General features: G+C 30.0%; 2 protein-coding genes and 1 long non-coding RNA gene across 3 annotated transcripts; 2 read left to right on the top strand and 1 right to left on the bottom strand.

Annotated features, from left to right (window-relative positions):
* The first annotated feature begins 3912 nt into the window (after window positions 1-3912).
* Window positions 3913-6306, top strand: LOC127285434 (uncharacterized). The gene is made up of 3 exons (XR_007843605.1): window positions 3913-4043; window positions 5995-6111; window positions 6201-6306. It is a non-coding gene; the product is annotated as an uncharacterized LOC127285434 (long non-coding RNA).
* An 18097-nt stretch (window positions 6307-24403) lies between these two features.
* On the bottom strand, window positions 24404-33814 carry LOC127285423 (uncharacterized). The gene is made up of 10 exons (XM_051311425.1): window positions 33400-33814; window positions 32829-33112; window positions 32630-32749; window positions 32283-32501; window positions 29625-29871; window positions 29028-29193; window positions 28691-28943; window positions 28336-28582; window positions 25073-25276; window positions 24404-24794 (listed from the first exon to the last, which is right to left on the bottom strand). Exons 1-10 carry the CDS (start codon window positions 33488-33490, stop codon window positions 24556-24558), a joined length of 2070 nt encoding a protein of 689 aa, XP_051167382.1. The 5' UTR covers window positions 33491-33814; the 3' UTR covers window positions 24404-24555.
* Window positions 33815-36309: 2495 nt separating this feature from the next.
* On the top strand, window positions 36310-44277 carry LOC127285425 (uncharacterized). Its single transcript, XM_051311427.1, has 2 exons — window positions 36310-36833; window positions 42249-44277. The coding sequence occupies exon 2, from the start codon at window positions 42254-42256 to the stop codon at window positions 44105-44107; it is 1854 nt and encodes a 617-aa protein (XP_051167384.1). The 5' UTR covers window positions 36310-36833; window positions 42249-42253; the 3' UTR covers window positions 44108-44277.
* The last annotated feature ends 27812 nt before the right edge of the window (window positions 44278-72089 follow it).

Below are 72089 nucleotides of genomic sequence, written 5' to 3'. Positions count from 1 at the left end.
TGAACGCAGAATTTCATAGGGATTACGAAATTGATACTGAAAATTAGTGGTCTTATTTAAGGAAACCACTTTTTTTATTGTATGGACCAACATTAGGCCCTCGCCCAGTTTTTTGGTCTCAAATATGTAGATCTTTTTGTTTGGAACAACTTTTGTCTTAAACATTTTTTACGAAAATTTGTACTTTTCGAGATATTTGCAAGTTTCCATACTATATAATGGACGTGGAAACTAAGATGCACGCGTCCCGTCGCGCCGCACGGGACGTTTTAATTTTTTTCTCGCAAAGTTCTTGCTGTCTCATTATGAAAATTAGAGAAGTTATTCCTAACATCATAGGCATTATGCAGAAAAAAATTTTTTTTTAAATCGAAGTGGTAGGACTTTGACAACTGGAGGCCGTTTGCATCGCACCAGCGTGAGACTGTATCAACAACCATCTGTGCTGTCTCCGGGAGTTTCCTTCTGGAGTCCCCAGAGACAATTACCGACAAGTCATCCGCATATACTGCAAATGACTTCCCGAGTAATTCCTCAAGAGTCTCCAGAAGGCCATCAAAGGCAATATTCCAAGCGCAGGGTCCCAAAACAGAGCCCTGAGGGCAGCCTTTGGACGCCGCGCGTGAAATAGAGCCTCCGTTCCAGGAGAGGGTCATCCATCTTTCTCGGAAGTAACTTCCCATGACCGCCAGGATGTTTGTTGGACAGCCTCTTTTTGCTAAACCGCTCATTGCAAGCGGCCACCTTATGTTGTCAAAGGTCCCCGTTATGTCGAAGAGGAGGGCTAGAACGTACCTTTCCTCCTTCTCCGACACATTTCGACGGATCTCGACGATGGTGTCCTCGCAAGAGTTGCTCTTTACGAAGCCGAACTGTTGTGAAGACAACATGTTCGGTCCAAGGGCAATCTTCCTCAACCTTCCCAACAGAAGCCTTTCAAAAATTTTACCTAGAACAGAGAGTAGACATACCGGTCTGTATGATCGCACCTGTGTCAGGTCTTTGTCCCGTCCTTTAGAGATGAAACGGATGTTCCCCCGCTTCCAATCTCTGGGGAAGTAGCCCAGTCTGAGACATCCATTCACCAGTTGGAGAAACGGGAACTCAAGCCAAGGCCACGCAATTTTGACCACCTGAACCTCGATATTATCGAGCTCAGGGGCCTTGTTTGCGAGGAGATGGCGAATTATGTTCCACGCTTCTACCTCAGTGAATGGAGGTTCGCCTTCAGCTGGCTCGATCAACGGGTTTTCCCGGTGATCCTCTGCTACAGCCACATTTTCGGTTGGGCCGAAAGCTCTTAAAAAGAGTTCCGCCCCATCCGACATGGAAGTGACGGCCTCGCCGTGTTCATCCCTAACCGTGTGAAAAATTGTTTCTGTGTTTATTCTGTCCGTCTGTGTTTTGTAGACAATACCCCAAGGCTCGCAGTTACCGACATCTATGACGAAGTTATGCTAAGATTGTCAGTTCGCGTGTCTGGCCTCTTTGCGGAACTCATCCTTCTTCCGGATGTACGCCTCTCGATTCTCCATTCGCCGCGCAGTTCTTGTTTCTCTCTGGTAGACTCCCCTCAGTCGAATGACATCTTTTTTCATTCGGGTGAGGGTCTTCGTCCACCAGGGATGTTGGCGACTGAGCCACCTTTTTATGAGCATGGATGCCTTACACGCTTTATGAAGGGCTTTTGTTATGTCTTCTGTGAAAGCGTCAACGTCCTCAAAGGTGTCAAGTTGAGTCAGAAAAGCGTTTGAGCTCACTTAAAAGAGTGAGCTGGAACGCGTCCATTCTGACCTTCTCAACATTGTATCTTATCGGACGTGCGTCAGATTGTCTTGTCTGTGTCCTCATGGAGAATAGACTACAGGAGACCAAAGTGCCGTACATGTACTTCAGTAAAAGCGAACCTTTTTGCGTCGGAAGCACACGGTCTAATGAGCGGACTTCTTGCTTGGAGCGCACGCATCGGTCGTGAAAATAATGTGAAAATGTGTCTGGCAATATACTTAAGGGTGTAATTTTATGGATAAGATTTCTCGTGTTTTTCACGTGCATTCCACATAATTTTTATATTACTTTTTACGTGCAATAAATAATGTGCAATGGGGAAAGTAAGTGAAAGTAATCCTTTTTAAAATAATTTGAGTTTTACAATATTTGTTAAAATTAATTAATATAAAATATGTCTTTACTTTTTCTGTAAACTAATTGTTCAGTTTAAGGTTATGTTGACCACTTTTCTTAAAATAATATGTAATATTATTTATTTATTAATTATTATTAATAATAATTTATTAATAATATTAAAATAATAATATAAAGAATATACCCGTTTTCATTTTTATGTTATATAATTTTCGCAGGACATTAAAGAGAGAAAACACTGTCGACGGAAATGTGGTGCATGTAATTATTCTTATTACAAATGTCAGAAAGAAAATCTGACTCCTCGAACTCTGTTTAAAGTTCCTAAGGTATATAAAAAAAATTTTTAAATTATTTTCCCAAATATTTTCTTTTATGTATTATATGTATTGCAGGATGAAAATTTACGATTACAATGGGAGAAAGTAATTGGAAAACCGTTAGATGCATTTGATCGCATATGCGAAAATCATTTTAAAGGGGATGACATATGCGCCTATTTTAATTCTAAAATGCCAGATGGAACAATTGTTTCTATTCAAAAAGCTGTTAAAAATTTAAAATCTTTTGCTATTCCTGTGAATTCTCAGATTGGATGTAAAAAGATTGTAGAAAATATTGACGTAAATGTTCCAATCAACCAACAGCGTGCTGAAATATTTCATCAGAATCAGGTTTCTAATAACATCCCAAGAAGCACGTAATATATCCTCAATATCAAGGTAATATTACACGTGAGATTCGTAATATAACGCTGTAATATTACAGTAATCTTACAGTGATCTTAAAATGTCCGCCTCAAGGTAATATTACCGGGAATATTACTGTAATATTACTGGGAATATTACTGTAATATTAACGGTAATATTACAGTAATATTACAGACTGATTTGAGTTATTCATAAAGCATAAAAAACGTAAATATATTATAAGTCAATTTGGCTTGTTGGTAAAACTCTGGACTCGTGTGCTTTGAGTTCGGGGTTCGATTCCCTGGATGGGTAGATTTTTTTCGTAAAGAAATGTTCCCATAATATTACTGTAATATTCTCTTGTAATATTACCTTAATATTACGGTATAATATTACTGCAATATTACTGCAATATTACTGTAATATTACCTTAATATTAGCGCGTAATATTACAGTAACATTACCGGTAATATTACCTTGAGGCGGACATTTTAAGATAACTGTAAGATTACTGTAATATTACAACGTTATATTACGAATCTTACATGTAATATTACCTTGATATTGAGGTTATATTACGTGCTTCTTGGGATGGAAGGCGGGAATGACAAATTATCAGAAAACGAAGATAATGATAATTACAATACAAATGAAAATGATAACAATCGTGCTGCTTCTAATTCTATCGAAAACGACAATGGAAATATATTACTAGAGAACATTGACAATGACAGTAGTAATATAGATAGAAATAATAACAATGACAATTACGATCTTGAAAATGATAGTAATAATAACAATGATAACGAATGTGAAGGAACTGTAACATCTAATAATAAAACCATCACGAAAAACTCAGTTAACGAAATTACTTTTAAATATGTACGAGAAATTTCAGAGAAACCCATAAAGAGAAAATCTCGATCAAATAAATGTGACGAAAGCTTAAAAAGAACCTTTCGGCATCAGGTAAACTTCAAGAATCACATTAATTTATATTTTATTTAAATATTCATATTTATATATTTGTTCTAGACTTTTGCTGAGAGATATACGTATAGAAAATTACAGCAAGATGTGACTACTAAACTTCGTACAAACTGGGAAGCGCTTTTTTTTAGTCACAACCAAGTAATCATTGGACAATGGGATAAAGATGCGTTGTCTGCAAAGAAAATCACAGTGCACATGGACTTGTCAGTGAAAGTAAGTATATGGCTCACAGCATTTAAATTGTCATATTCAGCTTCCAGAAAAGTTGAGTTGGAAAATTTTGATTTTAAGGTTGAAACTAATTTTTTTAATACAGTTTAACATGTTAAATTAAAAAAATAAATAGTGGTCACAAAATTAAAGTCATATATTTCTTATGGCAGACGGTTTTTTTTGGCAGAAATCGTCATATCTTATAAAAAAAATTTTCTGTCAATTTTTGATAAAATAATAATACTAAATATAATTCGATTTGACTGGTGATAAATATACTGAAGTTTTTGGGGTCGCTGAATCTGAAATTGAAGTCAGATTTAAAATATTCAAAATGGCCGATCCAAAATAGCAACCATGAAAATTTAGAAGTTGATTCGATTCGCTTGAAACTCGTTACTTAGGGGCTTTTTGGGTTACTAATTACAAATATGACGTCAGATTTTCAAAATTTAAAATGGTGGATCCAATATGGCGACCCAATATGGCGAATAATTTTAAGACTGATGCGATTCGGTCGAAATTTGTTTCTCGGGGGTTTTCGGGGTCGCTGAATTCGAATTTGATGACAGATGAACCCAAAAATCTTAAATACGATGAAATCATATTTTTTTGAAAGCTCTGTTTGGAACCTTATTAGGCCTATAAGTGATTTTTAACTGGACTGCGAAGGGGTTAAAAATTATATAGGCAAAATGCAAAATTTATGTCCTTATACATTATGAATATAAAACAAATAAACATCTATTCATTTCGCCGAAGGAATTAAAATAAAAAATTTTTGAGGGTGAGTTATAACTCCATTTTATGGAAAAAATTAGGGAAGAGGGTTGCGTGTACGGGTCATGTAGTACACGAATTATGCTATAATCTAAAAACTTTTTTGAAGTTTTTACCACGTCAGGTTAATGAGAAAAATCATATTAAACACCCATAACAACATGTTTCTTGGGGGTTTTTACCCCCACTTTTTTCAAAATCCTGACATGCTAGGCAATTTTAAGATCCGGGATCGTGTTCAGCACCCAAAAATACATTAGAAACCATTCTGATATCAAGATAAAAGAAAAAAGTTTTATTTTGTAGGCCTCTGTGATTTATTACGTTTACTGAAGCCATATATACAAATTTGCATTACACTTATGACCATTACACTGTTGACATTTTGCTCGTTTTTCGTTTATAAAATGAAAACGGTTATACTTATATCGACGGGGTTGGTCTCATTCGAAAGAGAATCCAAAAATACATTAAATTCCATACCGATATAAAATTCAAAATATTTTCTAACCATTTTCAAGGCGTTACACTGTTGACAGAAATTCAATTACGAAAGTGTTTCGGCTTTTTCTGCCACCATGACAAACGAGCAGATTTATACTTATATCGTTTTCGTTTTTTTCACACACTTCGTTGTTGTGTTCTGCTGCTTATGCGATGGTAAAGAAATTTTTTTGCTCATAAGGTAATTTAAATAGCAGGTAAAAGTTGAAAATTCTGCCGGCAAAACGTAAAAATACAAAAGTGAGGGACACGTCATTTTCATTTTCTGTAAATTGTATAAAATAAAGTTTAATTACCAACACTTGATTTTCCTTAAATATAGAACTAATACTTCACGAAACATTTTTTTAATCTGGTTTAAACACTATATTTTCGACATTTCATTCATTTGAACATTGAAAATGTCTCCGGGGACGCATTACACTTATGACATTTTGCCTGCTTTTTGTTCTACCAATATTATGAAAATCACTTCTATGTCCTTGTAAGTAGAAAATTTATTAAAAATCATTGCTTTTTACTATATAAACAAATTAATTTCAACTAAGGTTATATCAAATAATTTTTTTTGGCAAGGGACACGAATATGACAATTTAAATGAAATGAGCCTTATATATATAATGAAATATATATATACATATGTAATATAATATAAAATTTTTTTAGGTTTACCTTAATGACACATTAATCTTGCTGCCCGGAATTAGGGATATTAACTCATTTGAAGATGTTTTTAATAACTTAATATTGGTGGAAAGCGTCAAAGGGTGTCCAGGGATGAATGTAACAAATAGATTAATAAATTTTTATATTTTACAACTAGTTTTATTAAAAATTTTCTTAATATATACAATTTGTGTTATTTTCTACAGATCTGAATCTTGCTTTGGTTATTTTAACTCCAAATCGAAAAGTGAAAGATGTCTTTCATGTAGGCTGCAACGTAGGAAAGTGTTAGATCGTGAAGCTGCGAAAAAGAAAAGGGCGTTATTGAGAATGAAAAAAGTTAAATGTAATGAGAAACGCTCACTGAAAAATAAAATTAGTCGCCTGAATGTAAAGGTAAGTAATTTAATTCAATAATGTAATATTGAAACTAACAAACTTTACTTTGATGCAGGTTAACAAACAACGTGGCAATATTCTGCGTTTAAGAAATGATTGCGCTCGTATGAAAGAAGATATTATTGAGAAAAAAATCAGCTCATTACCAGAGGAACAGCAGCAGGCTGTCAGATCTTGTTTTGCAGCTGCAAAATTGAAAAACCCTAAAGGAAGAAGATACGATGTGCGTTGTGTTTATGAATGTATATTGATGCGAATAAAAAGTAAAAAATTATATGAGCACATTTTGGAAAGAAAAATTCTCGCAGTACCGACTTTACAAACTTTGGACACATACATGAGGAAAATGAATTCTTCTTATGGTTTTAATTTAAATATTTTTGAAGGTCTGAAAGAAAAATGTTCAGGGTTTACTACACTTGAGAAGTCAGGTATGATTTACAATTTTGAATTTAAATGATAAAAGGTACATTTCATATTTGTTATATTTTCATAATTATCAAGTTAACTTTTCATAGGTGTACTCCTTATGGATGAAATAAAGTTAAATCCATGCATGTCATTTGATTCCAAAAAATTAAAATTCAACGGATTTACTGACTTAGGTAGTCATACTCCAGTTCACCAAGAGAAAGAATTAGGAGACCATGCACTTGTATTTATGTACCAACCATTTGTTGGAAAGTGGGTACAAGCTCTTGGATGCTTTCTTACTAAAGGGTGTGCAACGGGAGAAATTCTAAGCCACTTAGTTATTGAGTGCACAAATTTACTAGAGGCATGTGGAATATCTGTAAACGCAGTGATTAGCGATGGAGGGCAGTGAAATAGGGGCATGTGGACTCATTTTGGGATTAAAGTAGGCAAATCGTCTTGTGACCATCCACTAAACAGTGAACAAAAATTGTGGTTTCTCTCAGATTTTCCACATTTAATTAAAAACTTACGAAACTTCATCGTTTCAAGGGAAGAAACATGGGTAAATTTAAATCTAACAAATTAATTTTTATAATATAATATATTTTAGCATATCTTCTTTGCATTTTTTTGTATAATTCATTTTCTTATAGACTTCTGAAGGGATGGTTAAGAAAACTCACTGGCGAGCTGTAATCAATATGGAAAGTAGAAATATTTATAATCTGAGAATTGCGTATAAGTTGACCCCTGATCATCTCGATCCAAAGTATTATCAGAAAATGAACGTTCCAATGGCATTTTATGTAAATATTGTCTTATATTTATATTTTTTAAAATAACATTATTAAATGTTTTTATTGAATTCTAAACATTACATTTGAGCTATTTTCTGAACCTGTTCATACAGCAATGGAATTGTACAGCGATGAAGACCAAGACTTGTCAGATTGTCAAGCAACAATTTCTTTTATGAAGAAAGTTTCGAGTTTGATAGATGCTATGATGTCAAGATCACCAAAAAATGCTTTAAGAGAAAATTCAAAAGAAATGAGTGTTAGTTATATGTTTAAGAAAAAAAAAATTTTTATTCTATTCTCAATAATTTATATACTTTTCCAAAAATACAACATTTTATTTTAATTTTATTTTTATTACTTCATTGATTTATAGGCAATAACAGAATTTCTAGATTTTTTAAAGACCTGGACAATAGGTGCAAAAGAAAATGATGAAAAAACTTTGAGTTCAAGTACATCTGTTGGGTTACGCGTGACTTCAGATGCTACGCTAGAATTGTTTAATTTTCTAAAAGAGAATTATGGTATAACCTATTTAATGACAAGCAGACTGAATCAGGATGCTTTGGAGGTATGCAAATATTGTTTTTTATACATTTCAAAAGATTTCTTATAAGATCAACGTGTTTGTTTTCAGAGATTTTTCGGTTTGGTTCGTGATGCCTGTGGCTCTAATGACCACCCTGATTCTCGGATGTTCGCCCAAATCTTTCGATTATTAAGTTGCTACTCCTTGATTAAACCGAGAAAAGGGAGTAATGTCGAAGGGTGTGAAATACTCAAAACGATGTTGAATTTTTCCGACCTACGTGTGGAGAGTGCCAAAGAATCATTGTGCCATATTTTAGAAAGAGTCATATCAACTGACGATCCTTTGATTGAAAATATTCCTTATGTTTTAGAAAGATTTCAAAATGTCAATGAACAACAGTCAATGACAAAAGATTTTGTTACAGGATTCATTGCTGGTTATATATCTTTTAAAGCCAAGAATATGACAAAATGCTTTAGTTGCATTCAAAGTCTGCAAAATCCGGACAAAACAGGGGGAGAAGGTGGAAGATATAAATTAATAAATGCTTTGAATCGTGGGGGACTTCATTACCCCTCAAATGAATTGTATAGTTTAATAAACAGTATTGAAGAGCAAATTCTCAGCATTGTGGAATGTGACCAATTAAATAGTGACACATTCTTTGACATACTCGATGCTTTAAGGTCTATTGAAATTTCAAAAGTTGGCTGTGATGATCATAAGCACGAATTCACAATTTCAATTATGAGTTTCTATTTGATAATGCGTTCGCATTTTATAGCTAAAAGATATAATAGCTATAATGATATGAACAAAAAGAATTCGAAAAAGTTTAGAAAATCAGCGAAATTGTAAAAAAAATTTAAATAATAAAAAATTTATATGAAAAGAATTGAGTTATTGATTTATTAATTATTGATGTACAATAAAATTTAAATTTTAACTGTGTAGTTTATTGATTATTTATAAAAGTGTTTTTCACCGTTCATTTGCAACAATTATTTTAGTTTTAGTATACAATTCTATTTCATCGTCGATATTTTGCAACAATTATTTTAATTTAAATTTACAGTTCTATTTCACCGTCGATATTTTTCAAGAATTATTTTAATTTTAATTTACAGTTCTATTTCACCGTTGAGATTATTATTTATCATTATTATTATTTATTTTGTGAATCATTTTAAATTATTTTTCACTGAGTAAATTATATGTGACTATTATCCAAGAATTATTTCAATTTTAATTTTATGTACAAATACTTTTAATATTTGCAATATTAAAATGGAAAAAGCATACATAATTATTTATAAGTGTATAATATCTGAATTAATAAAAAAATTCTAGTATGCATTTACCTTTAAAAGATATGTAAACAATTTATACTTTGTTTTTGTTTATGATTTTCAAAATCTGATTTATATCGTCAATACTTTTTGGTTTTTTTACTTTAATCCAAGGACATGCTTTTTGTTTTAAATATACGTCAACATGCAGATTTTTTCTAATAATAACTTTTCGTTTATTAATACCATTCTCCAAATCCATAAAAGCAATGTAAGGAAACTTTTTCATTGTCAATGTTCCGCAATCTCGATTTTCAGGAAAATTTACTAAATTAATTTTCTCCCTTAATTTATTGAAATTAAATTCAGCTTTCATGTTGTTTAGATGAAATATATTTCGATTCTGAAAATAACAATAAAATTCACATATTTTGACATAATTTTATGAATAAAAAGAATATAATTTAATAAAAAATATAAGATGTTTATTTGACTTGAACAATTTCATAATTTTACTTACTGTTTATTATTTAATTTATAAGTTTTCAATTGTTATCATATTCCAAATATTCAAGGGCTTATTTTTTTATCATAACATAATAACTGTTGTTATGATTTTAATGTATTTATTCAATTACAATTTATAAAACTTGACAATTTATTATTGACAACACGTGGCAAAACTTTTTTTTAGGTTAACCCATGAAAATAATTCTCCATGAAGTGAACCATCAGATTTTCACGACCGTTTGAAACACACTCTAGCGGGATGTTCACGAAACGTAAACTTCCGACGAAAAAATGCTTGCCTCAAGATACATTACTTTGGTCTCCTGTAGTCTATTCTCCATGTGTGTCCTAGTGGCACGCCGTACATTGATTTTAAAGTCAATGAGGGCGTGGTCACTAGTTGTTGCGTCCGTTCGTACGTGCCAGTCTGTCACAAGCGGCAGCAGTCCATCGGTCACCAGCGTTATATCAATACACGAAGCCCCTCTTGAGCTCGTAAAGGTAGGCACCTCTCCCCGATTCAGGATGTGCAATCTGCGCGGAGACAAAGTCTTCCACTACTTCACCCCTGTCACAAGTGACAGGGGATCCCCAGAGGACGGACCTTGCATTCACGTCAGCACAGATTAGCACATTCCCGCCACGCAATGCTCTCAATATTTTTTGAGGTGCTCCAAGTGTCTCAAGGTGGGCTCCGAGTGTTGAAAGTAAGCAGTAATTGCGTAGAAGCTCACAGCTGGACTGTGAACCTCTACGCAGACCACGTGCTGATTGCTGAGGCGACTGAGTTGAGTAACTGACGTCCTGGGATTTAACGCCAGGACGGCAGCTCTCGGTGAATTGCAACCGCTGGCTGTTGTCCGTTTTATAAGACATCCATGCCCCGCGAGGTCTCCACTTCCTGTGGAGTAAGGTTCCTGGACAAGAGCCAGGTCTTTACACTCGCGACGGATAAGGTCGCTCAGTTGCGGCGAGACATCTTTGGAATTGCCCATGTTTAATTCCAAGATTCTCAATGGAGAGTAATGATGTGGGGGGAGGGGGTATTGCCTGAGTCCGTGTCTGTCTGTCACGTTCAATGTCCATTGTCAAGTCTGTCGCGCGCTATTCGTGCTCTAGGGCAGTCAGTACTCTTAGTATCGTGCTGGCTCCGTCGGCCATCCCGTTTGCAGTTGATGCATACAGGGAGGGCCCCGCTTTTCTTTTTGGGACAGAGCGCAGCACGATGTCTCGTTTCGGCGCAATGCCCGCATGTATCCTCCTTTTCGACACAGTTTTTTTGTGTGTGGCCGTAGCCGAGACAACGATAGCAGCGCATAACGCGCGCATGGTTGTGGACGGGGCATCGGCTCCAGCCTACGTATATTCTGCCTATTTTGCATAGGATCGCTTGGAGGGTGGGGGAGACCGAGGCCACCTAGCCCCACCTTGTAGCGAGGACTGAAATCATTTTTGAATTGCTCCAAAGTGGTGGACTGCAGGACGTACCGGTTGAGGGCATAGATGGCCTCGGTAACCTCCCTACCCTCCATGTCGGAGCCGATGCCCCGTATCAAAACTTCAGGGTTCCGCTTTTTAAGGAGGGAAGCCTCTAACCCTTTTTCATTTAGGCCTAGATTGCGAAGGATTTTGCCGGCTTCCGGTTCATTGGTGGTTTCAACAATGAAGCCGGTGGACCCCATCCTTCGCAATCCGTACCCTTGGATTTCATCCTTGATCGGATTAAACGCGGAGGTGATGGCTCTTTTTATTTCCTCGCTCGTGGGGTTTTCGAACGAGGGACCTGGTTTAATAAGCACCGCGGGTGGGAGAGGCCGTTTGATGGCGGCATCTTTCCTCCGGTTGTTTCCAAGATTGTCGGCCCACCTATGTCAGCCAAAGGTCGGGCCAACTAGCGAATTGATAACGTAAGCCGACCTATGGTCGACTCAGGTAGCCCAACTATGGCTGCCAAAGGTTGGCCGACCTTGGCATTAAAATTTTTGCCGACCAATGAAAAATGAAATATAAAAATTTGTTATAAGAATAACATATATTAGTAATTATTGTAAATTCATCATACAATTATTTTAGGTATTTAAACACTAAACGCAATCTTATATATACATACATTTTAAAAATATTTATCTCTCGCAAGGATCGAACCCACAAACTAACGCACCGAAATCTAACATGCTATCCATTATCCTACGCTTACATGAGAGTCTAAGGAAAATTTAGTCTCATAAGTTGTATCTTCAAAGAAATTTATCCGACCGTCCATTAAGAAGTGGGTTTCTTAATATTTTGGCTGCCACAGTTTTATTAATTACCATTTTGTGTAAAGTATATCCCAACTGTGATTGCTAAATCACAAGTCATGTCAACCGACGATCCCATAGTCGGCCCAACTAGGGCGACCAAGGTTGGCCCAACTGTGGCTACCAAGGTCATGCCGACCATAGTTCCCCATACTCGACCCAACTGTGGGTGCCCTAGTCATGCCGGCCATTGTTCTCCATAGTCAGCCCAACTAGGGCGGTCAAGGTTGGTCCAACCGTGGCTGCTGACCGTCGTGCCAAATGGTCGGCCCAACTGTGGCTGCCCAAGTCATGCCGACCATTATCCTCCACAGTCGGATCAACTATGGGAACCATAATTGGTCGAATTAGGGCTTCTGACGTTGGCAGCCATAGTCGGGCCACCTTTGGGTGACAATATTTACCACGGTCGGCCCACCCAGGTGCGAATTGTCGGTCGGGCCATGGTTGGGCCAACCTTGTGAATGGTCGTACCAACTTTGGCAACCAAAGGGCGGCCGAACTAGCGAATTGATAACGGCCGCCAACCAATGGCTGACAAACTTGGACCGACTATTGGTACCAAAGTCGGGCCATCTAAGGGCGCCAAAGTTGTGCCGACTATGGTGACGAAGGTCGGCTTGACATTGGCAGCCTTTGTCGGCCCACCTTTGGTAAGGATGGTCGGGCCAACCTTGTTAGCTAAAGGTCAGCCAAAATAGCGAATTGATAACGGCCGCCAACCAATGCCTGACAAAGTTGGACCGACTATCGGTACCAAAGTCGGGCCATCAATGGGTGCCAATGTTTAGCCGACCTTCGGAGAAAAGTTTAAAAAATGATTATATATTTCTACAATTAATATACATAGGATATTATCTTAAATGCATAATTTATGTGTTGTTTACATCTTAACATTAAACGCAATCTTATACATACATATTTAAAATAACTAACGCTTACTGGGATCGAACTCGCAACCTAACGCACCGAAGATTAATACGCTAACCACTACGCTACGCTCGCATGGGAACTTGAAAACAAAAATGATTTTATAAGGTGCAATTAAAAAAAATAAATTTGTAATTTATAACGATAAATGAATGAGATAACCTTTGTAACTTTTCAGTAAATCAATTACAGCTAAATCGATTAAACATAAAATTTTTTATTTTGATTATGGTAATATTGAAATCTTCTTAATAATGGTCGGCCCAACTGTGGGCCACTAATTGGCCGACTTTCTCCTCAGAAAATTTAAATATTATTATTATTATTAATTGAATTACTTATTAAACACATTATTATTACATAAAATTATAGAATATTAAACTGAATAAAAACAAAATTACTTATGACAAAGTCCATTCACAATAATCTTGATATATACCGACTGCCGACAACCATCGGCCCGACTTTGGCCAGAGTCGACCCGACCTTTTAAAATTAAGGTTTTTGAACTTTGGCTGCCATAGTTCTGCCGACCATCGGCCCGTCTTTGGCTAGAGTCGGCCCGACCTTTTAGAATTAAGTTTTTTGAACTTTGGCTGCCATAGTTCTGCCGACCATCGGCCCGTCTTTGGCCAGAGTCGGCCCGACCTTTTAGAATTAGATTTTTTTGCCGAGGTCTCGGCAGCCATAGATGGACCGACCAAGGCCCGACGTACCAACTATGGCTGCCGACCTAAATTCGCACCTGGGCACTAGGGCGGCCGACTGTCGTGCAGCCCAAGTTGGGCTGACCATGGGCTAACCAACCATCTCTGGCGGCCGACCGAAATTCGCACCTGGGTTATTACCATAGTAACAGTTCTGTTGAAAGTTTAACAACGATTCAAATATTATGTTATGTTTACAGTTTTCATAATTACATATTTATACTTTTATGTCTATTTGTTTAGTGAAAAAAATGGAAAATCCAAAATATCTGTTAGATGGGGATTTAGTAATTATATAAAAAATTTCGAAGGTTTTATATTTTTTATGATTTTTTATTTTTGTTATATTTACTTATTTACAATACTCTAACAAAATATAACTTAACGCATCAATGAAAATTTTTTTGAAAAAAATTATTGTCATAAATAATAATATATTAATTAATAAGTTGATATTGATTATAATTTTAATTTATTTAATTAAGTACAATTTTTTATTTGTATTTCAATTAAGTATTATTTCTTAACCTTTCAAAATCATCCGTTACATTAATATAAATTAATTAATAATAATTAATATTAATTAATATTAATATAATTATAATATAATATTAATATAGTATAATATTATTATTAATATAATATTAATATTAATATCTTATGCAAAATATTAATATAATTAACGATTTAATATTATTAATATAATTTTAAATACTTAGCCACAACTGCACTGACTTTTATTTGATAATCCAAATTAATACCAGGATTAATCTCAAAAGTATAATTCTTGGTTAATCAGTTTTATTAACCAGGTTAATTGTCCTACACTGAGAAAATGTTTTGTATAAAATTTACTCAAAAAGTTGGGTAAAATGGCTACACATGCGCTTTTGAACAAAGTTTCACCAACTGTAGTTAAAAATAAATTTTTAGTAGGTGAAAATAAAATTGATGAATTTTTAAAATAAACTTCATAAAATTTCAGCAACAATTTGAAAAGAATATAAAACTGTGAGTTAATTATCAAACCACATTTGAATAAAATGTAGTCTAAAAATGTGGGAGAACGTATTCAACACATTGCAGAGTTTCACCTTTTAAAGCTTAAATTTCAGTCCCGAGTTGGGTAAAATGTGAACTTTAAATGTGAATGAGTCAGGTTAAATATCATTGGTGGGGGGATACGGGCAAAAATTCATTCTTACTTATCGACAGTTGGTTCTAGCATTGATTCCTGTATTATCTACACTATGAAAACTGTCAAAAAAATTATTTTTAATTGTCGATGGTTGATTTTCATACTTAGTACGAATTTCTGCAGTACATACACATTACCGCTTTTTCACTCCCACACCTTATAATATGAACAATACATATAATACGCTTACATATAACCTAACCTAACACACATACACCTAGGTGCGAATTTAGGTCGGCAGCCAAAGTTGGTACGTCGGGCCTTGTCGGTCCATCTATGGCTGCCGAAACCTCGGCAGCTAAAGTTGGCCCGACTTTGGTTCCTACTTTCACCCAAAGTTGGACCGATGGTCGGCAGAACTATGGCAGCCAAAGTTCAAAAACCTTAATTCTAAAAGGTCGGGCCGACTCTGGCCAAAGACGGGCCGATGGTCGGCAGAACTATGGCAGCCAAAGTTCAAAAAACTTAATTCTAAAAGGTCGGGCCGACTCTGGCTAAAGACGGGCCGATGGTAGGCAGAACTATGGCAGCCAAAGTTCAAAAACCTTAATTTTAAAAGGTCGGGTCGACTCTGGCCAAAGTCGGGCCGATGGTTGTCGGCAGTCGGTATATATCAAGATTATTGTGAATGGACTTTGTCATAAGTAATTTTGTTTTTATTCAGTTTAATATTCTATAATTTTATGTAATAATAATGTGTTTAATAAGTAATTCAATTAATAATAATAATAATATTTAAATTTTCTGAGGAGAAAGTCGGCCAATTAGTGGCCCACAGTTGGGCCGACCATTATCAAGAAGATTTCAATATTACCATAATCAAAATAAAAAATTTTATGTTTAATCGATTTAGCTGTAATTGATTTACTGAAAAGTTACAAAGGTTATCTCATTCATTTATCGTTATAAATTACAAATTTATTTTTTTTAATTGCACCTTATAAAATCATTTTTGTTTTTAAGTTCCCATGCGAGCGTAGCGTAGTGGTTAGCGTATTAATCTTCGGTGCGTTAAGTTTTCAAATAAACTACTTCCTTTTACAAAAATTTTAATGTTAAGATGTAAACAACACATAAATTATGCATTTAAGATAATATCCTATGTATATTAATTGTAGAAATAAATAATCATTTTTTAAACTTTTCTCCGAAGGTCGGCTAAACATTGGCACCCATAGATGGCCCGACTTTGGTACCGATAGTCGGTCCAACTTTGTCAGGCATTGGTTGGCGGCCGTTATCAATTCGCTATTTTGGCTGACCTTTGGCTAACAAGGTTGGCCCGACCATCCTTACCAAAGGTGGGCCGACAAAGGCTGCCAATGTCAAGCCGACCTTCGTCACCATAGTCGGCACAACTTTGGCGCCCTTAGATGGCCCGACTTTGGTACCAATAGTCGGTCCAAGTTTGTCAGCCATTGGTTGGCGGCCGTTATCAATTCGCTAGTTCGGCCGACCTTTGGTTGCCAAAGTTGGTACGACCATTCACAAGGTTGGCCCAACAGGAACATCGACTCCACGGATCGAATCTCATGATCAAATATTCATGAATATTCATCTCTGTTCTATCTTATATCTAATCTATAGAACATAAAGCGACATTTTGTAGTCAAAACAAAACTACACGCTACAATAACTTTACTTACCTGAAAATATCCTCTTGCTGTCGGTATAGTAGAGTTCTTATCACTTTTAAGAAAACTTTTTTTTTAAAATTAAATTGCAATTATTTTAAACTGTGCTCGATAAATAATAAAATAATTAATAAAATTTGCAATTTCTATTAAATATTAGTATATTTCGATACAAGGGGCAAAACGCTCGTTTGGCCCCTTGTATCGAACCATATTTTTCTTTATAAGTGCAGGCATAACCTCGTTTGACAGCTACTTGCAGCTATTCAAAATGGCCGACTCCCTCATTGTGCGCGCGGACGATGAGCAAAATGTTTTGGCCACCGCTTAACGGTGAGCAAAATACTTTGCTCATCGTCCGCGCGTACAGTGAGGGATTCGACTATTTTGGATAGCTGAAAGTGGTTGCCAAACGAGGTTTTTGCATGCACGTATAAAAAAAAAATTATTTTTTCACACATTTTACACTAATTTCTGAAAATATTATGAAAACTGACAACGAGTTAAAATCTACAGTTACCACTTGCACATATCAAGTAATTATTTATTATTTATCACGTTAATAATTAAAATTCATACAAAAATTAACTCTATGAATGTTCATTTAACCTCACAATACTAATTTTTATAAATTTTCATCAATTTAAAGCTTTTTTTTGATAATTACCTAAATTCGACTTAGATTCGACCCAGCTGGGTCGATTTTAGGTAAATCGAATCCGCCAGGGAAAAAACAGAATAAAAATAAAGTTAAAAATTATTTAGCAGAAGAAATAGTAATTTATTTTATATTGTAATAAATTACTAAGTAGAATATAAATTATATTATCTTGTTTTTCAAACTGTTCATATCCTTCGATTTTATTCAAAAAGTTTTCAAATAAACTACTTCCTTTTACAAAAATTTTAAGTCTAGTCCGATCGTGAGAAACATTTTTTTCAATATTTTCAAAAAATTTAAAAATTTGGAAATTTTGAATTTTTTTAAAGTATCTCCGGTTTTGTTTTCTACTACGTACTTTTATGTATTTTGATGTGCTGATTACGAAAATCATAGTGACAATACCTAAAAATTTAATTTCTATGGTGAAAACTAAAAATTTTAGAACTTTTTTATGGTTACGTAATAGAAGTACGTAGCACATAGTAGAAAACAAAACCGGAGATACTTTAAAAAAATTCAAAATTTCCAAAATTTTATAAATTTTTAAAAATATTGAAAAAATTGTTTCCCCACGATCGGACTAGGCTTAAAATTTTTGTAAAAGAAAGTAGTTTTTTTGAAAATTTTTTAAAAAAAGTGGAAGGATACAAACAGTTTTAAAAACAAGATTTTAACCTTTAAATTACAAACAATGTAGTAAATATAGATTATTTTGGATTAGAAGATTTTTTATTAACAATCCACTAATCCAAAGTACTTCATATAGGGCTCGTTGGATGCGGAATAACGTCAGTTTTCAATTGGTACCTTTCAAAAACATACAGGTCAAATTTTTCTTCTACATTCTGTTTAAAAGTTACAAGTCATCAAATATTCACTGTTTAAATTTTTCAAAAAAATTCAACCTCCTCCCTCTTCGACAGTTTTTGAAAATACCTAATAATACTTCGTGGTTAAATTACTCACCCCTAGGGCTAAACTATGTGCATGTTACAGCCCAATCTGATCAACTTTTTTTTTCTCTTAGTTCGCTACAGGAATTTTACCCCATACATATATATATATTCTTCCACTATTATTTTATAAATTAGTTTTTCGATTTTTTGGAAGACGAATCGAAAAACTAACTTATTAAAATAAAAAATGCTATCCTTGCTCTATTTAAAGATATATTTATTATAAATTCTTCTAGATGAATAAAAAATATGAAATAAATTTGTCATCATTTAATTTTTTTATAATATTTTTTATAATATTATTTTATAATAATATTATTCCATTTCAAAAAAATAATGTAATAATAATAATGTAATAATATATAACTTACTATAATTATGCATATAAATAATTAAAATAATAACTATATAAATTAATAAATAAATCAATAAATAGCTTTTATTTGGGAAATCAATTACGAGTAATTTTATACCATAAAAAGATTGAAACTCTTTCACTCTAAATCAGTTAAATAATTAATAATTACTTAATTCAGTTCTACTTAAATTCTATCAATAAAATTCAGAAATTTTTTAACTAAAGTTGATTCAATTATAATATTCATTAGCATCTATAAGCTATACCACAAATGTCTAAACATTGCCTAAAATAAATCCAGGTATTAAAATATTTACTCTACTTTTATTCAACTGACCAGGAATAGCATTAATTTTCACTCTTAAAGGAGGTACTGCAAAAAAATGAATTACATCATCTGATGAAACTAAAATTCGAATGGAAACTATAATAGATAAAATCAATAATAATAATCTAAAATCTTCTTTCCTCAAAAACACATTTCTCATTTTTTCAAACGAAAATTAATCTAAAAGTTTTCCTACTAATGTTTAATTTAACTAAAATATTTATTTTACATTGAAATAATAATTTTTTAAATTAAAATTAAATTTATAATTTTATAAAAAAATAAATATTTTCTGTTAATCATAAAGATATTGGTGTAATGTATTTATTGGATGCGAGTCTAGAAAAAACTATATAAGGGTAGGTATACTTTTCACGGAAAAAATAATTCACGGAAAAAAAAGACGATCGGGCTTTAGAGCCCAAAGCACAGCAATTTCATAAGAAGGACAAATTCATGCGAGAAAAGAAACGTTACAAAAAATTAAACATGTAGAGGTCTCTATAGCGGCAAATTCAAATTAAATGAAAAAAGCATTTAATAATTTAATTATTAATTAATTATTAATTAAATTATTAATAGTCTATTCAATAATAAATGATATATTAATTATTTAAAAGACTATTAATTAATCTATTAATAACAAATTACCTATTTAATTGACTATTAATTAATAAATTAATAATATATTAATTAAATTAAAATGTTGAGCTTTGGGAATAATTTTTTTGACATATTTTCTCTGTAAAAAAAAATAATTAACTAATTTTAGATTTAATTAGTTAATTATTTTTTTTTACAGATAAAACGTGCCAAAAAATATTATTTCTAGCCAAAAAAAATTCTTGAGCTTAGGAAATAATTTTTTTGACATATTTTCTCTGTAAAAGAAAATAATTAACTAATTTTAGATTTAATTAGTTAATTATTTTTGTTTTACAGATAAAACGTGCCAAAAAATATTATTTCTAGCCAAAAAAAATTTTCGAGCTTTGGGAATAATTTTTTTGACATATTTTCTCTGTAAAAAAAAATAATTAACTAATTTTAGATTTAATTAGTTAATTATTTTTTTTTACAGATAAAACTTGCCAAAAAATATTATTTCTAGCCAAAAAAAATTCTTGAGCTTAGGAAATAATTTTTTTTACAAATAAAACGTGCTAAAAAAAATTATTTCTAGCCAAAAAAAATTCTTGAGCTTATGAAATAATTTTTTTGACATATTTTCTCTGTAAAAAAAAATAATTAACTAATTTTAGATTTAATTAATTAATTATTTTTTTTTTACAGATAAAACGTGCCAAAAAATATTATTTCTAGCCAAAAAAAATTCTTGTGCTTAGGAAATAATTTTTTTTACAGATAAAACGTGCCAAAAAATATTATTTCTAGCCAAAAAAAATTCTTGAGCTTATGAAATAATTTTTTTGACATATTTTCTCTGTGAAAAAAAATAATTAACTAATTTTAGATTTAATTAGTTAATTATTTTTTTTTACAGATAAAACGTGCCAAAAAAAATTATTTCTAGCCAAAAAAAATTTTCGAGCTTTGGGAATAATTTTTTTGACATATTTTCTCTGTAAAAAAAAATAATTAACTGATTTTAGATTATATATATCTATCTAATATCTATCTCTTTTGCTTCCTCGTGGAGGAAGCTATGTAGTCCTTTCGTTTATAAAATTTTTAAAAATGGTGAAAACAAATTTTCCTCTACATAGAAACATGTTATATGAGATCCTGATCAATTGTCCGGATGTATGTGTGTGTATGTGTGTGTGGATAGTTTTTGTGAACACGATATCTTTAACAGGTTTTAATGGATTTGGGTAAAATTTGGTAGGCTTATTTAACACATTAATCTCTCAAAAATGACGAGAGGATTTTTAAAAATACCCCAAAAAAAAAATTTTATCGTCTTTTTTCCAAAAATTTTTTTTTAATTGAAAAAATTTTTAAATCGAAAAATTTAAGGTAATATATAATATAATCGTCTTCTTTATGTCAAGATGAATCGATTGATATATGGCTCATTTCATTTAAATTGTCATATTCGTGTCCCTTGCCAAAAAAAATTATTTGATATAACCTTAGTTGAAATTAATTTGTTTATATAGTAAAAAGCAATGATTTTCAATAAATTTTCTACTTACAAGGACATAGAAGTGATTTTCATAATATTGGTAGAACAAAAAGCAGGCAAAATGTCATAAGTGTAATGCGTCCCCGGAGACATTTTCAATGTTCAAATGAATGAAATGTCGAAAATATAGTGTTTAAACCAGATTAAAAAAATGTTTCGTGAAGTATTAGTTCTATATTTAAGGAAAATCAAGTGTTGGTAATTAAACTTTATTTTATACAATTTACAGAAAATGAAAATGACGTGTCCCTCACTTTTGTATTTTTACGTTTTGCCGGCAGAATTTTCAACTTTTACCTGCTATTTAAATTACCTTATGAGCAAAAAAATTTCTTTACCATCGCATAAGCAGCAGAACACAACAACGAAGTGTGTGAAAAAAACGAAAACGATATAAGTATAAATCTGCTCGTTTGTCATGGTGGCAGAAAAAGCCGAAACACTTTCGTAATTGAATTTCTGTCAACAGTGTAACGCCTTGAAAATGGTTAGAAAATATTTTGAATTTTATATCGGTATGGAATTTAATGTATTTTTGGATTCTCTTTCGAATGAGACCAACCCCGTCGATATAAGTATAACCGTTTTCATTTTATAAACGAAAAACGAGCAAAATGTCAACAGTGTAATGGTCATAAGTGTAATGCAAATTTGTATATATGGCTTCAGTAAACGTAATAAATCACAGAGGCCTACAAAATAAAACTTTTTTCTTTTATCTTGATATCAGAATGGTTTCTAATGTATTTTTGGGTGCTGAACACGATCCCGGATCTTAAAATTGCCTAGCATGTCAGGATTTTGAAAAAAGTGGGGGTAAAAACCCCCAAGAAACATGTTGTTATGGGTGTTTAATATGATTTTTCTCATTAACCTGACGTGGTAAAAACTTCAAAAAAGTTTTTAGATTATAGCATAATTCGTGTACTACATGACCCGTACACGCAACCCTCTTCCCTAATTTTTTCCATAAAATGGAGTTATAACTCACCCTCAAAAATTTTTTATTTTAATTCCTTCGGCGAAATGAATAGATGTTTATTTGTTTTATATTCATAATGTATAAGGACATAAATTTTGCATTTTGCCTATATAATTTTTAACCCCTTCGCAGTCCAGTTAAAAATCACTTATAGGCCTAATAAGGTTCCAAAAAGAGCTTTCAAAAAAATATGATTTCATCGTATTTAAGATTTTTGGGTTCATCTGTCATCAAATTCGAATTCAGCGACCCCGAAAACCCCCGAGAAACAAATTTCGACCGAATCGCATTAGTCTTAAAATTATCCGCCATATTGGGTCGCCATATTGGATCCACCATTTTAAATTTTGAAAATCTGACGTCATATTTGTAATTAGTAACCCAAAAAGCCCCTAAGTAACGAGTTTCAAGCGAATCGAATCAACTTCTAAATTTTCATGGTTGCTATTTTGGATCGGCCATTTTGAATATTTTAAATCTGACTTCAATTTCAGATTCAGCGACCCCAAAAACTTCAGTATATTTATCACCAGTCAAATCGAATTATATTTAGTATTATTATTTTATCAAAAATTGACAGAAAATTTTTTTTATAAGATATGACGATTTCTGCCAAAAAAAACCGTCTGCCATAAGAAATATATGACTTTAATTTTGTCACCACTATTTATTTTTTTAATTTAACATGTTAAACTGTATTAAAAAAATTAGTTTCAACCTTAAAATCAAAATTTTCTAACTCAACTTTTCTGGAAGCTGAATATGACAATTTAAATGAAGTGAGCCATATATAAAGTATAGATTTGATTAAAATTTAAAGAATTAATGAAAGTTAAAGAATAAAAAATTCTCATTTTAGCTAAAAAATAATGTGTTTATTTAAATTCATGTTTATATATGAAATAATTTTATTCCCTACATTGAAACGAATTGGTTGGTATATATAAAGTATAGATTTGATTTAAAATTTGAGAATTAATAAAAATTGAAAAATCGAAAATTCATATTTTAGCTAAAAAATTTTGTGTTTTTTTAAAATTCAAGTTGATGAATAAAATAATTGTATTCCTTGCATTAAAACGAATCGATTCGTATATATAAAGTTTATGTTACACTCAAAATTATTTAAAATTTTCTTTATTTTTCAAAAAATTTGATTAATTTAAAACATTTTTAACTCGAAATTTTTTAAATCAATCAATTGAATTGGACAAATTCATTGCTTCCTTCACGAGGAAGCGAATTTTTTGCTTCACACAATGAGGAAGCATAATGTTTATGAAATAAACATAAAGGACCCCCTCCTTGTTTTTATCTCTTTTTACATTCCTGTATTCAATAATATCTATCTCTTTTTATCTTCTAAGTTTTTGTTACGGATTTTTTATATCTTTCTATTCTTTAAGAGATTTTAAATAAACAGGAAAAAGGCAGAAAACAGTAAAGGAAATTTTTTAATTTTCTAATCATTTAACCCTAGAAGGAGTAACTTAATTTTCTCACCCTCTAAAAGAAAATCTATTCTTTTTATAAGATTGTTTTTCTGGAAATTCTTAAAATTTATTTAACTAAATTAGGTCACGGATTTTGCGATATTAAATCACGCAGTGTGTCTAACGGTCAAGGAAAGTTAAGGAAATAGTAAAGGAATTTTTTTAATTTTCTGAAATTCCTAGTCAATAGTCAATTGTCTTCTGAAAATTCTTAAAGTTTATTTACATTTATAAACTGGAAAAAATTCTCGATTGTTTTCTCAAATTCTAGTTTTTTTTAATATATTTAAAATTATTTATCAATTTTTCTTCCAATTTCTTTTTTTCTAAGATTACTTTCTATTTTCTTAATTTTTTAGTTTTTTTTTTAATTTTCAAAGTTGTCGTCTCTTAAAATGATTTTCGTCTCAAATTCTCCTTTCTTTGAAGTTTCTAAAGTAGGGTTTTTGTAAATTGTCCCAATATTTTTAATTTTCCCGCAAATTCTCCTTTTCTTTTAGGAATTTTTAATATTGATTTTCTTTTCAATGTGGTATTTCTTTAAATGTTCTATTTTCTTTTCATTTTCTAAAATTGTAACATAAGGAGTTTTTTATGTTAAAAATTTTATGAAATGAGTATGTATACATTTTTATAAAGTATAAAAACGTTATATTACTTTTCAATGATTCTTTTACAAAAATAAATGACAGCACTATATTTTCTGTAATATTCTAATTCTACTCAACGACTTCGTATAAAATTATGCTAATTAAGAGATTACTTTTAAGTTTAACAACTGTGCTTTATTATTTTTCCAATTCTTCAATTTATTGAAAAAGTAATATTAATTTTCCTAAATTTCGAAATAAATATAATCGAGATAATTGTCATCTATTTGCCATTGCAATTTTTTATTATGCACTTTAGAGATTATTATTTGTATTGAAAAACTTTTTCATTTAGTTGTCTATTTCTACGTTTACGGACAATAATGACGAAAAGAGTTATTGTTGTAATCACTAAAAGAACAATTGCAAGGATTACAGAGACAATGCCACCCAATCCTATATAGGAATATTTAATTTCAATTTTAGTTGTTGCTTCTTTCATTTCCTGTCCTGAAATACCAGCTGCACAAAACCAAGAACCAATGTCGGATTTCATATCTATTTCTGAAATAAAAAAAACATAATCATACAGCATTTATATAAATAGAATGTTCTATTTATATTTTTTATTTATTTATAGACATGAATTAAAATCGATTTTATCAAATGAAATTTAAATGTTTTTTAATGGAAGTAATTTCTATATGATGTTTTTTTGAAATTATAAAAATTATTGTATGCAAATTTTTAATCTATATGAGTTAATTAAACTTTTTTCATGTGACATATTTATAACTAATTATTACCCTGAATTAACTTGACAATAATGTAGCAAATTGTACCTTGGATTGTTAGTTGACAAGTTGATAACGTTTTATTAGTCACGTAATTATTATCTACATTGTTATAAATTCCAAGACCATCAGGTCTTATCCAACGACAATAATTGATCTTATTATCATAACCTGGTGAGATGCGGCAATTTAGAATTATTGGACTTTTGTGTGTAATGTCAATCGTTTTTTCATCAGCAATTAGTAGAGAATCTGCAAATCATAATAGTTTTAATCTTTTTTTTATGATTAACTCATTAAAGCGTGTGGGACGTATATGCTTCACTTACAAAAACCAATGTAACTTTATAGTTAATATTATTTTTTAATCGGATTAGGTTTATTTTCTTCGGGATGGAGCAAAGTTTTAAGAAAAAATACAAACAATAAATAAAAACATGAAAAAATGTAAGAAATAAAAATTATGAAACATAGGAACTGAATGTTTTTGAACTATTGCGAATACAAATCAGTTCTCAAATATAAAAAATTAAAAATAATGTATCCAAGATGGCACCCAAAATTAAAAAAAAATATCTTACGTTTCCCAAGTCGTAAATAAATAAATTACACATGTTTATAATGGTTCTCTAGGTCGCTGTTCATACGAATTTAATGTTAAATTAACAAGTTGACAACTGACAAATCAACTGTTAACTTTATTAAAAATAACAAATGAGGTGTAACACTAGTTCACTTGTTACGTTTATATTTAATTTTGAAGGTAAGCGTAGTTAAAAGGTGTTTTATACTTCGGTAGTCTTTAGTAAATATTTCACACAACCCAGATAGCACGTAAGTTTGCAGCAACCTTGCGGAAAGCTTCAAATGTCCCACCCGATCCAAGCTTGCATGGTAAGCTTACCGAAAGATTGCGGTGTAAGGTTACTGCAAGATTGCTCAGTAAGCTTGTAACAAGGTCATGTCAGAATTACAAAAAAGTATGAATTTTCATGAAACTTGATATTGTAATATTTTTTTGTCTCTAAAATGAAGTGAAGATTAGGTGCGGTGAAAAAAATGAACATTTTTGTTTTTTTAAAAATTTTTTTATATCTTTACATCTAAATTATTGAATTAAGCGTTTGATATAGTATGGTGACTGACTTTAAAAAAAGAAAGCGTTTTGCGGTAGACACGATTCCGCCATTTTGAATCACCGGAAATTAAAAAATCAAAAAGAATCATAAAATATACATATGTGGCAAGTCTCTAAACTAGGGGTTTTACTTAAAACGAAAAAATAAAAAATGGTGCGCTTTTGAATAAAAAATTTGAAAAAACGACGTTTTTCGTACTTAAATCTAGCGGGGGTAGGAGGGAGGGTTATCGATTCAGTTGATCCTAGTTCAGAAACTGAGAACAGGTGTGCCTAACAGTATGCAAAAAGATTTAAGGCAATACCTTTCTTAGTTTTTTAAGCGAGTCTACCGTAAAAAACATGATTTTGAGGAAAACACGTACGTTTAAAGTCACAATAGCGCTATACGTACGTTACAGTGGTTGCGCCACCCACTATAACAGATTTATCTGGAAAACTAACACTCGGATCGACTGAATATTTTATGAAGGCATTTTTGACATATTAAAGAGTAAATTTATGCAAAAAAATCGATTTTTTTATGAGAAATCCTCCTTAAGTGAAAGAGAAGAGAGAAAAAGTGAGAGTATAGTGAAATAAAATGAAAGTGACGTTCAAGTGCAGTAAGAATGAAGGGAAGTGAAAGGAAAGTAAACTGAAGGTTCGGTGAAGTAAATGTGTACTGAATGTAAAGTAATGTGAAGTGAGGTAAAGTGACGTGCAAGTGAAGAGGATGTAAACTGAAGTGGAAATGAAGTGAAAGTGACGTTCAAGTGAAGTGAAATTGGAGTGAAATTACAGAATAGCAGAGAACTTAAATTTTTAATTGTTTATGTCAATTGTTATGCATTCAGTTAAACGTTTAATAATGTATAAGATCTCTTGGGACCCAACGTCTTGCGTCGTGTCACTTGCATGTTATATGCTTGATACGTTATCTATTACTTGGTTAATTAGTTCTGCAACTATGTGTTAGCTATAGTTGAAGGAGACCACGTCCGCGAGCAATTATTAAGTCATGGATAACGAAGGTGCTGTTAGTACGTCTTACGAATCTATTTAATCCAATAAGCGTGGCTCTCGGATATTAGTTTTGCAATTAAAACGATCTTCAAGTTTCCTTCTCGTGTTAGGTCAATTTGCAAAAGGTCGCCTTCGAAGTTCAGAAAATTATAAAATTTTCTTCAACTTCCTCGAACGCGTCGAGAATTTTAATAATGGAGTAGTTGAGAGATTCGCAAAGTCAAATTTTGTAGATTTTCTTGAATAATGTTACCATCGTTATATTGCTGTTATAATATTATAATATACATTAATAATTGTTGTTTTCTAAGTATTAACTTCTACTTTTTCTATTCTTAATATATTTGACGATTTAATATATTCTGATCGATTTTTTTTTAAATTCCTAACATATTGGATGCACCATTTTGAATTTTAAGAATCTAATACCAGATTTGTTGTCAGAAACACGAATATAACGAAATTCATGCGCATCCAATAGATTGTTAACAGCATTTTAAATTTTCAAAAACCTACGTCAGATGCGTATAATCAACAACTCCGAAAACTTCCGAGATTTTCGAGAACTTAATTTGACTTTTCGAATTTTGTTTTAATTTTGAAAAAATCGTAATTGCGGATAAGGCTCATTTAAAAGTCATAAAATTTTGAACGCGATATTTTAACGATAGTGGTCAAGAATAAAATTTCCGTGGTAGGCCGGACAAGATATTCATAATTTTATTCTCACTAAATAGCACACGCTATTTAATGAAAAAGGCCATACCATGAGGCATAAGAAAAACTGATTTTTCAAACATATTCACGCCATTTATTTTCGTCGGATATGGCTGAAAGTATTTTGCGGACAAAGTCGGGTGGGGGCCGCAGCTTAAATATTGAATTCGAATATATTTTTCATTCAATATTATTTATGTATATTTAAAAAATATAGTTTACTTCATATTAAATTTTATTTTCTTTAGATATTGCATTGAAAGAATAAAACTGTTTGAATGACGCGCGTTAATTTTTATGTAGTTGTCATCACTACCTGTCACATATAAAGACAACTTCTCTCTTTACGTACTTATTCTGCATTTTAGCCGAAATAAATTTTTCTTGAAATGAACGTAAGTTATTACTTTAACTTGACAGTGGTTTTACAAAAAGAAACAATTACACTAACCTGTTACTGTCACAGAAATACGAGATGACATTTCAGTCTTAATTAAAACACCCATGCGACAGCTCCATTCACCTTCGTGCGTGTTGTCAGCAACTTCAACAACGGCTCCACATTCGCCAAACTCTAAACCGGAGCCTTTGTATGTAAGTTCTGTCGGTGAACTTCCGTTTTTAGATACGGTGTATATAGTTCCGCTAGGACTTAATAGCCAACAGTAATCTAGAGCTTCTTCTGCTAAACATTTTAGCTGAAAAATGTTTTAATTAATTTCTTTTTTAAAAACAAAATTATCTACATTTATTTAAAAAATTAATAAAAAATTTGTATACAAATAAATTCTTTAATTTTTTCTTACTGTGAACGAATGTCCTTTCTGTGCATAAACTTTGTCTGTTTTTATATTTGTAATTCGTTGTTGCAAATCGATTTGATTACTTGAATTATGAACATTAATAATAGTGCCAACTATTTTATCATTTATGTTAATAGTACATTTCCATGGACCATAATCTTCTTTTGATGGTGATCTTATAGTTATTCCACAGTCGTAAATATTCAGAGAATTTATATTACTACCTTTTTGTTCACCTTTTCCATAATATTGATACCTAATTTAAATTAAATATCTTTTAATAAAAATAATAAGAATGTTGCTTACGAGAATAATTTTATGACTTAGTTTTTAAAATTACTTCTCGTTTCCTATTCCATAAGTAATACTAAATGTAAAATTATCAGGCCTAGTGAAAAGGCAATATTTTAGTGCGTTTTCAAAATTTGTCCACTTGTCTCGCACTTGACATAATAAATTTGTTAAATTATTCTCTGGATAATGAGTGACGGATGAAGTTAATTGATCTGCAAAAATACAAAGATAAAATATTTTCTTAGGAGTTAGTGCAATCAAATAACCTTAGCTGCCAACAAATTTTAGGTAACGTTTTTTTTAGAGTAATAGTACCAAAAGATAAATAACTCTTAATATAAATGACAGATATTTAAGTGAGCCGCCGCAAAGTAAAAGGGCGCATAAAATTTGTACGGCCGTACAAATTTTATGCGCCCTTTTACTTTGCGGCGGCTCAAGTTTTCATTGGATACAAAATATTCAATAAAAACTGATTTTGATTTTACATTATTAGAAATAATCAAGGTAAAACTATCACTAAACATATCCTATATGTTGGAAGCCAAGGTTTCACCGTGAAGTGTCACATATGTATAAAATATTCATATCTATATACTTTCGACTTTTTAATTATTTGAAATATCTAAAAATTGTATCTTACCATAAGTCGTAACATTTACATAAGTTTTCATTGAAGAGGTGCTTCCTATAACACCGTAATGTATTGTCCAAGATCCTTCATGGTATTTTGTAACATATGGAATTTCATAGAAACATGATTTAGCCTGTATTGGCAATTTATTTTTTTTGGGATCTTCTAGTTGACAATATGTTATTTTTTTCTTCAACGGTGAATTTTCTTCTTTTGGAAAAATTATTAAGTTCTTTTTACCGAGTTGAAAATGTTTCTAATTAAAAAAAAAAAAGATTCTATTATTACTTACACATGAACTCTGAGGATAATGGAGCATTTTACGAAACAGGGGGTCGATTATATAATTTCAAATTCACTTTTAATTTCACCAATTTTTAAAGTTAAGTTCACATTCACTTTAACTTTCACTTTTAATTTCTCTTATTTTCTATTTTAAGTTCATTTTTACATTCAATTTCACTAATTTTATAATATTAAAAGTTAAACAACTTATTTTTTAAAATATCAACACAATCTGACAATACACTACCGTCCGAAATTGTGCGAACTCTGCTTTTTCAACAACTATAAAACTGTTCAAATCTTCAAAAATATTAAAACTAAAATTTTTTCCTCTTTATTTTATTAAAGCTAATAAAATTCTGAAAGAAATGACACCTTGACAAAGAGAATATGTTAATTTTTCAATTAGATATCTAAGAAAAACCCAATTTTCAATGTTTTTACTATTTTTTTTATTTCTCTGGCAAAAATTAATATTTTAAAACGTTCTTAGGCTCATTGAAATCGTATTTTGTTACTCAATTTAAATTATATAAAACAATTCATGTACACATTCTTCGCTAGCGTATGCAAACCCTGAAAGTTGGCTCATGAAATGTCAAAAAATTGTGATTAATATTTATATGACAAAAAATGATCAGTAAAATGTATAAATCTTAAATTTACTTACATAAATCAGAGAAGTTTAGAATGATATATTTACTTGATTTTTAAACATTATATTTTATTGTAGAATTAAATTTAAATTTTTTGACATTTTATGAGCCAAGTTTCACGGTTTGCATACGTTAGGGAAGAATGTGTACATGAATTGTTTTATATAATTTAAATTGCATAACAAAATACGATTTCAATGAGCCTAAGAACGTTTTAAAATATTAATTTTTGCCAGAGAAATAAAAAAAATAGTAAAAACATTGAAAATTGGGTTTTTCTTAGATATCTAATTGAAAAATTAACATATTCTCTTTGTCAAGGTGTCATTTCTTTCAGAATTTTATTAGCTTTAATAAAATAAAGAGGAAAAAATTTTAGTTTTAATATTTTTGAAGATTTGAACAGTTTTATAGTTGTTGAAAAAGCACTCCCTAAATCTGAATAAGTGAAATTTCACTTAAAATGTGTCAAAAGTCTTCCACGTAGAAAAATAAGTGTATATGCACTTTTAAATAAGTGGTTTTCACTCAAAAATAAGTGAAGTTTCACTTATTTTTCTACGTGGAAGACTTTTGACATATTTTAAGTGAAATTTCACTTATTCAGATTTAGAGAGCAGAGTTCGCACAATTTCGGAAGGTGGTGTATATAGAATTAAAAATAGAATTGCTATTGTTTAAAGTTGAAAAGACCACGTAGAAAATGTACAGAAAATGGCTTTCGGAAAAAATGGATAAAACTTCAGGAAGATGTTCGTTTAGGTGTCCTGAACAAATAATGCATATGACAAAATGTCCCACAAAAAATTTTTTTAGGGGGCAAAAGTGAAAAAATATGAAAAACATAAAATACACTTCACTTTTACTTCTCTCTTAAGTCACTTCAAAATCAATTTTAATTTACTCTCACAACTTTAACATCAATCTCACTTCACCTTTCATGTTAAAGTGAATTAAGAGTGAAGTGAAAGTGAAGTGATAGAGTGAATGTGAAGTGAAAGTGAAGTGGAATTACAGAATCGCACCCCAGAATGGTCCCAATCTGCGTACTTTATGTTTCTCATATTTTTTCACTTTTACCCCATATAACTCAAAAAATATTCTTTGTGGGGGCATTTTGTCATAAACATTATTTGTTCAGGACACCTCAAACAACACCTTCCTGAAATTTCATCCAATTTAGCTGAAAGCCATTTTCTGTACACTTTGTGCGTGGTTCTTTAAAATTAGTGTAATTAAAATAGAAAGTAAAAGAGAACTTACAATTAAATTTAGTGAAATTTAAAGTGGATTTGAGACTGGAAGTGAAGTTGAAACTGAAAATTAGGGAAATTGAATTTGAAAATGAATTTAAAATTGAAAGTGAAATTAAATATTAACTTGAAATTGAAAATTGGAGAAATTTAAAGTGAACATAAAATTGAAAATTAGAAAAAATTGAAAGTAAATTTGATAGTCAACTTAAAATTGAAAATTAGGGAAAATTAAATTGATAATTCAATTAAAAGTAAAACTTATTTGAAATTACTTAATCGATCCCTACAGGCTTATTCAGCACAATATAGAATCACGGAAATCATCGTTGAGATAAAAATTGATATTTCTGTTCATGAAAAAAGGTATTTGAAAAAGTAGCAACAAAATATTTTATGTTTAAAAGAGAATATTTATCATAATAGTATTTCTAGATTTTAATTGTTAAATAGGATATTGGATTTTTATTCACCGATTGCGACTCATCATTTTTTTCCACTGGTCTAGGTCGTAAGTAAAATATCATTTCGTATATTTCATGACTATTAATATCTGAAGCATAAAGATTCAAATTATAACCAAATTTTGCTTCTTCATATAGAATTTGTACACCACACTCGTTAGATTGATTTATCGATAAAGGAGTGTTCTCTTTCGATGAAATATCATAAATTAATGTCTCATCTTCAAGCTATAATTTGTGAAAAAAATTGTTTTTATATCTCAATATAATTAGGAATTGAATTACAACGATCCAAAAAATTAAAGATCTTTAAATAGGAATTATTTATTAAAGTGAATTAGAAAATTTTCAAATACCTCGACTTGAAGTAAGCAGATTTCTAAATTATTGAAAGGAAACGGCATTTTAAGAATTGCATATTGACCCTCATAGATATTAATATCATTGATATTATCGGTTTTTTCGATGACTGTCAACTATTTGAAAAATTAAATTTCATAAAAAGTTATTTGCGTTTTTTATAAACTAATTTCCTTTATAATTAGATAAACTTACATTTTTAATTTGAATATAAAATGTTTCAGTTACTACTCTTTCTTTTTTAGTCTCAACATTTATTTTCCATATTCCATTTAATTCAGCAGTAGGATTATTTATTATTATTTCATATCCATAATCTTCTTTTTTTTTAAAAGTTATAGAAGACTCAGTTTTATTAATTATTAACGTTTTATTTTCTCCTTTATTTGTCGTTACATTACAACTCTTCACAGTTTCGTCTATTAGTTCCAGTGGTAATTTGACTTCCTTTTCACCAATATCTTCTTGAATAAAGTGAACTAAAACCACAACAAAAAATATCACATTTAGAATTAGAAAGATTAGATTTTGAATATCAAACTAGATTTAAAAAATTTTGATTATTTTAAATAATAACGATGATCTATCATCCACGATGAAAAGAATAATGTATTAAGAATTTCGAGCATTAACAAGGAAGCGCAAAAGACGTACGCACACTTCTGGAAGATGATGTTGAGGGGGTGATGAAAAAGCAAGCTAGGGTAAAAACAATCCTACAGAGGAAGGGCGGAACCAAGGAAAAACCATAAATTTAGCGATTTACCGTTTGCCCCATGGGCGACTTGCGAAGTCACAAAACATGCCAAAATAATGAACCACTTCATTCCGTATTCACAGAGACTTTGATATGACATATTGATTGAGAAACTTCCTTTATATTGAGGTAATCAGTTTCTTATCTCTTTCACTATATACTCTTTCCAAGATAATTTTTATTTACGCGATGTAAAACTTTTCAATTAAACAATGTACTTTTTATTTACATTTATTTAAACTTTTATATAAATACAAGTAAGGTATCCAAAAAATTTAAGAAATATTATCTCATAAAAACTGATTAGAAATATTTAGATTTATTGTTTAGATGTCATTTACACAAAATTTTAAAAAGAAAAAATTACTTTGTATCAAAAATGCTACCAAATTGTAGTACTGATTGTTTCATTTTTGGTGCTACATATAACTTGTATCGTAGACATATATACTTTGATTTTTCTGTATCGTATTCTGCTGATATAATTTAAGATTATCAGAATAATCCCCGAGAATGATGTTCACATGCTTTTATCTGCTACGTGCCATCTGTACATTCGGGTGGCTTGAAATCTAAACTAATCAAATCTCTCAACTAGGTAAATATATTTCATGACATACAATGGCGTCAACAAAATAATTTCCATCCAATAATAATTATCACATTCTGATTCTCTCGAGTTAGTAAACTTAAATTGACTTTAGAAGCGTTTCAACTCCAATGCTAATTCTTCTGGACAAATAGCTCTTCAAATCCAATTCTGACTTGAATAATAAAGTATAGATTTGATTGAAATTTAAAGAATTAATGAAAGTTAAAAAATAAAAAATTCACATTTCAGATGAAAAATGTTGTGTTTATTAAAATTCAAGTTTATATATGAACTAATTTTATTCTCTGAATTCAAACAAATCGATAGGTATATATAAAGTACAGATTTGATTTGAATTTTAAGAATTAATAAAAATTGAAAAGTCAAAAATTAATATTATGGCTAAAAATTTTTGTGTTTTTTTAAATTCAAGTTAATACGTTAAATAATTAAATTCCTTGCATTGAAACGAATCGATTCGTATATATAAAGTATATGTTACACCCAAAATTAATTACAATTTTCTTAAATTTTCAAAAAATTTTATGAATTTTAAGTTTCAGTTTTTAACTCGAAATGTTTTAAATCAATTAATTGAATTAGAGAAATTCATAGCTTCCTCCATGAGGAAGTAAATTTTTTGCTTCACACAATGAGGAAGCAAAATGTTTATGAAATAAACATAAAGGACTCCCTCCGACCCCCTCCTTGTTGTTATTTATCTTTAATTTTAATTAAAAATTAAGAATAAAAAAGTAAGTTTGCAAAAAAATGTATTTTCTCCCATTACCCCACCTGTGGGGTATTGGGAGCTCTCACTTGAAATTCCAGTAAAATGATATAATTTTTATTTTCTTTAGATATTTTTCTTATTTTGTCAAAAGTTTCCGACAGATGAACATTTTACAAAATATTAAAACATAAAAAAGACCTACAGCTTCTTTAGTATTAGAATATCCAATAATAACACATTTTAGACAATAAAACACAAATATTGATTCTTAGCAATTAAATATGCAACAATATCAAATTTTAAAAATGAATCTTGTTTAATTTTCAAAAAAAATAAGAAAAGCCATATCGAGGAAACGAAACTCTGACAATTGTTATTTTACTACTAATAAATAACTAATCACAATTGCAAAATTTTTTAAATTGTAAGTTCTGGACATGCTTTTTTTGATAGAAAATATTCATTTGTCTATTCATTTGTGTTACGGACGGATTTCCGTAATTTTTTAATTTTTTTTGCTAAATATTATTCATTAGAAATAATATTTATGTTTATATTTTTATATTATATTATTATTATATTATAATACTTATACACCTACAACATGAACAACACAAACACATTCACCTATTAATTTTCGGAAACTAGAATATTTAAATAATACTTCTAAATAATTCAATTAATATTTATAATTTCATTTTTTTTATTATTTTATTTAATTTCCAAATCAAAATTATTGATCGATTGCACAAGTTGTGGGACTTACACTGTAAAGAGTTGCCACATTATTTTGGAAAATGAGGAAACATATGAAGTATAAAAGTACATTAGGTGGTTGAACCGATCACGCCACTAGAAAAATGCAAGTTTGCGAAAACTTGCATGGAGACAACGAGGTGTTGATTGCAAAATCAACCCTCCCACCTCCTAAAAATCGCATACCAACAGGGTGTGATCGTTGCCACCAAATTATTATTCAAGGAGTCTTATTTTATATTTCCCGCAAGGCGGACGTATTACCCGCAAAAAGGCGGAAGAATTTTTATTTAAGTTTTGTTCCCACCAAAGGTGGTTGATTCAGTTATTTACTCCCCTCAGAAAGGGTAGAGTCTACGAAATTATCTCAACAATACAGTGAAAATTCCACATTTGTAAAATCAATTGTTATATAAAAGTTCTTAAAATTAAAAAGAAGGATAAATTAATTATCAAATGCAAAGTGCTATAATTGTTAAAAGTGCAAGTTACGATTAAATTCAGAAAGTGTTTTATTTTGTTTATAACAACAATTGTTTATATTTCAAAACTAACTGTTGGAAAATTCAGGTTTGGTGAACCCAAACTTCTGAATTTTTAATAAGCAAACTTTGAAATATTAAAATAATTGTTGCAAGTCAATAAATATTAAAGGTTAAATAAAAGGAATTTATTAGAGAACAGAGGAAGAAAGGATATACTTCCGCATGTTTGTGAATCATATATATATATATGTAACGCATTTTCCAAACTAGTTTTAGTTTCTCTTTTCCGCCCCCTATTTTCAAGGACAACATTCCTTGGACCATCGGTTACCCCAAGGAATGGTCCAGAGACAAATAACAGTTGTTTTCCTCGCCTACATCCGAGTAGGAACTTTTCATTTATCTACGGACTTCAATGTAAAGTTAACAATTCTTTTAAATAAATATTCGATATCTACGGATATATCTTTTTATTAATAAAATAAATAAGTGTTTTATTTCACCCGTCACATTTTTGGCGATCCTGCCAGGATAGCTTGATACGATCGCGATCAAAAATCGGCTATCCTTGTGAGAACCTTGTGAATTTAAATTTTTGTGAAAAATATTGTGACGAATTATTACGGTGATATTTTCACTGGGAATTACCGGAAAACACGGACTCGGGCCGAATTAAGTAAGTTCGACAGTGATTCCGTGGGTATTCAAGTCCCAGGAAAGGTGAGACGCCACCCAACCAAGTTGGCAACGGGGGAGTGTATTTCTTACGAGTGACACGACGCCACGCAACTAAGCTAGCAACGAGAGAGAGAGAGAGTACCTTACGAGTGACACATCTCCAGGCTGACCGTACAACACGACTTTCAACAATCAACGAGTAAGAAAAATAATTATTAGACAATAAATAAATAATAGTAAATATTAATAATAATATAATAATATTAATAATTAATATTGACAATAAATATTAATAGTAAATAAATATTATTATTATTGTTTATTTATAAACATTTTGTTAACAAAAAAAATATATATTATTATTTATTATTAAAAATTGTTATAAATTTTGCGAAATTATAAAATTCTACAAAATACGAAATTCAAAAAAAAAAATTATAAAATAATCTCAATTACAAAAATAAAATTAAGCAAGCAAAAGATTTTTTTTAGACAAACAATTTATTTTGTAACATATTATTTATTTAAACGAAACTACGCTGGCTTTTCAATCGTATCTTAGATATTTATCCGGTTACGAAGTTACTGACAACCCTCGAGAAAAATCCTCTCACATTAATAAAAATTTACCCGAATTTTCAAATATCAAAATGACATCCACTCCAGATTTAGAGAACCTTATCCGCACACTTACTGACACAGTAAAACAATTAAACACTAAAATTTCGTGTATGGAGGAAACACAAAATAAAATGAACGGGAACCTTCTAATTCTTGGTAAAGAAAATTCCAGACGCGCTGAGGAAATCGAAGCGCTTGCTAAAAGAACCGACGCGTTAGTTACGGACGACTATGATACAGATGATTCACTAAAAAATTTAGACAATAAAGAACCATCCCGTTGTAAAGCCCAGGAAAATTTAAAAAAAAATGATGTTGAGACGAGAATGTCTTCGTCCCAAAGTACATCGGAAAACCCACAGGGACCCCCGACTGGCGACAATTTTATGAGCGGAAACTCGGCACCACACGTAGCGAGGGCGAACGACCTGTTACCTGCTAAAGAGATAATTCGAACCGTAGAAACACTTAACGGGCGTGACGATGTCGGAACCGAAGATTTTATAAAAACAGTGCAACGTGCGCGACAACGTTGCAGTCAACCAGAATTATTGCTCGACTTTATATTAAGGGAAAAAGTAATCGATGATGCCAAAAGATCAATAAGGCATGTGTCTATAAATGATTATAACGATTTTTATCAAGCACTCAGGGTAAATTTAGGGTCAGGAACCTCGATTGAATTATGTCGTGCAAAACTAGATTCGTGTAAACAAGGAAACGAAAGTGTTCAAAATTTTAATCAACGTTTCGGAAAATGTTTAAATGAATTACATTACGCGATTCAATCAGAACACAGTTCACCAGCCGCGCGAAAAGTAGCTCTTCAGATAGAAGAAAAAACATCAATAAAACGATACATTATGAACCTTAGAGATGACCTCGGAATACAAGTCAGACCTTTAAAACCAAAATCCATTAATAAAGCCCAAGAAGAGGCCCTCGAAGCTGAGGTGTGGATCCGGGAAAAAATGAGACTTAGGATTTCTACAGCGTCAAGAAACCCGCAACAAAGCACGACACCTTTGCGCCTAGGTACGCGCCCTCCCATGTCAAGCAGATACAATAACCCGCCTAACCACAGCATGCCCCTCGCCCAAAGAGCACAGCTACTATGCAACTATTGTAAAAAACCGGGACATTTAGAGTCACAATGCTTCGCAAAGAACGGTAAGACACCAAATTTTCAACTGGACCAAAGATTAAAGAAACCCCCCGCGAGAGTACATATGACACAGGAAGAGTGTCAGGAAACGAACGAAACTCAGGAAACTCACAACGAGAATCCGGACAATATACAGACAGAATATCTTACGTTTCAGGACGACTTCAGTCAATCATACTACGACCTCGACTATTCAAACGAGACATCAGACTGCTTGTTGACTCAGGATCTTCAATAAATTTGTTAAAAGAATCTTGTGTTCCTGATAATTTCCAACAAATATCGCAAAACAAAGAGTTTAAAATGGGGAACGAATCGCACATATCTCAATTCAAAATCGAACTCCAATATCTTGACAAGACTCATATATTTAATGTTGTTTCAAACGATTTTCCAATGCCGGAAGATGGAATTTTGGGACTTTGTTTTCTTCAAAATTATAAATATAACTTGTCAAATAATAATTTGAATTTAGACAAAAAATTACATTTTTTGATGGATGACGGCATCTTAATACCTCCTAATCAAATGAAATTAGTTAAAATACCTGTTTCTAAACAAAATGGATGTGCAGCTTTTATGGACAACCCACATGTGCCTGACTCTATTTTTCGAATTTGCGACTCAAAAATAACTGTGCCTTTGGTCAACGATTCCCAAAAACCAAAATTAATTTCTATGACCGAACTAGACTATAAAATTCTAAAAAGCGAACCATGTGAAAATTTTGTTCATAATATTACACAAGATGAATTCGCAGCACGGCTTAGGTTACTAACAGAGAATAGTAGACTAGATCACATCGAAGGTGATTTTCGTGAAATCATACACAAAATCATTCAATCGTATCACGATGTCTTTTCACTTCCGGGAGATCCTTTACCCAGTTGTAAGTTAGCCTCACACCGTATTGTGCTTAAAGAAGACAAGATTGTCAATATAAAATCATATAGACCGCCCGAGGCTCATCGGAAAGAAATGAATGAACAAGTAGCGGATTGGTTAATAAAGAAGATAATTAGACACTCAAAGTCTCCTTTTAACTCACCACTTTGGTTAGTGCCTAAGAAAATCGATGCTTCCGGAGTACAAAAATGGCGAGTTGTAACAGATTTTCGTAAGATTAATGATATAACTGACCAAGACTCATACCCACTACCAGTAATAGACGATATCCTTGACCACCTTGGAAAAGCCAAATTCTTCTCAATTTTTGACTTGAAATCCGGTTTTCACCAAATACCCATGGAAGAGTCTTCAAAAAAATTTACCGCCTTTTCGACAACAGAAGGACACTTCGAATTCGAAAGAATGCCTTTTGGTCTCCGTAATGCTCCCGCTACCTTTCAAAGAATGATGGACCGAGCTCTCGAAGGATTAATCGGGAAAATATGTTTTGTATACCTCGACGATATTGTTGTATTCGGCTCAACCCTACAGGAACATAACGATAATTTAGTAACACTTTTCGAACGGCTCCGTCAAACTGGTTTAAAACTACAGCCGGATAAATGTGAATATTTACGTCCTGAACTGGAATATCTCGGACATTGCATCACTAAAGACGGCGTGAAACCTAATCCCGCAAAATTAGAAGCCGTTTCTAATTTTAAACAACCAAAAAATGCAAAAGAAGTAAAATCCTTCCTTGGCCTATCTGGTTATTACCGAAAATTTATAAAAAACTACTCTACAATTGCAAAATCATTAACAGAGCTTACAAAAATCTCTAATCCTTTTATTTGGACTGATAAATGTCAAGAGGCATTTGATAAACTCAAAATGAGTTTATGTAAAGCTCCTGTTTTACGTTACCCGGATTTTGAAAAAGAATTTGTCCTAACCACTGACGCGTCCAATGTTGGTATAGGTGCAATTCTTTCACAAGATGGCCATCCGTGTTGTTACATATCAAGAACCTTAAATAAGAATGAACTTAATTACACCACTTCCGAGAAAGAACTACTAGCTATTGTTTGGGCAGTTAAACGTCTTAGACAGTATCTGCTCGGTAGAAAATTCAAAATATTAACCGATCATCAAGCCCTTAAATGGCTCTTTAATATCAAAGATCCATCTTCGAGATTAATGCATTGGCGACTTCGAATGGAAGAATACGAATATGAGATTGAATACAAAAAAGGGTCAGAAAACACAGCAGCAGATGCCCTATCGCGAATTTTTGCAATTGATGAGGAAAAATCCGAGATAATGCCACATAGCTCTAATTTCGACTTGGAACTCGAACTACCTGAGATAGAAGAGTTAAATGAGAATACGGACCGTGATTTACATACGCCAGTGCCTCAACAAAATATTCAAACGCGACCAGAAGTTACTAGCCCATTTGAACCATTAATATTAAATTTCGATATCGACGAGAATCAAACCGTCACTATCGACCATCAAGAAGAAACAAATATAGAAACAGAACAATTATTTAAAGAATACTATAAATGGTTTGAAAAGCGCACCGAGTCTCGCGAAATCGAAAAACCAAACGCACCAGGGAAGCTTTGGAGAAGAATATCTAAGAATCGCGTGAACTTAAGGAAAAACGTTATAAAATTACCCGAATACAATGAAAAGAAATGGCTGCAAGCATTAGATCAACAAGCGAAATGGACAATTGAAAAGAAATACACCATTCTTCGCCTTCATTTCGACGACCCAACTTTTACGGCAACTGAAAAAATTAAATTAAAAATACTTATTTCTTTTTTGTGTTATAAATATCAAGGTCTAAAGGTACACACTTGCTTCAATGCAACCACAGAACTTACGCAAGAAGAACGCGAACAAATTCTTAAAGAATGCCATGGTTCAATAATGGCCCAACACTTCGGTGAAAATAAATCTATCTCACGTGCAAGAGAACTTGGAACTTGGACTAATATGGAAGCAGAAATAATTGATTTCATAAAAAAATGTCACACGTGTCAAATTCAGAAATTACAACGTATTAAACACAAAGCAGAAGCAATTATTCCGGACACACCAACTAACCCAAACGATAAAATTGCTATGGATATATTTGGACCTCTTCCGGTAACTGCACAACAAAATGAGTACATTTTGTCAATTCAGGACATGTTGACTAAATATTTAATTCTAGTTCCTTTAAAAAATGCTACCTCCGAATCTATCATAGAGGGACTTTTCGATCACTACATCTATACGTTTGGATCACCGAAACACATACTAACGGATCAAGGACAAAATTTTGTATCGGAATTAATACAGAACTTCGAAAACCTGTTTCGTATAAGGCATGTTAAAACAACAACTTTTCATCCCCAAAGCAACGGTAGTTTGGAAAGGGCACATTCGACTATTAAAGATTTAATACGGACAACGATGAGCGATAATCATGTAGAGTGGGACCTTACACTTAAAATTATTTGCATGGCTTATAATACAATGATTCATGAAGGTACTGGATTTTCACCATTTCAGTTAACCTTTGGAAGAAATGCGAATCTACCTTCTCTTCTCGCTACAACTCCATGTCTTAAATATTCGGAACTAATCAAGTTATGGAAAGATAGACATGAAAAATATATCGAGAAGGCTCAAGAGAAAATACAGCAATCAAAGGAAAAATATAAGAGAATTCAGGATGCTAGGATTGTCTTACCACAAAAAATATTTGAAATAGGTGATTTAGTTTTGCTTGAAAATGTTAAAAAGGATAAGTTATGCGCTGATTGGAAAGGACCCGCTACAATTATTAGTGTTAAAAACAATAACAATTTTGAAATACTATTTAACAACGAAAGGCATTTAATTCACTCAAATAAATTAAAACCTTATTATCAATAATTTCAGGGAACATGAAGATTATATTATGGGTCACAATCTTATTTTGCGTCCGAGCAGATATACACCTCAAGGACCTCGATGGAACTACAATATTTGCAGAAAACTTGGGTGTAACTAAACTATACCACGAAACCTGGAAATTGATCCTAAAAATTGATACCACTAATTTTGAGTTAAGATTCTCGCAGCTTTCAGATATTTATAATCAGGCCTCAAATTTATGCAATAAATGTCCGCAAAAATACGAATTAAATATTGTCAAAAATAGACTTAATAGATTGCAAACTTCAAAACAATTGTTACATCACATACTAGGGCAATCCCGTTATCGTAGAGGTTTTTTTAATTTTATAGGGTCTATCTCCAAAACACTTTTTGGGACATTAGATGATCAAGATCTACAAATAATCAATAGTGAACTAGACGCGGTATACAAGGATAATAACGTAATGGTTCAATCTCTTGGGAACCAAACAAGAATAATAAGAACTTTACTTAATAGTGCATCTCACGACCTTAAGAACCTAAATGAACATTCTCAAAACCGCACACTACAATTGAACCAAATTATAAACTCCACTAATCAAAATAACAAACAAATCCTCATTACTAATTTAATCTCCACCGCGGAAATTACAATAGCAGAATATAGCGAAGATTTAAACTTAATGATCGATGCTATAAATGACGGAAAGCATGGTATTGTGCACCCTCAAATTTTAACACCCGCAATATTAATACAAGAATTGCGACACATCGAAGAATCCAGTAACCATAAATATCCTATAAAATTAATTGGAGATAATTACCAACATATCGTAGATATATCAGAAATAACAATCGGAATTATCAACAAAAATTTAGTCTACATAGTAAAAGTTCCTGTTCTAGAATACGAAGATTTACAAACTTTTCACCTAATTCCAATTCCTATTCCCCATGGAAATAGTTTCATAGCACCCATCCCTTCTCACGAGGTTGTCTTAACAAATATAGAGAAAAATATGTACGTTCCTTCGGATATTGAAACTATAAAACTATGTAAAGAAATCGACGATCTACGTATTTGTAAACGAAATCAACCGACTTATCTTATTAGTGAGACTAATTCATGCGAGACTAGTATAATTCGTCGTCAAAATAAACATGTTACGGATCAAATATGTCAATTCTCTGCTTTTAGAATTCTGGAATTAGTTTTTATTCCGTTGAGAGACCCAAACCAATACATATTGGTTCCGGAGATGCCTTTTGAACTGAGTGTATGGTGTGGAACTCACACACAGACTATTAAACTTAATTCCGCAAGTTTACTTTTTAGCGATAATGACTGCACCATCCAAACACCTAAGTCTATTTTAAAATTGAGAAAATCGAAGGTAAGAACTAGCGATATTTTCTTTAGGAAAAATGTGACTTATAAGTTAAATGCCGACGACATTAGTTTATTAAGTAACCAGTTACCTTTGATCCAAGAGTCGTTACGTCACGAAAATTTTAAGGAGTTACGACAAAGCCTAAATGTGATGGAAACTTCCTTACAATCTATTAAATCGAATAGACGTACGAAAACTTGGATAGAAACAAGTACTGATATACTAACCTATTTAGGTTACATATCTTTAGGAGTAATTAGTCTTTATAGTTTATATAAAATTGGATTTTTTGATTGGCTTAGACAAATGATACCTAAAAACTTATGTATAAAATTGTTTTGTATTTCTACTACTGTGACAGCGACCCCTACTGTAAATTATACACCGGTAGCAACAGCGCCTGTTGATCCATCTAATGCAATATTATATAATAGAAACATTGACGACGATATAATAGTATTACCGAAAAGAGTTAGAGTACGACCTTAGAGGACTAAGCTCATTCTAACCTGGGGAGTGTAACGCATTTTCCAAACTAGTTTTAGTTTCTCTTTTCCGCCCCCTATTTTCAAGGACAACATTCCTTGGACCATCGGTTACCCCAAGGAATGGTCCAGAGACAAATAACAGTTGTTTTCCTCGCCTACATCCGAGTAGGAACTTTTCATTTATCTACGGACTTCAATGTAAAGTTAACAATTCTTTTAAATAAATATTCGATATCTACGGATATATCTTTTTATTAATAAAATAAATAAGTGTTTTATTTCACCCGTCACATATATATGAAATCCGAAGTTCAAATATCAAACGTTGAAAAGTAATTAGATACTTTTTAGTATCTTTATTTTATTATTATTCTGGTGAGTTGCTTCAATGCTATATATATATATATATGTGACGCCGCACGAGAAAAGGTACCTATCGAAAAAAAAATCGATTTTGATTTTATGCTGTCATTCAGTAGATTTTGAGTTGTTCTTTCACATGAAAAAATAAGAAATGAAAAAACTTTAATAGTTTTAATAATATAAAATCCAGAAGATACCCATGTCAAGCGCGTTTCCGGACGACTTGTGGTGTCTACGAAAACCAGCCCCACCACATTACTACTACCACTACACTCACTGTGTAGGTGAGCTTGCTCGCTTCGTGCATCTTCGTTCTCTTGCGTCTTTCCCTCCTCATTTCTCTCTCCCACTATTCAAGTTACTGGCACTTAGCTCTGCATAATTATCAGATTCCCAGAAATTAAAACTATATTATAATTATATAATGTAAATAAATGACTGTCAAATCAAAATTTCTTAACATTTTTTGTTTACTGAGCTGTAAATAAATTACTTTCAGTAATAATTAAAAATTTTTTTAATTTAATAAGAATAAAAAAAATTCAAAAGTTTTTTTAACGTTTGTTCACTTTTTGAAAAATGAGAAAATTTGTAAAATTAGAGTATTCAAACAGTAATTTTTTTGGCCAGTTCTGGTTGCATGTTAAGAATAGTAAATTCAAAAAATAGAATAATAATTACACAAAAAAGACTAATAATCGAACAGTTTAGACAGTGAGTAAAAAATGTTGAGTAGTTCATCATAACGTAATTATCATTTATTTTATTATTAAATAATGTTGTTAATAATATTGTTTATAAAAAAATTTTAAGCTAACTGTTTTAATTAATTCTGCTTAATTATAGTTAATTTAATTTGAATTTTATGTTCAATTTACAGTTATAAATATTAAGTGTAATAAAAAGAATGGTATTTTTTATTTATGTTAAACAATTAAATAAGAATAAAAAAATATTGATTAATATAATAATTAATAATAAAAAATAATATTAAAAATTAAATAGAAAGAAAATAAAAAAACTAAAAATTGATTTAAATAATTTTTTCTGAAAAATTGAAATTTTCGAAAAAAGCGGTTTCTCCCGTTTTAACCTTTAGTATATGCTCGGGGGACTTATTTCGTATACGAAACTCTAGGTTTGGAAAAAAAATCGGACAACATTAAATATTAATTGTTAAAATATAACAGTCTTATTCGCATTTCACTGTCCTGAAAATTCATCTACCCTATTTGCAATGAAGTAATTATGTACATTGTATAAAACTATATATTAAGTACTTCTAAAAATTGCTTTTATGAATTTTTTTATTGAACATATTATTTTAAGCATTATGCATTTAAAAATCATGCCTTTAATAACTCTTTGATACGAAATAGGTTGATACATTAAAATCGTAAAAGAACATTTTTATTATTTTCAGAATTATGTTTAAGTTTTTGTACATTACATAAAAAATAATTAAAAAATTAAAAAAAAATTTTTTTAATTTCGACGTAATTAAAGCTTACAATTAAATATATTTACACGTATTCTCCATAAATCATTCGAAAAAAATAAACTTGACTTTATTCCATTTATAATTGGACTAGAAAAAAAAAGAAAATAAATTGTTATATTTTTTTCTTAACCAATTCTAGCCTTCTTTGACTTTGGAACGATTGGTTTTGAAGTCTTGCAGATGTTTTTAACTTTTTTTGATGCTACAGATTTTTTTTTTGGACGTCTTTTTGTTGTTCTGAAGCCTTTTTTGGTTTACTATCTTTTTGCTTTGGTTTTGGTTGAAGATCATTTGGCTTTGGAGCAAGAAGATCTTTTGACGACTCTTTAGAACAAAGAGGACGAACTTCTTTGTATAAATACCAAGCCCTCTGCAGTGATAATCCATCAGGTTCAACAACTTTTAAAGGCGAAACGTTTGCATGCAATAATGTTGCTTTGCGAATTTCCTCCTCTTCCGAATTTGAAAAAAATTTTGCTTTCACCGATCCGTCTTCATTAAATCTAAAATGGTGATACTTTGTGATATTCGGAATGGGTTTAAAGTATTGTGCTAAAAATTCGTCCCATTGTGCCCAAACAACATTGCGAGTATTATTCCTTGGATCCTTAGAAGGAACAGCAATATTAAAATTGTTTGGAGAAGATTTTTCGATGACGTCAAGGAAATCTTCATGGCAGTCAACTATTGACTTCGAAAATTTGCATTTTATTATTCCAAAATTACGATCGGGGGAAAATTTAGTGTGTCCAGTTAATAAGAAATTTAACTGAATTGATTTATTTAATTTTTTTGTCATTCTCCAAAGAAGATAATTTATAAGTGCATTGTTCTTGTTCTGTCCAGTGCAGTTATTAGCAAACAGTACAAGATTATCGGCAACATTGTTACTCAAATAATAATGTAGCATGCTGATGACTGCATTGGCACCTTTTCCTACTTTATCTTCCTCGTCAATCGTGATATTTGTTTGAATGTGAGTAGCCTCATTATTTATACCGAATAAACCACATTTGCGATTCGCCTTAAAATAAGACGAACCGACTTGCTGAGGGCTACTAGGGTAAGACACATTCTGGGCATAATCAAAAGATATCACGAGTAAGGAAGATTGACTTTCCAACTTTGCTTTTTCTCTTTGAATGTTGTAAAATTCCCGCTGTTGTTTGGCATTTTCCAAATGATTTCTTGACATTTCAATCAATGCAAATTGCTCCTCAGTTGTTACTTTTGATAAATTTGATAACTTCAAGTTATTTTCACGGCAGGTCGAACAAAGGTCACTTGCTGGTTTCATTGTCGTAATTTCCGGGCAATACATATTCCAAATATTCCTAAAAGAGACTTCAGAAACAATGCGAATTTCTTCGTCTGTGGAAGCTGCTTCTTTAAATTTACGGTATACTTCCATTTTCGTGTCAGAGGATGGCAATTTTAATACTTTTTTAAAATTTCTAAATTGAGGCAGACGACCTGGCAAAGGAATTGCTACTTTGGAAGCATATGTTTTTAGAAATTTTACGATATTTTCTATGTCAAGAGCAGTTATTACATTTTCCCTCGTAGACAATTTATTCTTAGACTTATGCTCCCTTAAAGCCAGACCGTTCTCATCGAAATGATTAATTATATTTCTATACCTTCTAATGCCAATTTTGTGTAGAAATAGGTACATATCGCGGCAAATTATGGTACCAGCAAAAAAATATTGCACATGTTGATGCTTTAATTTAATTTCAGACTCTGGCACTGACATTGGTGATGTGTTTTTTTCAATACGTGCTTATTGCTTAAACTGTCGGTATAAAAGCGATGGCTTTGCAAGTGAGATAGAATCACCAGATCTTGTTCAGTTTTGTCAAGTTCCGTAAAATTTAATCTGTGAAACAATATCTTTTATTAAAATTGCTTGCAAATTTGTTTTTATCTTAAATTCCAATAACATTATAAGCATTTAAATTTTAAAATATTTTTAATTCAAGGTACATAAAAGTTTTGTAACATAATTAAACACTGAAAAAAATTCATTTGGTTGAAATAAAAAGAATTGAGTCCAAGTAAATAATTTACTTTATATGAGTAATTGTAATTGAAATCAAAACCTCTTTAATTGTTAACAATTTTTTTTTTGCTTTTTGAATTAATTTAGTGCTCAATTTGTATCTTTTTTATATTATTTTATATTTATTTATATATTTTTTATTTTATTTTAGTTCTATTTTAAAAATCAATAACAATGTCTAATAATTACGATTTATTTACTTAAAATGTATATTAGATATTTAAAAAACATAAATAAACTTAAATGAATAAAGTCAATATCCAATACATACTTTTAAATTACAAAAAAGAATGAAACATTCCCCAGAATTAAAAAAATCATTATTTTTTAAAACTATATAATTAGTAGTTTCGTTGCACTTTGTCATATTTTATCTGTTATAATATAAATATAATATGTACATAAAGTAACGCATTATTTACATTTATTTATTTATTTACTCACTTGTATGTATTAAATAAATTAGTTGATTAGAATCAATAAAATGAATTTATTGTTGCAAATAAATTTTATTTGTATCAAAAAATCAAATATTTGAGTTAAATAATTATATACATGAATAGTTTCAAACAACTGTTTGCTTTTATTTTAATTACATATTTAATTTGTCGAAATATTTTTAATTGTTTTAATAAATTAATATATTAGTATTAAATAATTTATTATTGATAATTTAGTTTATTTAAATCCGTAAAATAAATTTATGGTGTCAAGTAATTTTTATTTTTATTAAAAAACCAAGTACTTGAGTGAAATAAATAAATAATTTCAAATAACTAATTTTAGTATTAAATAATGTGCAAAGCTTGAACCAAATACGATTCATTTGGTTAAAATCAGCGTGATTCAAATAATTCAAAGTATTTGAATCAAATACATATTTCTTGGATCCAAAAAAGATTTTTGAACCAAGTAAATAATTTTACATCATTTGAATTAGTTCAATAAAATAAATTTATTTTCTGTGTATTTAAAAGCATCTAATTATTGTAAAATACTCACGAACCTTTGCTTTATAGCTTCTTTCATTGATATTTTTTCGTTGCACTTCATATCACAACAAGTTTTATCATAAAATGTTGAAACTTCTGATTCATCATCCTGATCAATGTCTCTTGTTTCAAAAAATTCTATATTACTAGAATTATCCGGCTGTACAACAATTACATACATAATTAATTATGTTAAGCCAACGTATGACAATAGAAAAATACACAGAAATGAAATTTGTTAATTTTATATCAAAAGTGATTAAACCGACGGCTAAAAAGTAGCAGCGTTCTTCAACTTCAGAAACAATATAAAAATTTTTTACCAAAAATAAAAAAATTATGATTTTATTTTAATGGGTTTTAAAAAAATCGATAAAAAATGCAATTCTAGTAAGCAATGTGCTTTCTAAAATTTCAATATACATTATTTTATTTAATATGAGTTTATTTTAATAAATGTTTTATTTTATTCATTTTATTTTATTCATTGGAAGATTCTGTATTTTTCTGCAAAATGTCAAATTTGTATAAAGAAATTAAAAAAATTTGAAACCATTTTTTTGTGATAAAACAAGCATTTAATTTTAGTAAATTTATTTAATGAAATTTCCTTGAAAAATTTAAATAATAATAACTTTCATATATTTTACAAAACAGTTTACAGTTTAAAAAAAATGATTTCAAAATAAAAATTTTTTTTAATACAACTTTGACAACTTGCATTATTGTAAAAGAAAATGACATATTAATACTTACAAGTAATTTTCATTTTACAAAAAAAAATCTTTAAAAAAATTTAAGCACAATAAAAAGGGTTTATTATTTAAAAAGTTATTAAAATTTCTATGATTAATTTTAATGTCTATAAAAAAAATTTTCTGTAATTAAAAAAATTTTTTTTTTTTAATCATATAAAATATTTTTAGAAGATAATATTATTTTCGCAACAAATGTCATGCGTTTGTTAATAATGACTAATTATTTTTAATTTATTTAAAATTAATTTAATGTATGTGTTTATAAAAAAATATTTTCTTCTTTTAGTAAACTCTTTCTATTTGTATAAAAAAATTATAATTTTTTTTACCGTAACTTCAATACTTTCAACATCGTTGTTTGATTGAAAGTAATTTGATTGTACCACAGAATCGTACTCTAAATTAAGTTCCATGATAATAGTTTTGATCACTCTTATTGCAAAAAATAAAAAGAAAACACTAGTCTGTTATCTTAACACATCACTTTTTCAGATTTCGCGATTCAAATATCGAATGCAATCACGTAATGTAATACTACGATTATAGGGCCAAAATAATGTTCAAAAATCGTAAGAAAATGTCATTTAAAAGTAAATAATTATTTTACACTGCAGAAATTTCGCTATCCATCAAAATTAATAAACAGGTGAAATATTTCACTTGTCTTTCATCTAAATCCCTTCTTTTCTTATTTCTTTACACTTTCGAGGCGATAGGTACCTTTTCTCGTGCGGCGTCACATATTAATTTAAATATATATAAAATCTAAATACGATAACCAAACATCACTTAACACACTCTATCACATTTACTCTAAATACACAAATTATTTCTCTTGTTGTCAAAATCTTTATTTTGTTATTGATTATTTTTATTTGTTGTATTTACGATAAATAATATTTATTTGTGAGACTTGAATTTAAAATTCAAGTAGCTTAAAGTAGCAAAGTTTCTAATTGTAATCATTTTATATTAAAGATTTTAATTGGGGAATTGAATGTACACATTTTGGGGGTTGTATGAATAAATGTTATCTTATTTTATGTTAATTCAATTCTCAATTTATTTAATCACCTTTATTTGTGTTATCTCATTTCTTTCTTTGTGAATATTTTCAACAAAATACCGTCTACCCGAGGGTGTTGAATAGATAACACTCTGGGCAACAGTCCACTACCTTTTTTCTATCTTGTAGCGAAGAGCAATTACGCTTTCCGAATAAGCGGGTTGTTAATAATAAAAATTAGTGTTATTTCTAATCTTATTATTTTTCTTCAAAATTATTTTACTTTATTTTATTTTTGTTAATCAACATCCGTCTTTAACAATTTGTTCTGTCAAAATAATTTACGGAAAATCAATGTCAGTTTTTTACACAATTTAATTTTATAGTGTTTTTAATACTTCCTACGTGATTAAAAGTGGTTCTAATATATGTGAACATTTTTTTATGCTTCAAATAATACTTATCAAATTAACGATTAGTAATTTATCAGTAGTAAAATATAATTATTTAAATTGTCTTCTATGATTCACAATAAGAATGACAATGAAATTAATCATTAGAAGAAATAATGAAGAGAAATCAAATCAAAATAAATAATCAATTGCCATTTTCTGAATAAAATAAATTAAATCAATTTTATCACAAGAAAATTTTTTTAAAAGTTTAGTTAATTTATAAACGATCACACACCTCGTATTACTTTATGCAACACATTTGTTAAAATTTTGTTTAACTTGAATTTTTGTTTGAATATCGTAAAATATATTTTAACTTAAATAATTGTTTTTCGAAAATTTACTTGAATATTGAAGAATACATTTTTTTCAAAATGGACAATTATTTTAGCAATAGTTATTTGTAATATTGTTGCAACATTGCTGAAAAATATTCCCGCAACTTTCAAATACTTTTCAATGAAAACTTTTTTGTAATATTTCTTAAATATTACATTGGAATATTTCTTAAGTCGGATGCAGCAATGTTCCTAAAATATTACTGCAAAATTTTATTGCAATATTTCAAATTTTGAATACTTTACTTCCAGCAGGTTAAAGCGGGAAGAAGCGAATAAAAACCAGAAAAGTCTGAAATGGAAAAATTTTTAGCGGTACAAAGGGACAAGAAAATGAAAGAGGAGAATGGGTGTAAAAGAACTGAATGAGTAACGGGATTATCGCGTGGATGAAAAACGCGATTGTGACGCTAAAATACAACGTTGCTGTCAAGTTTGAAAGGTTCATTTTGTTGTCCCCTGTGCAATTGGTTTATCCTATTGGAGATTAGACATAGGCGTGAATTGTGTTACAACGAATTTGCGCGCATCAAAGCTAAATTCACATAGAAGATATGCATACAGAGGTAATTGATACTCCAAGTCGAATAGTTGATTACCATAATCTTATTGCGGTTGACCATTCTATGTTCGTATAGATTCCGCATGTCCGGACATACACGCATTGCAGGGGTGTATTGAATAAACTTTACCAAATGAAGAAAGTTTTTGCTATACTACCCCAAGTTATTTTACTACCATGATGTCCAAATTAAATGTTTCACTCTATTTGGGGTGGAAATAGACCCCTTCTATAGATATCGTGTTCATTGTTGATGGTCACATCTGCTGCAGAGAGGCTCCTTTTATATACATATATTTATCACAGATAACTAGCGTACTAGTGTTCGATGATAATAAAGTTTTTCCAAAAAAAATATTTTTAACCCCACTTTTTTCAAAATTAAATATAATTGTTTATTTTTTTAACAAATCATTTAAACAAAAAGGTTCATCAAGGCTACTTTAGAACATTTTGAAAAATCTGGTTAATATTTCCATAGATGTGTTGTATGGGTCTTTTGAATTAAATAAAATATATAACTAAATAACAATGCCAAACTTGAATTTATAATTTTTAAAAATTTTAATAATAAAACAAATTAGTAAATAATAACAAAAAATAGCGTTAAATACCTGGATGACAATAAACAATATAAAAGTCAAAGTCTTAAAAATTAAATATAAAAAATTAATATGGTTTTTCAATCTTATGAAAATAAAGATAATTACTAAAATGAACAATATGTTGGGCGCCAGTCCTTTCTTAGGACAATTCTCATAAATGCGACAAAATAATATTCCATAAAATAAATAGAACTAAATTCTAATAAAAAGGTAAAAATATGAAATAAAGATAAAATAAACGAAATAGTAAAAATGCACAAAAATCAATTACATATTAGATAAAAAACCACAATTAATTTCAGGAAAGTTGCCGCTAGCTTAGATTGAGAAGGAAGGATTCGAGAAAATCACAATTCTCACATAAGATAAAATAATTGGAAATTTATAAAAAATAGAAATGTTTTTTTTTTCTTTTTCTTTAGGATGCTTTAGAATAAAATTATAATTATATTGGGAAGAGTCAAGTAAGTACGACCAAAAACAGGTTAGAGTACAAAAAAGTTACTTATATTTATATTGTTTACACTGAGAAAAATGTTTAGTCAGAGCAACCAAAATTTGGTTGGGCCAACGAAAAATTTTGTTGGTAATTAAGCAACCAAACTATTTATTTGAGTCAACCAAAAAATTTAGTTGAGTGTTTTTTGTTGGCATAAGAAAAATGTTTGGTTAGTTCAACCAAATTTTTTTTGTTAGGTCAACAAAAATGTTTGGTTGATCAAACAAACAGTTTTTTGGTTTTTTAGAACAACTATTTTGTTGTGTTAACCAAATTATTTTTTTGTCGTAACCAAATTTTGGTTGGAATTTAAAAATGTTCAACCAAATAATATTGTTGGCCTAACCAAATGTTTGGTTGATATAACTCTACGACTTTGTTTCAGCCAACCAAAATTTGGTTCCAAGAACCAAAATTGCCTAACCAAATAATTTTGTTGCAAACACTACATTTTTTTTCTCAGTGTAAGTATGAACACTATTTTATAGTAAGGAGATAACATTCTAGAATAAGAAAAAAATTATTTTGAATTATATATTAATGAAAACATTGACATTTTTGTCTAATAAAAATAATGCAATGTTAAGTAAGATATTTAGATATTATCATACAAAGACATGAAAATGCCCTCTTTGAAGAGGTACGTAAGGAGGAATTAATTTATAAATTAGTAACGTTACTCTAATATATAAGGTGCAAGGATATACCTGTTGGTAGCTAAATGAATTTTAAAAGAATGACACAGTTATTTTATTAGTAGGACAAAAGCCTTTTGAATTCTCTTGTTTCGAGGACCTTTGAGAGTGGTTGCCTGCGTTACGGTGTATGAATTTTAAGAACAGAGTGCAAGATTATGTTTCTAAAAAGTGTTTCATTTATTCGAGCACAACTGAAACAATCAGATTATGAAACCGTAACAAAACCTTCTATCGAGTGCTTCTTCCATAAGTCACTTATATACTTATGAAAAGTACGTTTAAAGTCATTTCAGAAAGTTTTCCTTTAAAAACAATATAGCTTTGAAATATATAAGGCACGGATAACTTTAGAAAACAAAACTTGGAAATTAAAAAAAAATTAAGTTGTATAATTTTTTATATTTTAAATTTAATGGCAAAAATAATTATCAATAATATGTAAGATGTATTCTAAACATTTAAAAGAATGTGTTATATTTATGGAAGAAAAGATTCAATCGGTATAAATTAAGCGATATGATGATGAAGTAATTTCAGCTATTAGAGAGAATCGTTTTGTTACTTTGCCGAGAATTGATAAAATCATTCAATAGCAATAAATCGTTATTACTTTGTCACGATAACATGAACGTAGGATAATAATACCTGGGAGATAATTTATCGATATTGTGCGTGTTCTACTAATGCTATTGTTGGCAATTTTTCACTTGAAAGTAAGACTGAAAATTAGACATTTAAGAATTAGGAATGTAGGTATATATGGTCTTAAATCATGTGTTACAGCTAAAATCCTAGTAGTTATGGGTCTTGATGTGGCACGAATCAACTTATTATTTTAATTGCTCTCAAACATACCTTTTTCTACACACCTTAATTACAACCTTCCTATATAACAGTCAAACAATTCTTCATGCCCTTCTTACTTTTTACAACATTTTCTGCTTCAAACCAATCTTTCTTTTTTCTAAAACTTTGCATCTAACTTGTTTAGTTATTTGCCATAACAAAAACTTTTTTTTTCTTAAAAAAATATTTTTGGAAATATTGTTTACCTATATTTTAAAATATTCAATGAATTTAAAAAAAAATTATTACTATAATAACTAAATTATAATTATTGATTTATTATAAAAATAAAATTTTAAGTAATTAATTTTCCAACACGTAATATCCTTACTAACTAAATTAGACAAATTTTAAAATAATATTAAACTATTTATTAAATTAAATTAGATATAGTAACAATAATAAAATTAGGAACACGTTTATTCTATTTAATATTGTAAAAATTTAAAATTTTGTTTCTGGATATGAAAAATTTCATAAGGTTTTTAATTGTTACCAATGAAAAATAGTAAAACTTGAATTGAATTAATCGTTTAAATAATTTGAACATTATTGGGATAATAACTGATGGCTTGTAAAGGTCACTGAGATGGAAAATCGAAGTTGGCTTATTGCCAAGCAGCTGCATATTTTTTTTATAGAATTTTTTTCTGTGATAAAGCCTATTTGCCCTATGTCGTGCAATCAATTACCTATTTTGCATTCTATAAAATTGGATTACCTCCAAATACAGAGCGGAGAAAATGTATTTCCTGATAAAAAAAAGATGTGAAACACATGCGTCATGCTTGGGATGCTTTTTCTGTTTGCGTACATGTCATAAAAATGTGCATTTGAACGAGTACAGAGTCAATAGTAACTGTCCACACGATAGATTCAATGAATTCGTGAATTCGTTTGGTATTTAACTTACCATATATACATATAGATATATGTATGTGTACAAGGGCAGTCATCAACTCTCGTCAAAGGAATTAGTATTACCACGGCAGTAAAAAGAAATCAAAACTAGTGTTCAAATTAAATTTTAGATTATAATTTTGGACAAATTAAAAACGGAGTTGTTTCTTCAATTTTTCAAAAATTCATGAACAAGGAAAAAAAGAAATAAAAGTTCTTAATATTTTCAGTCCTCCACGTAAAAATAAAAATTTTACATTAGAATCTAATTTGGATAAGATATTTAAAATATTCTTCATTTCCAATCAAACAATTGAACAATAATAATGACCAATATGGCAAAAAACAAAAGAAAAAAGAAAATTATCAAAAATTACTTCTGATAGAATTTCTGAAGAACCAGAAATAAAAAGAAAAAGAACACAGAAGAACAAACAAAATAATAAATGTACGTTAAATAAATTTATTCACAAAAGAAATATTAAAAGAAAATAATAATAGATCTTAAAATAGTTCTAGAATTTTAAGTATTTTATAGCTTGGTGTAAGGTTACTGTAAGGTTAGAATTATGATTAAATTATTAAAATATAATAAAATATAATTATGTTAAAATATATATATTATAATACAAATTTGTTATAGATTATTACTAGAGATCCTCAAGGGAGAGTTGACGCATGTTTCCCCTTTCACTACTTTTGTGGGTAACCGGAATCGGAAGTGATGAAATAATATAAATAATATATAAATAATATATTTATATAAATAAAAATAAGTGAAATTATGTACCTATTACGAAGAATTCCAACTCTCTATCAGAATAATTTCGATTGTATAGAATTAAAAAAATCAATCTAAGATCAGGAAAAATATCATTAAGCAGTAGTGTATAAATTTAAAAGTAAAGTTCTTCCTTTAATTTTGTGGTTTTGTATGGTCTAAAACAATCCTTATATTATGTGAGAGAAATTTCGGTGCGTAAAGTGAATCACTTTACACACCGTTTTAAAAAGAGCTTCTTTACACACACTTTTCAGTGTGTAAAATTTAACTTTAGAGGTTAGTGTTGCAAAAAAATGATTTACTATTGGTCAAAATAAGCGGGATATTTAAAATTCCTTTAATAAAAACCATTTCAAACAACCGCGCTCATTTCGAACCAATCAAATAAATTTTGGATTATCTTCCGATTCCGGTTACCCTCTACCAATCACAGTTCAGCTCGAATTGCGTCAACTCTCTCTTGAGGATCTCTAGATTATTACATATTTGGTAAAGTAGTTTTGAGATCCTGTTAGGGTTTGTGGAAATATATTTACTGCGCATTCGTAGGTGTCATAGAAAACTACTGCGTACGAATAATAATTTGTTAGTTAATTTATTAATTATATTTATGCTTAGATATCAACCTTGCAAAAACCTTACAGTTTTTTACCTTACACCAAGTTTAGAATAACCTTACAGTAAGTTTACTACTGGCTTACGATGTAACCTTACAATCCATACAAATAATGATACGATAACCTTACAGGTGATGGTCTGGGCATTTCAGAAATATATGTAAGCAAATATAAAAAATTTCTCTTCAATGCAGGATAAAATAAACCGTTTTGTTACCTATAATTTTGATAATTTAATTTAATCTTAGGAGGGTCAAATTAATTGTATTATTTTGTTTCTTTGTCAAATCTCCTTATAATTGGTGCTTGGAAATTTATTTTTTGGTTACTGGGAGTGGAGAAGTCAAGTGATTTAGATACACCTATCGTCTCGATGAGTAGGGTTTCGAGGTGTAATTGGCTTCGCAATTTTATTAATTGATAATATTAAATTGATAATATTGATAATATTAAATTGCATATATTATTATCAAGTGTTCATTGATATAATTTAACGTCTGTTATAATAAAAATAATTAAATTGCAAATAGTGAGGCGTATTCGGCTGGATCAGTTAGGGTGGAATCACGGTCCTATAAAGTGTGAACGATTATAAAATTCAAAATTTTCTTTTTGTATTGTAACATGTTTATTCGAATTTTATTCTATTAATTTTATACAAATATTCATTTACTTTCCTATATAATTATAAATGTATATTCCGATGACTGAATGAATGATAATTTGTTCTGTTTAAAAATATTTGTTTATGTTTTATCAAATTATTGATATTGAGTAACATCACTAATTATTGTAGACATTTGGAAAGATCGCTAAGATAGTAATTCTAAATTTGTGATTTGTTTTTGAACGGAGAATATTATTAAATTTAGATTGATATAAATATTGAATTTATTTTATTAAATTTGCCTATTATTAAAGTTATTAAAGTTATTTTACATTTGATTCATTTTTAAAAATTCTAAACATATATATATATATATATATATATATATATGGCTCACTTCATTTAAATTGTCATATTCAGCTTCCAGAAAAGTTGAGTTGGAAAATTTTGATTTTAAGGTTGAAACTAATTTTTTTATACAGTTTAACATGTTAAATTAAAAAAATAAATAGTGGTCACAAAATTAAAGTCATATATTTCTTATGGCAGACGGTTTTTTTTGGCAGAAATCGTCATATCTTATAAAAAAAATTTTCTGTCAATTTTTGATAAAATAATAATACTAAATATAATTCGATTTGACTGGTGATAAATACACTGAAGTTTTTGGGGTCGCTGAATCTGAAATTAAAGTCAGATTTAAAATATTCAAAATGGCCGATCCAAAATAGCAACCATGAAAATTTAGAAGTTGATTCGATTCGCTTGAAACTCGTTACTTAGGGGCTTTTTGGGTTACTAATTACAAATATGACGTCAGATTTTCAAAATTTAAAATGGTGGATCCAATATGGCGACCCAATATGGCGGATAATTTTAAGACTGATGCGATTCGGTCGAAATTTGTTTCTCGGGGGTTTTCGGGGTCGCTGAATTCGAATTTGATGACAGATGAACCCAAAAATCTTAAATACGATGAAATCATATTTTTTTGAAAGCTCTGTTTGGAACCTTATTAGGCCTATAAGTGATTTTTAACTGGACTGCGAAGGGGTTAAAAATTATATAGGCAAAATGCAAAATTTATGTCCTTATACATTATGAATATAAAACAAATAAACATCTATTCATTTCGCCGAAGGAATTAAAATAAAAAATTTTTGAGGGTGAGTTATAACTCCATTTTATGGAAAAAATTAGGGAAGAGGGTTGCGTGTACGGGTCATGTAGTACACGAATTATGCTATAATCTAAAAACTTTTTTGAAGTTTTTACCACGTCAGGTTAATGAGAAAAATCATATTAAACACCCATAACAACATGTTTCTTGGGGGTTTTTACCCCCACTTTTTTCAAAATCCTGACATGCTAGGCAATTTTAAGATCCGGGATCGTGTTCAGCACCCAAAAATACATTAGAAACCATTCTGATATCAAGATAAAAGAAAAAAGTTTTATTTTGTAGGCCTCTGTGATTTATTACGTTTACTGAAGCCATATATACAAATTTGCATTACACTTATGACCATTACACTGTTGACATTTTGCTCGTTTTTCGTTTATAAAATGAAAACGGTTATACTTATATCGACGGGGTTGGTCTCATTCGAAAGAGAATCCAAAAATACATTAAATTCCATACCGATATAAAATTCAAAATATTTTCTAACCATTTTCAAGGCGTTACACTGTTGACAGAAATTCAATTACGAAAGTGTTTCGGCTTTTTCTGCCACCATGACAAACGAGCAGATTTATACTTATATCGTTTTCGTTTTTTTCACACACTTCGTTGTTGTGTTCTGCTGCTTATGCGATGGTAAAGAAATTTTTTTGCTCATAAGGTAATTTAAATAGCAGGTAAAAGTTGAAAATTCTGCCGGCAAAACGTAAAAATACAAAAGTGAGGGACACGTCATTTTCATTTTCTGTAAATTGTATAAAATAAAGTTTAATTACCAACACTTGATTTTCCTTAAATATAGAACTAATACTTCACGAAACATTTTTTTAATCTGGTTTAAACACTATATTTTCGACATTTCATTCATTTGAACATTGAAAATGTCTCCGGGGACGCATTACACTTATGACATTTTGCCTGCTTTTTGTTCTACCAATATTATGAAAATCACTTCTATGTCCTTGTAAGTAGAAAATTTATTGAAAATCATTGCTTTTTACTATATAAACAAATTAATTTCAACTAAGGTTATATCAAATAATTTTTTTTTGCAAGGGACACGAATATGACAATTTAAATGAAATGAGCCATATATATATATAGATTAATTTTCTATTTGCAAATAAAATTATAAATAACATAATTGTTACATCCGACTGGATTGAACCCGAGGATTTTATACGAGAAGAGGGCAATCCTAACGGCCCTATCGAGGTCCTCACCATTTTTCCACACACGGGATTTGATCCATTTTATAAGTTGAAATAATTATTGTAATTAGTACGAATAATATCGGTATTCACGGCGTGCATATTTCCGACACACGTATGTTAGATCAATGGGCGGGCGATATCACCAGCAATGTCGAGGACTGAGAGCTACTACAGTCTGGCACATGGCTGACTATAATGCAAGCATTTTTTTATCTGGTCTCTACCTATTCGAATTTTCCAAAACGCTATTAACAAATGAGGACAATCTTGGGTTTAATGTGAAGCCTTTTTATTTTACTTCGTGAATAGAATATAACACAAGATTTTAATTGGAAATTAAAATTATCTATGCATATGATATTATGACTGTATTTTATGTATATTTATATTTGTACATTAATCTACACCGATCAGAGACAAAACATATTTCATTTCCTGTAGAATATACAAATGGGTCCAAGGTATGCAATTACTGTCAGTTAAAATAACTACACTCGTAAAAGATTACGCATGTACGAAATGAGAATCGTTTCGCCGAAAAACAATCTTGTACATTTTCGCAAGTAATCAAGTGGCAACACTCTGTAACCGAAAGTGAAAAGTAATGCGATGCTGACAGCCTAATTGGAACAGGAAGCAAAAATAAAAACTAAAAAGAAATACATGGATAACGGAATATGGGGATAGGAAAATGTATCAAATTGGAGAGCACAAGGATTAGGGGAACTGTCGAAACGAGAGGCGCGGTTTGCCAATCGTCACACATGGGTTTAATTCATACATGACGGACTGATCCGTTCATTGTTGTGCAAATCTAACAAAAACCAACCCTCTAATCTCGCAGGCCCACTTGAGATCTCAGCACGCACGCAGAATTGTACAATTAATTTATATAGGTATATCTAAAGTACTTATAGCGCCGTTGCTGTTTCCCTTTGTCCCGTGAGATAATCTTCAATCCTTTTATAATCTTTATTTTTTTATCCTTCCATTCGCTTATCTCCTTGATACTTTTGCAAACAGACAGGACAATCAACAGAAAAAATTCATCCTTAAATTTATTTTATTATGATTTGAATAAGTATAAATTAATCAATCTTTTTGAATTACATTTCTGTAAAATTTTTTTGTACTCTCTGTTGGGGCTAACAATAAATTTCACCTGAAAATAAATTCCAATCTATTTCATTTTAATTCTTTACAAACTGTTCAATTATTTTAAATTCCAAAATACTGAATTGAGTCTAATTTTAAGTATCTTTAAAATTAAGTATGCATACTACTGAATGGACAAGTTGTTCGAATTCTGCATTACAAATCGAAAGTTCGAAACTTCAGACCGACAATTTTTTTTCATTCGAAAATTTTTAAGTAATATTGATAACAATTGATTTTATTTTTAATTTTTCCAAAAAGGTACAAAAGAATCAGACACGTATCCACGGTGGGGCGAAGGGGCCGATCGCCCCCCCCCAAAGATTCTTAAAAGTTACAAATATAATACAGAAACTAAGAGAACATTTATACTTTCTGTCCAATTTTTTTTTTATCTTTTTGACAACTTTTTTTTAAAAAAAAGACAAAGTTTTCGAATCGCCCCCCCCCCAAATTTAGGTCATGGATCCGACACTGAAAATAATTGAACAGAAATGAAACTCAGAAGAACTTCTTATTGCGGATTTATTTGTGTATCAACAAATTAACTTTATGTAATGCTCACACACTGAAAGAAATTTCATAGGAAAGAATAACAAAATGCGTATTATATTTTAATATATTCTTTTAGAATTTAGGGAACAGTGTACTTTTTATTAAAATTCAATATACTTTATATTAAAGTTCCAACTTAAAATCTTTTTTCAAATATTAATAATTATTGTAGAAAGAACGTAAAAAGATTACCAATATTTGAAAATATTATATTAAATTTCTATTATGAACTTTTAAAAACTCATAGAGTTGTTGCATTATATGGAATGTAGCGTTCTAATATTTGTAAAACTTTATACGAAAAATTGAGAATGTCGGAAGAAAAGGGAAAAAAAGCGGAAACTGTCGGACGTTTCCGTTAATTCTCGGGAGGAAGAGGAGTGAGACTAGGAACAACACATTCACACTTACGATACAGGTTAATACACATACTAATGAACACGCACGTTCATTTCGCTTATACATAGACATTACACGATCGCAACGAAACCTACACTTACAATTCTATATGCATAACGATAAATTTCGCTGGGGGTCGGCATATGTCGTTTTTTTATATACTAACTACTGAATATTTTTATCACTTGCGAAAAAGAAGTTTACTTATAATAACTTAATAATAAAAAATAGTTTACTAGTGCCAATGGTGTAATTTTATAGAGGTTACGCTGGGTTCATTTTTATTATTAATTGTTTATATAGATTTTTCTTTTTTTCAGATTAAAAATTATGATTGTTATAAAAATTAAATAATTGTAAAGATGACATCCAAAAATAAAAATTAATAAAAATAATAGTAAATTTAATAATTAATAATAAATTTATTATTATTAAATAACTTTAATAAAACATTTTTTATAAATTGAAAATAAATTTAAATTAAAAAGAATTTAAAACACTATAAACATTTGAAACACGTGTGTTGACAGTTGATAGGTACGTTCTGCTGGTTAACAACACTTTCGAAGATCGGATCAAGTCGTAGAAGTTCGAGTAGGACACGAAGCCGCAAACAGACAGAACTTCGGTTAAATTCGTAGTCTCTCGGGAAAATCCGTGACTTTTAATATAAAGTTTTACAAAATGTGAAATAAGTATACGGATATATGTTATTTTTCTTACTATTTTGTGAAATTATTTATTATAATATTTCGTATTCTGTGAATTCATAAAGAAAATACTAATTTTTAAAATAAATATACTAATTCTTATTTCTTAAAATAATAGTTACTCTTAAATTCATTATATATTTTCATAAAAACTGTAATAGTAATCAATATAGGTGCACTTTTTCCCTAAATTGTAACATTTATATTAAACTCTAATATGAGTTTAATACTTAGTAGTATGAATTTTCTTTCAGTGCAGTGTGAAGAAAACTGATAATTTTTGTATTAAAATCGTAGAACCTTTCACACATGTAATATAATTTAATAGAAATGAACAGTTAAAAAAGAAACTTGTTACAATACGGCAATTTTTTTCAAAATTAGTTTTTAAGAATTCTTTTGAATAATATTAAAACGGATTAAAATAGATTTTATTACTCAATTAAAGTTTAAGTGAATCCATTCCCCTTTTCTTGATTGAATCTCATGAACTTTTCCTAAATTTTCCTATAAGCATTCCTTGGCATGGCGGCGCCACTTTTCGAACTCAATAAATAGATGTTTAATTCAAAGCAAAGAGGCTCATCGTAACGAATCACTTCGTAACAATATAAAATATAAATTATAATAATTATATAATTCCACATGAAATTATCATTTATCACTTTTTTACTGGAACATTTTTTTCTAAATCTTTATCAAAAATAAAAAATTACGTATTTTTTAATTTGATTATAATTATAAAAGTTACGATTTTTAAAATCTAACGTCATCAGAAGCAGCGTACTTTTGAAATACGTTTTTGTCTGTCATACTAACAGATAAAAAACATTCGTGACGATTTTCAATTTTTCAAAAGAAGGTTAGGTATATAGATTTATTCTCATCTAGAATTAATATATTTGATGTTCTGACCAAATGTCCAGATGTATGTGTGTATAGGGTCAGTTGGGGTAAATCGGGACAAAATCCATATTTTTTAAAAGTTGCGTAAGTTTTTTCCTTTAAAAGGTAATATTTGAGAGTTAATTTTTTTTAAGTTGTTATTTACATTCCCAGGATTAACTTTATGCAGTGGAAAAAAATTTAGATAAGCTTTAAACGCATTAAACTAACTGTTCCCATTTACCCTAAAATTTAGAAAATTTCATAAAATTTGGGGTAAACGGGGACAGCATAGTGTCTAAGAAAGATTCAAGAATAAAGTTTCCTTAAGTATATTATTGTATTAACGGATGAAAAAACTTAAAAAAAATTGTAGTAGATATATAATAGTTGAACCAATTAAAATTTTTTTTATTTCAGTATTTTGTCTCGCATTTGAAAAAAACAGACTTAAGAATTATACAAAATGTTTTTCTTATTCCTTATGACTACCATAATAGAAATTCACTTGAATTTTTGATTTTTGTCAATTTGGTTAATAATAATAAGCTGTCCCCATTTACCCTAACTTTTCAAATTTTTTGGGGGAATGGGGACAGCTTATTATTATTCACCAAATAGACAAAAATTCAAGTGAATTCCTGTTATGAGAGTCATAAGGAATAAGAAAAACATTTTGTATGATTCTTAAGTCTGTTTTTTTCAAATGCGAGACAAAATACTGAAACAGTTTGACTTTGATTTTCAAGTTTTTATGCTTTGAGCGATAACTTGAATTATCTTGCTGCCAATTGTCAAGATAAAAGCTTGGCAATACTCAGAACCTCTTGTAGGTAATTTAAGTTTAAAATATTGACGTTGAACTTAATTTTAAAACTGTAAATTAAGCTCTAACACCTATTGTCCCCATTTACCCCAACTGACCCTAGGTGTGTATGTGTGTGTATGTCACAAAATATTGTGTACAAATTATCTCAGAAACGTTTTGACGGATTGTCCTGAAATTTTGTGTTTAATGCAGTCATTAATACCTAAAATCTGACACAAGGATGTCCAAAAATATTCACAAAACTTTTTTTAAAATTGTTTCAAAATTTGAAATTTTTTTCATTGTTTTGAAGATTTAGAAAGTTTTCAAATATTAAGATAATCTTAAAAATACAATTTTAAAACAATAAAATAAATCCGACGAAAGTTTAAAAATGCACATTTCAAAAATATCTTAAATTTGAGTATAATAATCGTAAAAATACAAAATCTAGTTGAAGATCTCAACATACCGCCCGCCTTGAACAATTATGTTCAACATTTAGATTTACTACTATAAAAATGATTCTACATGCATATTATATTATTCATGAATTGTTTAAATGATATTGATAAATACGTTAGTCTGAAGGTAATAACAATCATGAATAGAATAACGTTATTAAATTATTCTCATAGTAATGCAAAATTCATTGCGTTATATAACATCGATAGGCAAGGGTGATAGATTTTTTACACTACGTTTTTATACATTATTCGGCGTCTTCACAGTTACGACACGAATAATTCCATCAGCTCCCGGATGAGTATCTATTATACGACCAATGCTCCACCGCATGGGAGGTAAATTGTCATCTCGAATCGTTACAAGTGTTCCGATCTTAATTTCAGTTGTACAACCCTTATGCCACCTTTTAAAAACAGTTAGCTCATTCCAATACTCTTTGTTCCAACGTACCCAGAAGTGTTGCTTCATTTGCTGGATTTGTTGCCAAGAGGAAAGCCTATTGAATTGCAAGTCCAACAAATTATGTTCAGGCACATTTGTCAATGAGTCACCCATTAAAAAATGACCTGGTGTTAAGGCAATAAGGTCATTGGGATATGAGGATATAGAGGTTAATGGACGTGAGTTTAGAATAGCTTCTATCTCTGTTGAAAAAGTTGTGAATTGTTCGTAAGTTAAGACCGTTTCTCCGATAACACGTGTAAAATGGTAACAATGTTGATTTGCTCATCACTTTGATTCAGAAAGAGGATACTGTACACACATGGCAACTGTATCTCGCTCGAAGGACCAAAAATGTTGTGACTATTATAATTTCGTTTATAATTTATAAGAATGCTTTTTCGTGTTGATTAAAGAGGTAATGTAATAAATGTAACAAATTACAGGAAAAATATAGCAAGACAGATTGGATTTGATGGCTACGACCAAGAAAGGAAAGAAATCGGTTTTTTTCGAAAAAATTGCAAAAAATGACCCTGTCTCCACCCTTAACTTCTACATTTTTGTATATGAAGAACGTCAATTAAGTACAGATACTTATTATTACGTGTAGATTACTGGAAAAATATAGCGAGACAGATTGGATTTGATGGCTACGAACTAGAAAAGAAAGAAATCAGTTTTTTTCGAAAAAATTGCAAAGCTTCAGAAGTAACCGGTCTACATACAGGCGCGGATCCACGGTGGGGCGAAAGTGGCGATCGCCCCCCCCCAAATCTTCTTGAAAATTATAAAAGTTTAACACATTATCTAAACTAATTTTCTCTTTTTTTATACCCACACTTCTATAAGGTTTCAATTTTCGAATCGCCCCCCCAAAATTTGCTTCTGGATCCGCCCCTGTCTACATAAAATGAATGATAATTTGGAAAATGAAACTAAAAAATTAGATACGATGCTAATTAACGAAGCATTAAAAAGCATTCATGCAGTTTTTAATTTCATTTCCTGGCGCGAAAAAATGCATGTTAGTGGCGCATAATGCGCCCTTTGATACGCCAAGATTGCTTCGAGTTATTGAAAATATCCAATTAATTAATGATTTCGAAATTGTTGCTGCTTTTTCTGATACATTAGCAATGTTTAAAAAATGCTCCCAGAACGAAAGGGTCCAAACGCGTTTAAACTGGAAATATTGGTCAAAGACTTTATACCAGCTGACAATGCAAAAAATTTTCACGATGCACTTGTTGACGTACAAGCTTTGCAGAACTTTGTTCGTGCATTTAATTTTAAAGATAATTTATTTGCCTTAAGTAAGTTGTACCATAAATGTTATAACGAGTTAGTAGCAAGCAGAAAAAGTAAACACAGATTGCATTTTTTAACTGAATTAAGTAAAGTTGTTTCTGAACCGATTTTAAAAAGATTAGCTTTAAATAACATAACTGTTAGAATAATAACTAAATGCAGAGAATATACGCGCAAGGACTGAATAGAGAAATAAAATGTACACAAGGATTTTGGCATGAAAAATAGTATACACTTTACTTTGACAACGGGTAAACGAGGACTGGCTTCAAATTACCTGAGTACAGACCTTAGGACCTTCGTTCGGGGATGTACATGAAGTGGGGAGGTCATAAACGGACCCTTAAAACTTTTCTTGAATTTCACTATTTGTACATAGAAAATAAATATGTCGCAAATATAGTTGTATTTCCAACACCCTTCCTCAACTATATAACTGCGACATCCGCATTTAACTTTAAATTCAACTTATTGTCCATATCAATGTCCTTTGATTCACATAAAAAAAACTTTAATTCTTTGCCGATTTTCACTGCTAATTTTATGACACAAATATTTAAATTCACTAATACATATTATAATAATTTCCTGCCTTAACATTTATTTTTCTTTAAACCACATAAACCAAAAATCAAACAAAAAATTTCTGTAAATGAGAATAATTTTAATCTTACCAAAAATTAGTCTCAAAATTTAAAATTCTTATTACTTTTTATTTAATCTGCTTGATATTGCACTTGTATACCTGTCTGGAGGTACACCCTTGTTGTTTCGGCCTGAAATTCTACGAGGAGATTCTGAAATTTATTACTTTATTTTCATCTGTAATGCACTGAATTAAGCCTGAACCTTTTCCCTGCACTTCACAAACTTCATTGTCATCCGCTAAACGCACATAACCTTTTTTCGTTGAATCGAACTCAGTAAAAAAATCTTTGTTATTTACCATATGACTCGTCGCTCCTGAGTCAACAATCCAAGAATTATTCTTTCCTTTCATATTTTTCACTCCATAACTTGCTTCATAAAAAATGTTCCTTTTATCGAAGTTTAAATTTGCCACTGATAAGAAACAATTATCTTCTTCATAAACTTTTGATTCGGTAACTTTGTTTGCCTTATTTTGCTTTTCTTTCCATGCTTGATACTTTGGGCACTCCTTCTTCATGTGTCCTTTTTTCTTGCAGAAAAAACAGTCAAGATTATTTTTCTTGAAATCTTGATATTGTGCTTTCATTGCTAAAGATTGTGAATTATCAAAATCTTCTGCACCTTTCCGCCTTTTATACTCATCGATTAATTTCCCCGTTACAAAATTACTTGTAATATCGCTTGCGGGACGACTTTCTAAATCGGTAATTAATATCGAATAAGAATCTGGTAAACTGCTGATTGTGAGTGTCAATGCGGCTAACATATCATCTTTTAATCCGTCTCCGAGAGCGGCTAACTTATTCGCGAGATCCAATATTTCTGTAACATGTTCCTCCATATTTCCTCCTTCATGCAACGTTATCCTGCATATGCGTTTCAGAAGAAATATTTTGCTGCACAATGTGTCTTTCTCGTGATATTCGTTTAGATTTTTCCAAGCTTCACGCGCACTTTTTGCATTTCTTACATGTATAAGTTGATTATCCTCAACTAAAAGTCCTATATTTGCACGAGCTTGATCGTCCTTTTGAGTCCACGCATCCGTCACTGGTTCTGGAGTATCTTTTGTGATCACTTCCCATAATTTATCTTTAATTAACAATAATTTCATTTTATACTTCCATGTTTGGTTATTATTGTTATTCAACTTATCAACTGAAAAACGAAATCTTGTACTGTCTCCCATTTTTAACACTGTAACTGTCTTTATTCACTTTAACCGTTCTTTATTCACTTTAACTGTTTTTTAATCACTTTAACTGTTCTTTATTAACTTTAACCAGACTTTATATACTGTACTTTAATTGTCTATAAAAACTTTGATTAACTGTTCTTTATTCGTTCTTTAATTATTTCATTATTTCTAAATTTGAATGTGGTACACTTGAAAACTACACTTGTCGTATACGGGGCGCTCTACGTGAAGCGGACAACCCCAACCTTGTCATGTAAAAAACGTAATTTTTGAAATGCTGCTATTTCCATTAAAATGAATGAAATAAAAAAAAGTACGGGTGTATTTTGTAGTAAATTTAACGATCTTTAAAGTAGTGGAGTTAGTTTTTAAAATAACTTTAATTTTCATTGAAAAAAGTAAAAATGAAATTTTCAAATTCATTTTTCACGACGTTCGACCATTTTAATTTTTTTTTTAAATTGCTTAAAAAATTGTTTAAAGTATGTTGATTATGTGTGCCAAATATCAGAATGGTATCTTTTGTCATTTAATACTTATTTAATTTTAAAAGCCGTTGTGTTTCAAACAGAAAATGAGTGAATGTCAATTATGGGTTAGACGATTTCAATATATGCAACTGAGTTCACGCTATTGTTAAATTAAGAGACAAGAATTTACTTCAGTTTATAACCACAAAAAATCGTATTATTTTTTAAATTTCATCTTTTAATTATAAATATTATTTTATATTTCTCATTTTAAATAAAGAATTCTAATATTAACTAAATGGCGCCTCTAGGTGATCGATGTTTTAATCCGTTCCACATAGCTCGACATCGAAAAGCCAGGGGTATTTCAAAATATTCAAAATACGTTTTATCTTATTAAAAAAAATTATATGTGTTTACATATTAACTAAAAAATTTGTTTAAAATATTATTCTTCTATTGAATTAAATTTATTTATTTTTTTATATCTAATTATGGTTAATTATAATTAAGGTTAATTATATTTAATTCAACACAATTTTTTATTCTGGAAAAAAAATTCAAAAAAATTAACCTTGACTGCGAAATTATTTATTTATAACTTAATTCGATATTTTATATAGGGATTCGAAAGATTTCAAAGAATTTATAAATTATATAAAAATTATATAAAAAATTAAAATCCATCTTATAAATAAAAAAATTAACTCGATGATTAAAAAAAATAAAGGTTATTTTGTTTTCTAGTAAAAAAACACGGTATTAAAAATCTTGAATTAGTAAAAACTTTTTAATGTAGTGTCCTTCAATTCTATTTAATAGAGTCTTGATTTATTTGTTTACATTTTTTATTTTAAAAAATATATATTTTTACGGTTATACCTTGAAAAAATAAATTCAAAATATTACATTTTGTGTCACTTGTTTAAACATTACCGTGAACTCAGTTGCATATATTGAAGTCGCCTAACCCATAATCGACAATCACTAATTTTCTGTTTGAAACACATCGACTGTTAAAATTAAATAAGTATTAAACGATAAAAGATGCCATTCTGAAATTTGGCACACATAATCAACATACTTTAAACAATTTTTTAAGCAATTTAAAAAAAAAATTAAAATGGTCGAACGTCGTGAAAAATGAATTTGAAAATTTCATTTTTACTTTTTTCAATGAAAATTAAAGTTATTTTAAAAACTAACTCCACTACTTTAAAGATCGTTAAATTTACTACAAAATACACCCGTACTTTTTTTTATTTCATTCATTTTAATGGAAATAGCAGCATTTCAAAAATTACATTTTTTACATGACAAGGTTGGGGTTGTCCGCTTCACGTAGAGCGCCCCATACGCACAAACACTTTATTTCCTTAACATACACTTTATTGAACTTTAACTATATCAAGTCTCTGGTCTCTGGGCCCATAACCTGTTAGAATAATAACTAAATGCAGAGAATATATGCGCAAGGACTGAATAGAGAAATAAAATGTACACAAGGATTTTGGCATGAAAAATAGTATAGACTTTATTTTGACAACGGGTAAACGAGGACTGGCTTCAAATTACCTGAGTACAGACCTTAGGACCTTCGTTCGGGGATGTACTTGAAGTGGGGAGGTCATAAACGGACCCTTACAACTTTTCTTGAATTTCACTATTTGTACATAGAAAATAAATATGTCGCAAATATAGTTGTATTTCCAACAATAACATTCGCATTTTTTATAGAAACATACAAGAATGGAGGAGACAAAGCAATTATAGAAATGTTTAAGGAGACTACAGAGAATAAAAAACCGAGAATATCCAAAAGTAGTCGTGTCATATCAAAAATAATTGTGGCAATTCAAAAAAAGTAAGATCCAAAGACAGTTTGTAAACCATGAGTATAAAATGAATACAGAAAATAAGAATATTTAAATTTATATTGATATGTTGTGATCCAAAGAATATCAAATAATAAGTGAGTTATATGTATAAAAATTGACAGTAAAAATTCAAAGATTATAAGCGTGAAATACAATTTATCGATCTTGAATACAGAGACAACGAATATTTAAATTTTGAATTTATATTTATACATTGTGATCCCAAGAATATTAAAAAATAAGCGAGTTATAAGCATAGGAATTAATTACTTAAATTCAAAGAATGTGAGATCCAAAAAAAATTTACCGAAAATATGGAGACTACAAATAAAACATTACAATTTTGAATATATATTTTTTGAAAGTCATGAAACAAATATAATCTTTCTTATGATGAAACAGCATTAATAAGTTGTTTTACGATGGAGAAACAAAATTTTTATTTGTTTATTTATTGAACATAAAGAACATATAAAGCCAATAAAAAACGTCAAAAATGGTGGAGAAATAGTGTACATCAAAAGTCCCTAGTAGAAATTTGTCGTGGATGCACTAGATTGACTCAAGTTACTTGACAGTTTTTCTCGCAGACGCTGATTCTAGCTGAACTGATAAATAACTGTGAAGTTACTCATCAGTGCTTTTTGAAAAAAATTCAAGTTGAACTTGATATTGGCTAGATAAAACTTTTGTCCAGTTATTTCAATGTCACTTTCCAGTGTGCCTAGAAATTATAACGTCGTGTCAATGGCGCTGCTGTACTGCCCAATCGGACTGTTACTGACTGCTATCTGTGTCGTATATATACATAATTTATTATAAATTTTGTATCAACATTTTTTTATGTTAGTATATAATTACTGTACTTCTTATGAATTGATTCAGTCAAGTATAAATAACTAATTTACAAAACCTTTTATACTGTTTAAGTATTATATGAATATTCTCAAGTTTGTAGTTTTACAATCACTATATTTAGTATAATTTTTTCTTTCTGCAAGTTAAATTATTACATGTCATAATTGACACTTTATTTGTTAATAGTTTTATGTATGATATAATTAT

Source organism: Leptopilina boulardi, unplaced genomic scaffold, assembly GCF_019393585.1.
Source record: "Leptopilina boulardi isolate dan_hultmark-lab unplaced genomic scaffold, ZJU_Lbou_2.1 LbouV2_332, whole genome shotgun sequence".
Classification (NCBI taxonomy): Eukaryota; Metazoa; Arthropoda; class Insecta; order Hymenoptera; family Figitidae; genus Leptopilina; species Leptopilina boulardi.
Note: the sequence above shows the minus strand (reverse complement) of the source record. Positions and strands in the feature narration are given on the sequence as shown.

Excerpts from the sequence above, each read along its gene's own strand:
- LOC127285423 (XM_051311425.1), bottom strand. The coding sequence starts at position 33,490 with ATGTCATATCAAAGTCTCTGTGAATACGGAATGAAGTGGTTCATTATT. Across the intron at positions 32,750-32,828 it reads TTTATATTCAAATTAAAAAT|TTGACAGTCATCGAAAAAAC; the intron begins GTAAGTTTATCT and ends TTTTTCAAATAG. Across the intron at positions 28,583-28,690 it reads AGAAAGGACATTCGTTCACA|CTAAAATGTTTAGCAGAAGA; the intron begins GTAAGAAAAAAT and ends AACATTTTTCAG.
- LOC127285425 (XM_051311427.1), top strand. The coding sequence starts at position 42,254 with ATGAAGATTATATTATGGGTCACAATCTTATTTTGCGTCCGAGCAGAT.